Source organism: Nesoenas mayeri (assembly GCF_963082525.1).
Source record: "Nesoenas mayeri genome assembly, chromosome: 4".
NCBI classification, from domain to species: domain Eukaryota; kingdom Metazoa; phylum Chordata; class Aves; order Columbiformes; family Columbidae; genus Nesoenas; species Nesoenas mayeri.
The window spans coordinates 77,349,035-77,414,149 of NC_137540.1; the positions used below are offsets into that span (position 1 = coordinate 77,349,035).

At 54.2% G+C, this 65,115-nt stretch overlaps 1 protein-coding gene across 2 annotated transcripts; it reads right to left on the bottom strand.

Moving 5' to 3' along the window:
* Positions 1 to 2,538: 2,538 nt before the first annotated feature.
* ZNF638 (zinc finger protein 638) lies at positions 2,539 to 53,911 on the bottom strand. Of its 2 annotated transcripts, XM_080343221.1 has the most exons (35): positions 53,280 to 53,911; positions 52,646 to 52,776; positions 47,436 to 49,074; positions 41,624 to 41,685; positions 41,375 to 41,413; positions 40,610 to 40,923; positions 38,718 to 39,040; positions 36,115 to 36,261; positions 35,637 to 35,768; positions 35,235 to 35,293; positions 35,027 to 35,070; positions 33,395 to 33,556; positions 33,227 to 33,298; positions 31,747 to 31,799; positions 30,584 to 30,645; positions 30,335 to 30,373; positions 27,816 to 28,129; positions 25,905 to 26,242; positions 25,235 to 25,381; positions 24,968 to 25,099; positions 24,577 to 24,635; positions 24,392 to 24,435; positions 24,003 to 24,164; positions 23,835 to 23,906; positions 22,564 to 22,616; positions 21,817 to 21,948; positions 21,541 to 21,669; positions 21,180 to 21,221; positions 18,324 to 18,464; positions 15,613 to 15,738; positions 11,572 to 11,621; positions 8,370 to 9,732; positions 7,308 to 7,373; positions 5,488 to 6,406; positions 2,539 to 2,786 (listed from the first exon to the last, which is right to left on the bottom strand). In XM_080343221.1, exons 3-35 carry the CDS (start codon positions 48,873 to 48,875, stop codon positions 2,761 to 2,763), a joined length of 7,263 nt encoding a protein of 2,420 aa, XP_080199347.1. In that variant the 5' UTR covers positions 48,876 to 49,074; positions 52,646 to 52,776; positions 53,280 to 53,911; the 3' UTR covers positions 2,539 to 2,760. The 2 variants fall into 2 exon arrangements, with proteins under 2 accessions (XP_080199347.1, XP_080199348.1); XM_080343222.1 differs by lacking the exons at positions 22,564 to 22,616; positions 23,835 to 23,906; positions 24,003 to 24,164; ... (6 more) ...; positions 30,335 to 30,373; positions 30,584 to 30,645.
* Between the last annotated feature and the right edge of the window lie 11,204 nt (positions 53,912 to 65,115).

The following is a 65,115-nucleotide window of genomic DNA, read 5'->3' on the forward strand; positions in this document are numbered from 1 at the left end:
ACCCCCAGACCCCATGACCTCGTTGTTCCTTTGCAAGACCCTTCAAATGCTGGAGGAGAAACCCACACGAGCAGAGGAGAAACCGCTGGAGAAACTCGGCGGGTTTTCCCGACAGCGCCGCGTTTGCAGCCAGGGAGCCGGGGACGGGGCACACGGGGCCGTTTCCATTACCGCCAGCTCTAAATTCTAATTAATTTGCAGCACTGTTTGCCACGGGAGGAACCGAAGCGCAGCGCCATACGGTTAGGGGAGGAACATTCGGTGAACCAGTGACGGCTCATTCTGGAATTCTGTTTGGGGGGTTTTACTTCATTTTTGCTACATTTCTGGTTTCCCCACGTCACCCTGGGGACAGGATGGCTTTGTTAGATCCCCGCTTCAGTTGCCCGCGGCTCCTGCGCCTCTTCCCGGCACCGCAGCAGCGCTGCTCTTACCTGCAGTTACCGACACATTCCAGCATCGCGGCGGGAAGAACCGCGTCTGGGGCGCGGGGAGGAGGATGTAGAGCTGGAGGATTTACCGACCGTGTCCCCGTCCACAGGTCTCGATGTCCCCATCCGCGGGTCTCAATGTCCCTTAGGAACCATGTCCCCATCGATGGATCTCAATGTCCCCCAGGAGCCATGTCCCCATCCCTGGGTCTCGATGTCTCCCAGAAACCATGTCCCTGTCCACAGGTCTCCATGTCCCCCAGGAACTGTGTCCCCATCCACAGATCTCAATATCCCCCAGGAACCACGTTCCTGTCAATGGATCTTGATGTCCCCCAGGAACTGTGTCCCCATCCAGAGGTCTGAATGTCCCCTAGGAACCATGTCCCCATCCACAGATTTCAACATCCCCCAGGAACTGTGTCCCCATCCCTGGGTCTCCATGTCCCCCAAGAACTGTGTCCCCATCCACAGATCTCAATATCCCCCAGGAACCGTGTCCCCAGCCATGGGTCTCAATGTCCCCCAAGGACCCTTGTCCCCATCCACAGGTCTCCATGTCCACCAGGAACTGTGTCCCCATCCACGGATCTCGATGTCCCCCAGGAACCGTGTCCCCATCAATGGATCTTGATGTCCCCCAGGAACTGTGTCCCCATCCACAGATCTCAACATCCACCAGGAACTGTGTCCCCCTCCACGGATCTCAATGTCGCCTAGGAACCGTGTCCCCATCAATGGATCTTGATGTCCCCACAGATGCTGCTGGATCCGCCCTGCGGTGCCCACGCCCCCCAGCACCCCAGTTGTGCTGCTGGGGGCACCCAGGGAGGCGCGAGAAAGCCCCCCAAAACCTGCCAAAGATCCTCAGAGCCTTTAAACGGAGCTGCTCACATCTCGGGAGCTGGTTCTTCATTGCAGGAGCTTGGTGAGGAGGGGGGTACCCCCAAACTGGTCCAGGGAGGGGTGTGAGAAGGGGAGGTGGAGCAGGGAGAGGGGAGCACTGGGCGTTAACTGCTTCCACCACCCGCACCCACTGATTCTCCTGTTCTCTGCACTAAAACCCACTTTGTAGCCCATTATTTCAGACAGAAGTTTTCAATTATCTCATGTACCAATCGCTGCCAAGCGACCAGGGAAGCGAGCGGGTAAAGAGCATCGGGGGACACGCAGGGGGGGACACTCCCTGCTCCCCGAATCCCCCGTGCACCCTGCTCCCCGAGTTCAGCCCAGCGCCAGAGACCCGCAAACAGGGAAAAGAGAGAGGCAAAAACAAAAGCCCAAGCCAGAAGAATGTGCAGTTAGTGACATTGTGCTCACGCTGCCCGTCGGTTTTGGAGCCTCGGGCTCCATCCCCTGCGCCTCTGCACGGCTGCGATTACAGATGTTAGAGATGCTCCGGATCATTCACAATCCAACCCATGATGAAGTTCACGCTTGTCCCGGTCCTGCGGCTCCGGGGGTTCCACGGCTCCTCACTGGAGACACGCGGCTGCTTCCTTCACCAACTGCGACCTGGGGGATTTGGGCATTTTACCCATCACGGTCTGAAGGTTTGTGCCGCAGCTCCGGCACCGGGACCACTCGTAACGTCCCCGCACGGCCGCTCGTTTCCTCGGGCACGTCGCTGCTGCTCCACAACAGAATTCAGCACAAGGCGACTCCCCAAACTCCGGAGGGGTGCGGAGACAACGGCGGATTTCAAATAGGCTTTTAAATTGATGTATAATATAAAAAGCAAGAGAAACAAGACGATGCAGGCTGCGGTGCGACCCACCCGGCACCGAACACGGCTCCGCAATGTTCCGGAGTAGATGGCAAAGCACCGAGAGCTCCACGGACCTACAGACTGGAACAAAGTGGGGAAAACAAGCCGAAACCAACACAAACCTGGTGAGCTCTGCCCTGCACAACCACAGCCAGGGCACCCGCACACCCACAGCCCCTGCACACCCACAGCCAGGGCACCCGCACACCCAGGGCTCCCGCACACCCACGGCCAGGGCTCCCGCAGTGACCGGAATGCAACAAACCACACGGAACGCACTCCCTGTTAACTATACAGTAAGAACATTTATTCCATGTCGACACCTGTAAAAGTCCCTCCCAGTGGATGGTTTCTATACAACAAAGCCACCTTTTTCGGGTTTTTTTTTTAGTCTCTACGGAGCTCAAAATTTATACAACGCGAATGTTCGTTTCTGAAACAAAACTACAAATCTGGTCATAACAAAATACACAAAATGGACTGGACCCCAAGGTTTAATTCAGTGAAGAATCCTCCTTCTCTCCTCGCGCCACCTCGACCTCCGCCTGTCCCGCTGTCCCCTCAGCCCTCGGCAGGGCCGGGAAGCGCTGCAGGAATAAAGGTGAAAAAACACCGTGTTATTCATCAACCCGCAACAAGATTGCGCTATAAAACCAGCGCGGGGTTCAGAAAAGCGTTGCCCAAAAGCCACTGTGCTCCGTGCACCAATAATGTGTGATCTGTACCCAAAGTTTTGCTCCCAAACCGGCGCAGTCACCACACAGAATGTTCCCAGGACATAGGGCAAAATAGTAATGATCAGGTGTTCACGCAGCGACAGGGACCTGAGCATGAGGAAACGGAAAATACCCAATCAGCACCAGCTTTCTGGCTGCCAAACGGACTTTTTGCCCATTTTCTGTCTGCGAGATGTGACATGTTCTATGTGTGAGAGCCAAGGCAGCCGCAGCGGGGCAGGGAACCTGCCCAACGCGTTTCTGGACACACCGCGGGGTCTTTGAAAACGTCTTAAAAATGACGGGGAAACAGGAGCCGGTCCCGGGACCCGCGTTGGCCTCACCAAATCCTCCACTTGCCACGTTGAAGCCTTTGTCACACAGTTCTCTGCCGCTGCCAACTCCTCACAAGCCCCCGGGCAGCGCCCGTGTCTCCCAGCAGCTCCCCTGGCAGCTCCAGGGCTCTCAACGCTTTTGTACAACAATACATATATATATATATACACATTTTTAAAACTATGTAAGCTGCGTTTCCACACACTGAAAGCTGGCAAACGCCTATGGGGAGGAGTGGTGACACTGGAAGCTGTGCTGCCAAAAGAGACCTGGACAGGCTGGAGAGCTGGGCGGGGAATAACCTGATGGAATTTAACAAGGGCAAGTGTAGAGTCTTGATCTGGGCAGGAACAGCCCCAGGTTCCAGTGTAAGTTGGGAAATTACATATTAGAGAGCAGTGTAGGGGAAAGGGACCTGGGGGTCCTGGGGACAGCAGGGTGACCATGAGCCAGCACTGGCCCTTGTGGCCAGGAAGCCAATGGGACCTGGGGTGGGTTAGAAGGGGGTGGTCAGTAGGTCAGAGAGGTTCTCCTGCCCCTCTGCTCTGCCCTGGGGAGACCACACCTGGAATCTTGTGTCCAGCTGTGGCCCCTCAGTTCCAGCAGGACAGGGAACTGCTGCAGAGAGTCCAGCGCAGCCACCAAGATGCTGCAGGGAGTGGAGCATCTCCCGTGTGAGGAAAGGCTGAGGGAGCTGGGGCTCTTTAGTTTGGAGAAGAGGAGACTGAGGGGTGACCTTATTAACATTCATAAATATATAAAGGGTGAGTGCCATGAGGACAGAGACAGGCTCTTCTCGGTGGCAAACAATGATAGGACAAGGGGTAATGGGATCAAGCTGGAACACAAGAGGTTCCACTTAAAATTGAGAAGCAACTTGTTGGGGTGAGGGTGTCAGAGCCTGGCCCAGGCTGCCCAGGGGGGTTGTGGAGTCTCCTTCTGTGCAGACATTCCAACCCGCCTGGACACCTTCCTGTGTAACCTCATCTGGGTGTTCCTGCTCCATGGGGGGATTGCACTGGATGAGCTTTCCAGGGCCCTTCCAATTCCAAACATACTGTGATACTGTGATGTGTCTCTCCCCGCTTGGCTCTGTGTTAAACTCTCTGAACCCTTCGCTGTTCCACGCTACGTTTCACATGTTTCCTGTTGGGTCTGTGTTCCCGTTTCACTGCACTCGCCTGTGTGACGCAGCCCTGCCCTGGAACCACCACCGACCTGCTGTCGGCTGCTTGACCAGCCCCTGCGGTACAGGCCAGAACACAAACCATTTCCCCCAATGCTGGTGGCCATGAACACCAGACGAACACTTCAAACCCACATGCCCCTTCATCTCAGACCAAAAAGAAGATGCACTGTAAAATAAATGAATAAATATCCCACCTTCGGGCGCTGGTCACGCTCAGTCTGGTTTTTCTGTTTTGGGGTTTTTCTGGGGTTTCTGGTTTGTTGGGGTTTTTTTGTTTGGTTTGATTTTTGGTTTTTTTTGCTTGTGTTTTTGGTCTGGTTTGGTTTTGTGTGGGGTTGGGTTGGTTTGGGGGGGTTTGGGTTGGTTTTTTAGGGGCATTTGTTTTTTGGGAGAGTTTGGTTTGGTTTTGTGGGGGTTTGGTTTGGTGTTCTGAGGGGTTTTGGTTTGGTTTTGAAGGCGTTTGGTTTTGTAGGGGTTTGGTTTTGGGGGGTTTGGTTTGGTTTTTGGGGGGGTTTGGTTTGGTTTTTGGGGGGGTTTGGTTTGATTTTTTGGGGGGGTTTGGTTTGGTTTTTGGGAGGGTTTGGTTTGGTTTTTGGGAGGGTTTGGTTTGGTTTTTGGGGGGGTTTGGTTTGATTTTTTGGGGGGGTTTGGTTTTGTTTTTGGGAGGGTTTGGTTTGGTTTTTGGGAGGGGGTTTGGTTTCATTTTTTTGGAGGGGTTGTTTTTGGTTTTGGAGGGGTTTGGTTTTGGTTTTTTGGGGGTTTGGTTTGGTTTTTTGGGGGTTTGGTTTGGTTTTTTGGGGGTTTGGTTTGGTGTTTTGTGGGGGTTTGTGCTGGTTTGTTGGGGAGGTTTGGGTTGTTTTTGTGGGTTTGGTTTGGTTTGTTGTGGGGTTTTTGTTTCCCCCAGTATCTCTTTCATTAACTTTGCCAAAGATCTGGGATTTCCCAGTTCCCCATTTGCGACCAGGATCTCTGAGCACAAGCATCTTATTTTACACTTTATATTCATGTTTTCTACCATTTTTCTAGAACCCAGGAGAGCCTCCTTACCTCTGGGCTTTGCGTTTGCAGGCACAACTTCTGGCCTGGTATCTCCCACAGCTCCCGTTTCTTCTGGCCCTGCCGCAGCCACAACATCCTCATCCTCCTCCCCCCTGCTCAGGTTTTGCCCTGGGAAAGGATTTTCCTCCTCCTTGTCCTCCTCTCCAACTTCGTCGACCGTCACAAAGTTCAGTTCTTCTTTCAGCCGATTGAAATCGGCCAGAAAATCGTCTTCGTCCTCGTTGACCTCGTCCAGGGTCACCAGAGGGTTGTCGTCCGCGTCCTCCTGGATCTCGTCCACCGTCACCAACGTGCTGGGGTCGTCGGGGACCTGCGAGGAGGCGTCTGCGGGATCCTCCTTCTCATCCTCCTTGTGCTTTGCCGCGTCCTCCGCGCTCAGGCCCGCGGGCTCGCTCAGCGGCAGCTCCTCCACCTCCCCGATCTCATCCACCGTCACCAAGGGCTCGGCTTTTAAATCCGGCTCCTCAAACGCCGACCCGGGAACGTCCTTCTGGGAGCCCGGCTCGTCCTGCTCCGACAGCTCGTCCAAGGTGACGAGCGCCTGCGGGTCCTTCACGGCTTCCGAGAGAGGTTCCTCCTCCTCCATCACCTCGTCCACCACCACCAGGCCCTGCAGCTCGCTCAGCGCCTCCAGATTGGCCACGGCCATGAGCTGCGCGGTCACCTCCTCCTCCTCCTCGGTCTCATCCAGCGTGACGAAGGAGGGCTGGCGCTCCGCGGCGCGGCCCACGCAGCTCTTGGCTCTCCTCCTCTTGGCAGCGGGCTCGCAGCTCGGCTGGGGCCGGGCAGCCGCTTTCCTCTTGGCCCGGGGCGGGTTCCGCCGCGGTCGAACCGGGGGCTCCGTCTCCTCCACGACCTCGTCCACCGTCACAAATTCATCCAGGTTAAACGGAAACAGCTTCTCTTCCTAGGGAGGGTAAAAACGGGAATTAAAGCAGGTTTAACGCTCAGCCAGTGCCAAACGCCGCCAGCTGATGAAAAGCATCCGGGCGCTGAAGCCAGCACAAGGAGGGAAAAGAAGGAAAAGCAACCTGAGGGTAGAAAAACAACTGTCAGGCCTTCAGCCTCAGCGTTTTCATCACCACGATTTGCGTTAAGTAAGCAGATTCAATGCAGAAACCCAAAGAGTTTTAAAAAAACCAGCAGACGAACAGACAAAATGTGTGTCTGTTAAAACACCCAGGCCCTGAAAACTCCACGTGCATTTTTGCAGTCACTTGCAGGGGACGAGTGGAAATCTGAGAGCCCAGAGCATCCTTCAAAAACCCCACTGTCCTGTGTCCACACCTCCGTCTCTTCCCTAATTATCCGCTGCTACAAAACAGGAGACTAATTACATGTTTTGAACCAGCAAACTGATTGTGTGTCCCGCTGGCTCCAACTCCAGCCCCGTGGCGGGACAGGGGGAAGGTGGGCAACATGGGTACTTGAAATCAACCAATGCATTCATTTTAGACAGTAAAACACATCCAAATACCCACTCCACCCCAAGCTATGCATTCCATTTCTGCACTGAACTGTTCTGAAGCTGGTTTTCAAAATATTCCATCCTACCATCGCGCGTCGCAGCCTCTGAGCAGCAGCAGCATCTGCGCAGGACCCGACAAAGCAAATATCAGCTCACAAAAGGACGGAACAACTTAATAATTCCCATTCTGAGCAAATCCAAGGGCATGAAGTTCCCACACTCAGTAAAGACTCGCTTCAAATAATTCCCTGGTGAAGGATGCTAAGGACTCTTCAAACACACACACACACGCACATCCAGGACCATCGGACCTCAAGCTGAGCTGTGGTTCCCTCCTCACCTCTTTCTGATTCACGCTGCTGCTGCTGCCGCCTTTGGCAGGTTTAGTATTGCCAGCAACAGACACCTGCAAAATCGAGACAAAAGACATGAAATCTGTTAAGTCAACTAACCCATCCACAGAAGAAAACAAACAATAAACCGAAAGCAGCTATATTTTCCTGTAATGAAGCTCTGAGGTTGTCTGGATCGCTGCCTGTGCTGACAGGCTGTGCGCCCAGAGGCAGGGCAGCAGCGCCCGGGCAGCGAGCCACGGTCACAGCACCGCGGCTGCGCAGGACTCAACAAAGCACGTGTCAGCTCACAAAACCACAGAACAACTTCATAATTCCCATTCCGAGCAAATCCAAGGACACGAAGTTACCGCACTCAGTAAAGACTCGCTTCAAAAATACCTTCCTGGGTTTTTCCCAAGGGGTGTTTTCCAAGCAGCGCGCACTGGCGCTGCACTCACGGCATCCAAGAGCAACGGGCTGCCCCCGCTCCTTACTGCAACTGCTCTGCTGGCCCAAAGCAGTGCAGAGGTTTATGGAAGGGGAGTGACACCTCCTTGTCCCACGCTCAGCATCTGCGAGCAGCACGCAGCTCTTGTCCCCAGCCAGGTTCTTCAGGGGGTGTGCATGCAAACGAGCCCAATTTAGCACATAGAGGGGAGATATTGTTTATTATGAGTTGCACAGCCTGGATGCTGAACAAAGCCAGCGAGAAAAGGAACAGCCGTTATATACAAACTCTTCTTACGTTCACACCTGAAGAGCCAACTGGCTACACATTTGCACATGGGTTACATATTCACTTTAGTGTATAATGAGCAACGTTCAGCTAAAGCACACCTCATCCAATAGTCTTGAGCATTAAAGCCACTCGACTAATTGTGCGTGTTCAAAAGGTGTGAAGGTGCAAGGACAGTCTGATTAGATGGTTTGCAAGTCACTCTTATCAGACTGTCCTAAACCCGAAAGGATTTACATATCTTTACGTTAGCAAACACAGGCAGGATTCATTCTGTAAGTGACAATGACATTATCAGGGACTGAACCAGCCTTCTTCCTGCCCTCCTCACCTTAGTGCTGCCGGTGTCTTTCTTCCCGCTGCAGATTCTACTCTCCCCCTCTTGGGCCGGTTTGGAACCAGCCCGAGGTTCCTTCTCCTGCTGCGCTGAATTCCTCCCGCTCCCTCCCTTTCCAGCCGCGACACAAGTCCTGCTGGCTCTGCACCTGCCGGGCCGCGGAGCAGCCTCTTCTTTCGATGCCGTTCTCCTCGCCAGCGCCGTCTGGCTCCGCGTCTCCGGCTTCGAGGGAGTTTTCTGCTCGCCGCCTTTCCAGAGGCACGGCTGGTTCCTCCAGGCCGGACACCTGGACTTGGATATATCTGGCAGATACACCACCGCCTTTAAAATTGTTTTACCCACACAGGACGAGTCTTTGATGGACAGAGAGGAGCTCAACGTCACCGCTTTGCGGGTTTCATCAGTTTTTGCTGCTCCTGTTCCTTTACTTTGATGAGCTTTGGTTGAACTTCCCTCGTCATTCTCACTGACAGCATTTGGAGCATCTTCCATAGCAGTGCCAACCTTGTTCACCGAGTTTTCAAGTTTCTTCCCAGTTTCTGCCTCAGTTTTGACCAAAAGCTCTTGGGGGTTCTCCTCTGCGGCTCTTCCAACTGTGGGCACAGGCTCTTCTGCTTTCAGCTCCGCACCTGCTCCAGCCACATCCAGTTGCTCCTCGGTGGCCGCCCCGGTTTGAAGCACAGGTTTCTTCTCTGTTACCGCAATTACAGGTATTTCTTGCTCAGTTTTCACAGCATCACAAACAGTATCTTTTTCGGGCGCACCCAACTGGTTTGTTTGTGCGACGCCGGCTGGTGCCATCTCCACCGCGGGCGCGTCGGGCTCGGGGGGCAGCGCCGCAGGGACGGCTCCGGTGGGTTCCCCGGCTGCCAAACCCACCGATGGGACATCTTCATCCCGGCCCGCGGCCGACAATCCTGCTGAACCAAGGGCAGGAGCAGAGAACGCTTCGTCCTGCTCTTCAACATCCTCCTCCGATGCAGATACAGCAGCGGGTTCGAACAATGCTGGTTCAGGATGATCTTTAACCACCTCTTCTTTCTCAGCACGGGACGGCGGCAGCGCCGCTTCTGACCTTGCCTGAGATGACTCAGCAGCAGCGGGTCTGACAGACGCCACAGCCGCTTCAACTCCAGCGTCCACCTTCTCCGCAGCCGCCGGTGCCGGTCCCGGGGCAGCTGCCGTGGCTGCTCCATCGCGCCGGGGCTCGGGGGGCTCTGTCTGCAGCGCCGGCGCCTCCTCTGCGCTGGGACAGGGGGAAGCGGGTCCTTGCTTCGCCACGCTGGGCTCTGCCGGAGGATGAGCAGCTGCTGTTTGCGCCGCTCCTGACGCCTCTGGGTCAGTTTTGAAGCCAGAGCTAAATGCATTTAAAAAAAAACAAGAAAAGAAGAAATCAAACTACACTGAGAATTCTACAGTTACCAGGAACCTCTTGACGCCGCTGGTGGGGGGGTCTCCTGATGCATTAGCGCTTCGCATTTGGAAATCTGCCTGTCGGGGTTAAAATGGTTAAAAATATCGAGCTGATTCGTTTTCTGCTTCTGTCCAATCCACCTCAGCACCGCAACGCTCTTACATGTTGAATTACATGACGTGCAGTCAGACCTGTCGCCTGTGAGCTCGGTGCTGCCACCCCCAAAATTCAGGTCCCCAGAGACAAAGCAGAGTGCACAAGCACATACAGAGCAAAAACAAAGCTTCGGTGTCCCTGTCCAGAGGGGTTAGGGCAGTTTTGTGTGGAGAGGGCAGACTCTGCAGCCACAGGCCTGGAGAACTCTTCCAGCAGCCAGGAGGCTGAGAAGCTTCATTTTGTGTTTCTGGTTCGGGTTTAAGGGGAGGGAGAGGTCGCTTTGGTTCTAACGTGCAGTGACCTGGCACAAGAGCGGGAACAGCAGACATCCCTTGGGCCAGGCTCTGGTTTCACTGACCCCACTGTCCGCTCCCAGCGTCACAGGGCCCAGCATGACAAAGCAGAGGACGGAGCTTTCGGAGCACTCCGGTTACGGGAAGCGCCTTAGTCCTCTCGGAAAGAAACAAACTGTGCACAATCTGGGGAAACTGGAGATGTCTGTGTCCCTTTTCCCCAAAGCTCGAGAAAACAAGCAACCCAACACCTCACGTGTCTCTAGAGGGAAAGATGCCAAGATAACAACACTGACAATCTTGCCAAGCGCTGGAAAAGACACAAAAGCGGCAAATACACATAATTAATCCGTGGTTATGTACAATGCAGCAGCCTGTGCTATGGTTTCTCAGAACCGATGGATGTGATAAAGGCTGCACAGTTGTATAAACCCTCATGAAAATAAATGTCTCCTTCCACAGCAACACCCACCCCGTGCCTCCCACCAAACCCACTGCTCTCCAAAACCCACGGACAGGCTCAAGCCGCACTGCCACACCAGGTGCTTTCAGTCAGATTCCGTAACAAGAGCTCTTGGAATGATCTACCCATCTCTAAAAGCATTCCCAAAACATGAATGGAGCTCTAAACCCAACCAACAGTTACTGTACAATTGGAAATTTTGCTACAACCAATATCCGCAAAACCATCTGAAATGGAACATGGCAAAACCACCAGTCTGCGTTTCTAGGTTCTGATGGAGCATCTAAACACACTTGAAAATCAATTCAGGGACACGTCTCGCAGCATGAAATTAATGTTAATAAGTTAAACAGGGAAGTTTCAGTTTATTTTTAGCATTTAGAAACAAAACCAATAGAGCCAGACGCTCTGACAGAGGAAAGACGAGATAAAGCATTCACTGCCCGGTTAAATACAACAGAAACTGTCTTACCAACATGTATCTCCAAACAAACTTTGCAGGACCTGGGGTAAAATGCTGGTCACACTGAGTGGAACAATGATAACTCAGCAAACTCCACAGACACCGGGATTTTACCCCATTTGCACGTGTCGTGTGAGAGCCCCGGATTTCAGGGGAACGGCAGCGGTGACGGCTCCCCAGCAGCACGGGACACGGGGCACAGGGTGCAATGCGCCCCAGCGCTGGTGGCAGCTCCGGGGACGGACCCAGCGCGGGGCTGCCAGCAGCTCTCATAGACATCATTCAAAATACACTAAAGAATCCTCCACACAAACAATCAGCTAAAAACCTCCTTCTTGCTAAGAGAAAAAAACATGCAAAGAAAAATTGGAACATGATTAACTAGTGGAAAGACAGACCAGACATACCTTCCCCTGCTGGGCTCCTCCTCCTTCACTTCTGTCTTCACAACTTCAGCCTGAAAGGCAAAAATGAGGGTTCAGTATCACGGACTTTCAGAAGCAGCAGCGTGGATTTGTCTAACGCAGCGAATAAGTGACACCACAACCCAAAACCTGGGCACAAATCACCTGAGAGAGCAAACGACCGGGAACTGCTGTAAAACTGTGTCCCACGGAACATATTTCATAAGACAGCGAATCACAGTGCATGGCAGCGTAAGGGTTTTACTCCAATTCTGTTGGGCAGAATGTGACACACCACTGGGGGGTCTGTTCATCTCATTGCTGAGCAGAATTATTGTTATTGCTATATCCCCTGTTGACCAATTATCTCCAGAAAACCCAAGGCCAGGTTGTGTCCCTGAGAAGCTGCTCATGCAGCGCTGGTTTCTCGCGGGGTGACTACACCCGTCTGCTTTCTGTGATGTACAATGAACGTGAAGTGAAATCACGGCTCCTGAAAACAAGGTGCCGAAGTGCCCAAGCTCTGTAGCTATCATGGTCAGTACCGCAGGCCCAAAGAACTGGAAAAACCTTTAAAAACGCAGAGTTGAAATCTCAGTCTCTTTTCCGAATGTATTCTAAACTAATTTGAAGATTATCACTATTAGAAAGAGCAGCGGATAAATGGATACATGGAATTCATGTTCATCTTTTACTTAGGCACATAACTCCAAAGCCTTCAGCCTTCCCTTTCTACAAACCTCTATTGCAGAGGTCAGTGCCAGCAGCCATTTGGACACGGTAGAATGAATTAAAGATGAGGGTTATTCCTTCAGACTGAGCTGGAGGCTTCCAGAGAAGACGCCCATGGCAAACGGAGCCTCGAGCTCAGCACTGCCGCGGCACCGGCGCAGGACCGATGGGCGAGGGGGACGGACCCAACCGCAGCCAAGGACAGACGCAGAAACTCGCTTTTCCCTCTTTACCAATATGACCACCTCACAGATAAAATTAAAGGCAAGGAATTCATCCCCAAAGCACAGCTGGATTTAGCATTTGTGCAAAGCTGTGCCAGCGCACTGATAGCCACTGGGGTGACACCAGCTGCAGCTGTGCTCCGAATCCACAGCCTGGCTGCGCATCCTCCTTCACCGGCACAGGAGTCTCCCCACGTTTTTGTTATCTCGGCAGTACCGAGTTCAGACATTAGCAGCAAAATTACAGAAACAAAACTCCTGTTGCAGGAAACAGCCAGGGTGGAGCCCATGCAAGGAAGCCGGAGGTGCACGAGCCCAGGGGACGCGGCGAGATGCACCCGAGGTTCTGGGGGATGAAGCTGCTGAGCCACTGCCCGTCACGCTGAAGAAGCTGTGGCAGCGGTGAAGCTCTCACCGACTGCAAAAAGGGAAATACACCCTCATTTTTAACAAGGGATGAAAGGCAGACTTGGGGAAACACAGGCCAGTGAGCGGCAGGATGATGGAGCAGATCCTCCTGGAAACTGCGCTGAGACACATGGAAAATGAGGAGATCGGTGACAACAAATCATACCTGACAAATCCAGCCTTCCAGGAGGGGGTCAGTGTGCTGAGGATAAGGGAAGAGCGACTGACACCATCGACCTGGGCTTGTGCAAGAGTCTGACACCGTCCCGCACGACAGCCCCGTCTCCAAAGCAGAGATGCGGATTTGAGGGACGGACACTCGGTGGGGGAGCAGTTGGCTGGATGGCGGCACTCAAAGAGTTGGGGTCAATGGCTCCATGTCCAAGCGGAGAACAGTGACAAGCGGTGATGACAGGCTCAATGGGATGCACAATGTGAGAAACAAACCGTGTCCTGGGCTGTGTCACCCGCAGCAGGAGGAGGAAGGAGACTGTCCCCTTGGTGAGACCCTCTGCAGTGCTGGGCCAGCTCTGGGGACAGCACAAGACACACGGACCTGCTGAGAGGGGCCAGAGGAGCCACAGGAATGACCCGAGGCTGGAACAGCTCTGCTGGGGACAGGCTGAGAGAGCTGGGGGGGTCAGCTGGAGAAGAGAAGCTCTGGAGAGACCTTAGCGTGGCCTTTCTGGGCTTAAAACCGGCTGATAAGAAAGATGGGGACAGACTTTTGAGCAGGGTCTGTTGTGATAGGACAAGGGGTGATGGTTTAAACTAAAGGAGGGAGATTCAGGCTGAACATGGGGAAGAAATTGTTGTCCTGAGGGTGGTGAGAGCCTGGCCCAGGTTGGCCAGAGAGGTGGTGGATGAACCATCCCTGAGACATCCCAGGCCAGGCTGGACGGGCTCTGAGCACCCTGAGCTGGTGAAGGTGTCCCTGTCATGGCAGGGGGGGCACTGGGGGGCTGGGAAGGGCCCTCCAACACAAATCACCCTGTGATAACGTAATTGAACGAGCACCTACATGAGCGCTGTGACTGTGCTGCTGGCATCAGTTTCAGCCTCTCTCTGTATCACCGAGTGCGCAGCTGGAAAAATATATTATTCTGAGAAGAGCGCGTGAATGCGGCTCTTTGTCAGCCTGAACTCTGCGCCGATGAAACATTTACAGTGACAAAGGCACGCTGTTCTGTGGCTACACGAGGCATAGGGCACTGCTATACAAAGCAGCTCCCCCAGCACCCTGGACAGACATTCCTTAGCGGGAGCACTTCAAGGAATGATATTTTGCTTATTTTTCAGTGCTAAGGGAGCTTATTTTTTGTGTTTTCTGGACTCGAGGGAAAGCTCATCAGTCTGAAGATGTGGCTGTTTTCTGCAGCTACCAAGTCAGTGTGAGAACAGAAGGCAGGTTGATCAGCGCAGTCCCTCACAGACGGCACAGCACCGCCATACCGAACGGGCTCTGCACCCACACACGAGCTGCGGACTTGCTTGAAAGGGGCGTTTTTAGTCTGCTGCCAGAGCTACCTGTGTCCCAAACCTCAGCCTGGCGATCGTCCTATGTCCTGAACCACCACAGGTGTTATTTAACAACTATGGCGAGAGAGCCCTACCAGAAATGTCCTATTGGTGCCGTATGTCGTTAAAAACGGGAACCCTACACAGCACACAGCCACCCTGTGGACTTGATAATTAACGATGCTTTTCAGTAAAGCAGAAGAAAGTGTCAATACAAACCAGACCATGATCCAGGCCAATGGTCAGTACAGAACCTATTGGTTAAAAAGAAATCTGAAATTCACTGTGATGCTCCGTGCAAACATCACCGACGGCTCTGTCAGCGCGGGATGTACTATTACACGTGTGGATGATGGTTTTTCCCTCCCTGTTGTAGTAATGGACTGAAGTTCCTTGTGACAAGGACACCTCAAGTTAAACTTTCTCTGGTGCTGAACAAAAGTGAAGGGGAAAAGCTGAAGTGCAGGATGGGATCCCAAAGGCACGTGGCTGAGCAGAAGCAGCCACGTGCAGGGACTGGGAGCTCTGGAACGGTGCGCACAGGGACCAGCACTTCAAAAAAAGGCAAAAATGCAACAACAGAACCCAAAAGCCCGTACGTATTTCAGTCTCAATCCTCACACCACGTCTGGATTCACGTTCTCCACCCTGGAAGCCGCAATGCTATTAGGATGTGGCTGATATTTGCATTTCTTGCTTAAAGCTCTTTATGCATCCAGTGCAACAGGCACTAAGCTCCTTTGTCTCCTGCTGCAGTAACTGGGTCTGGAATCAAGGGGACTAAAGCCAATGAGCTGCTAAAGATGAATCAAACTACATCAGAAAAAACCTGCTAATTTCAATCACCAATCTTTTCTAACCAGTAGGAAATAGTTGCTTCCCTCCTTTCCTCCTTTTTGTCTTCATCCTTCATTAAGAAATACTTCCAGCAGTGGAAAGACATTCCATACGCAGTGCTAAAATACAGGAAGAAAGGAAAGAAAGACAAACACCACGACGTGCTTCTGCACCTCTGCCGAGCCCCGGAGCACGGACCGGCTGATTCAGCTCCCAGCGGTGCCGGCTTTCCAGCAAACAGCGCAGGAAACCTCGACGCCGTCATCACGAGCCGGTTGGTGGAGGCCACGAAAATCAACGTGCTATGGAAAAGAAGGAATCTGACCTGGGCAGCGTGTCCGCGGGGCGACAGGGCGCAGGTCAGCGTGTGCTCGCCCATCACGTAGGGCTGGTGCTGCAGGGAGCTGTGCATGGAGCGGGCAGAGCCGGGGCTGTCCAGCTGCAGGATGGCCTGTGGGGAACAGAGCACGGGCTTCAGTGAACCGTTCCAGAACCCCAGAGTGTCAGGGGCTGCAGGGACCCGGAAAGCTCATCCAGTGCAATCCCCCCATGGAGCAGGAACACCCAGATGAGCTTACACAGGAAGGTGTCCAGGCGGGTTGGAATGTCTGCACAGAAGGAGACTCCACAACCCCCCTGGGCAGCCTGGGCCAGGCTCTGCCACCCTCACCCCCAACAAGTTGCTTCTCATATTCAAGTGGAACCTCCTGTGTTCCAGTTTGCACCCATTGCCCCTTGTCCTGTCCCTGGTTGTCACCAGCAGAGCCTGGCTCCATCCTCCTGACACTGCCCCTTTCCATATTGATCCCCAGGAATGAGTCGCCCCCTCAGTGTCCTCTTGTCCAGCTCCAGAGCCCCAGCTCCCTCAGCCTTTCCTCACACGGGAGATGCTCCACTGCCTGCAGCATCTTGGTGGCTGCGCTGGACTCTCTGCAGCAGTTCCCTGTCCTGCTGGAACTGAGGGGCCACAGCTGGACACAAGATTCCAGGTGTGGTCTCCCCAGGGCAGAGCAGAGGGGCAGGAGAACCTCTCTGACCTACTGACCACCCCCTTCTAACCCACCCCAGGTCCCATTGGCTTCCTGGCCACAAGGGCCCAGTGCTGGCTCATGGTCACCCTGCTGTCCCCAGGACCCCCAGGTCCCTTTCCCCTACGCTGCTCTCTAATAGGTCATTCCCCAACTTACACTGGAACCTGGGGTTGTTCCTGCCCAGATTCAAGACTCTACACTTGCCCTTGTTCTATTTCATTAACTGTTTCCCTGCCCAGCTCTGCAGCCTGTGCGGGGCTCTGGATGGCAGCACAGCCCCCAGTGTCACCACTCCTCCCAGTTTGCTGTCACCATTGTCTTTTCTGCTTGCAAAATGAGTTTAGGAAAGTCAGCTGGTGGAGCTTGTGATACTCCTGAAGGGTTTTCACTATTTGTATTTTAAATTAGGTATACGCAGCATTGAGGAAACCTATGGGGGACAGTGACCTCTCTTCCTTGTGATAGGCTGAAGGAGGGAACCTCTCCATGTGAACTTATCTCTGTAACTAAATAAGGACCCACAATCCATCCCAAAGCAGCAGGTCTGGAGCTCCCCAGCCACAGTGTCTGAATTCTGGCTCAGCTTTGGTTCTGCTCCACAATCACAGAACCGTTTTGGTTGGAAAAGACCCTTAGGATCATGGAGTCCAACCACAAACCTGACACTGCCGATTATCTGTCTCACTTGGAACAGTGCAACAAGCTCCAGATGGGTTTTCTTTGCCACACAGCCCTGCAATGAACAGCCCTGTGGAAAGAACCTCGGCTAAAAATGCCACAACACAAACACGTCGGGTGCAAGAGGTCACGCTGTAAGAAAGACTGGAACAAGAGTGAATGGTTAATGCTGCACCTCCACATTATGGTACAGACATTAACACCCACCTGAGGTCACTGATAAAAGTCTATTATCTGTCTGCGCTGCTGCCCCGTTACTCCCACATTCAAATAGATTCTTCCCTGTGTCCACACGCCCTTATGTGTGGGTTTAAAGCAGAACTTTGCAGGAATCCCCAGCACCAGAGACTCTTGTACGATACGCTGGGCACAGATAACTCAGGTTATCACAGCTCCAGGGACAAACCAGCAAACGCTCACCTGCCAGATTCACCGGTGAGACCAAGTCACAACCAGAATTTGCCACAGTCAGCAATGACCACACCAATAAATTAACAAGAAGTTGTGTTCTGAAGCTGATTTTACCTGTGCCGATTCAATGGAATTAAAGGATTTGATGTTCAAGCCAACCAAGTCCGTTAAGGTCTAGAAACGGGCGCTGGGTGTTTTACATCTGCAGTTCTCTTTAGTGCACAGGGAAATTGGAAAAAGTGGGTTCCGTTTCAGAGAAGACAAATGCTGCTTAACAGCAACTTCGCCTGGTTGATAGTTTATTAGCAGGTGGACACTTCGGCCAGCTCATAATAATGGGAACACAATTGCTTTTTAACTGTTTTTATATATATATATATATATGTGTGTATATATATATATATATGCAACCAATCAATTAAATCTAGTTCATCAAATAAAAATCCAACGTTAAGTGCAAAAAAGCAACATTACAAATTGAAATAACTTTTTTTTTTTTAATTGAAAATCAAATCTCTACATTTTGAAATGCCCTGAAATAAAAAGCAGTTACGGTAATTCTGACACCTTCACATCTCATATCACGGCTTTTCCCCAACCTCCGCTCTGGTGCCAGAGCTAATGGCTCTGCCAGCCCCTGGGCAGCCCTGAGCTCCCTTCCAGAGCCCCCCGAGCCGCCCCCACGCTGTTCAGCCTCACTAAAAGCCTCAAGTTTGGGTTGCCTGGTTGTGTTTTCACTTCTCGCTGCCCTCGGCAAACAGGACAAACTATTTTCTTGTTCGGGATGAGCGGAAAGAGTCAGAAACTTCATCTCTCGTCAGCGGAACATTCTTGGTACTTGGAGATAAAAACCTACTTTCTGATTTTTTTTTCCTAATAGAGCATTTTGCACCAAAGGACAACAAAAACCATTTACCTTATTTTTATTCTTCAGTATAACGTAATGATCTACCCTTCCGAAGCGAAGTCCCATGCAGACGACCTCGAGCTCCCTGTATCCATCGTCCGGCAGGTTCCCCAGATGCACAAACTGCTCGTGGATGGTCTCGGTGTTCACCTGCACAACAGGGGACACAACAACCCCCTGAGCTGCGGAACAGGCGCCGGAGCAGCTGCACGGGGCTGGACGAGCCCCCACACGGGGCTGGACGAGCCCCCACACGGGGCTGGACGAGCCCACTCACGGGGCTGGACGAGCCCCCACACGGTCCGTGTGGCACTCAGAACGACCCCCAGACATCCCCACACACCCAGCGCTCACAGATCTGCATTCAAAGCACCTTTTCCATTTTCTGTATCAGCAGAACCTGCTACACTTCCCAGTACAGAATAACAAGAGTCACATGAGTGGTTTACTTTTAATTATTAGTATTTTTTAACTTTTAAAAGTATCTTCAATGAACGCTGCAAAATATAGCTGAAGTCTAACTAAAATCTGGTATTTTGAAAGGCAGACATTATCGAATGAGATTATAAATCAGTCAAGGCATAAAAACCCACCCAAAAAACCCCAATCCTGGCTTTAAATTGGAGTTTGTTTTACCTGATCCATTTGTAACAATAAACCACAAAATCCTGGAGGATTTTTGTGTCCTGAGGGCCCTTGGACAGAACACCCGAGGTACTTGGGAACCTTCAGCACCCCTGGTCTGAACACCTGACAGCCGCGTGTCTTTTGGGACCACAACACTCGCAAGGAGGCAGAGATCCCTCCTGCCCCTGTCTCCAGGCCTGCTGGGCTTTGGGGCACTTCCCATCGCCTCAGCAGGAGCGCAGAAGCACCGTTTCGGCTGAGAAGCATCAGCAGGAGGGGCCGGCACGAAACCCCCGTGTCTGTGTGTGCCAGAGCAGCAGCACACAGCAGAACCCCCACCCTTCGCAGGGAAATCTCAAGCCCCCAGGGGTTTCTCAGAACACCATTTCTTGTTGGCCAGGCTCCTGCAATGTATTTTTGAACCCAACCCGCTGAGCTGCCACTGCTGTTCTCAGAGCGACTCTTGGGAAGCTCCTGTGCCAAGTGTTGGAGCCCAGAGACTCAGATTCACACCCACAACCGATGCTCTAGTGGGAATATCCTCAAGATTTTTTCTGCAGAGGACACAGAAGCTCCAATTTCATCCTCTCCCACCTGCGTCGTGTAAAAACGGTTCGCACATCACCTGCCAGGGAGGCAGGAGGAGGGACGAGGAGGGGACAAGGAGGGGGACGAGGAGGGGACGAGGAGGGGGACGAGGAGGGGACGAGGAGGGGGACGAGGAGGGGGACGAGGAGGGGGACGAGGAGGGGGACGAGGAGGGGGACGAGGAGGGGACGAGGAGGGGACGAGGAGGGACGAGGAGGGGACGAGGAGGGGGACGAGGGGGGGACGAGGGGGGGACGAGGGGGGGACGAGGGGGGGACGAGGGGGGGGACGAGGGACGAGGGGGGGGACGAGGAGGGGGACGAGGAGGGGGACGAGGAGGGGGACGAGGAGGGGGACGAGGAGGGGGACGAGGAGGGGGACGAGGAGGGGACGAGGAGGGGGACGAGGAGGGGGACGAGGAGGGGACGAGGAGGGGACGAGGAGGGGGACGAGGAGGGCGACGAGGAGGGGACGAGGAGGGGACGAGGAGGGGGACGAGGAGGGGGACGAGGAGGGCGACGAGGAGGGGGACGAGGAGGGGGACGAGGAGGGGGACGAGGAGGGGGACGAGGAGGGGGACGAGGAGGGGGACGAGGAGGGGGACGAGGAGGGGGACGAGGAGGGGGACGAGGAGGGGGACGAGGAGGGGGACGAGGAGGGGGACGAGGAGGGGGACGAGGAGGGGGACGAGGAGGGGGACGAGGAGGGGGACGAGGAGGGGGACGAGGAGGGGGACGAGGAGGGGGACGAGGAGGGGGACGAGGAGGGGGACGAGGAGGGGGACGAGGAGGGGGACGAGGAGGGGGACGAGGAGGGGGACGAGGAGGGGGACGAGGAGGGGGACGAGGAGGGGGACGAGGAGGGGGACGAGGAGGGGGACGAGGAGGGGGACGAGGAGGGGGACGAGGAGGGGGACGAGGAGGGGGACGAGGAGGGGGACGAGGAGGGGGACGAGGAGGGGGACGAGGAGGGGGACGAGGAGGGGGACGAGGAGGGGGACGAGGAGGGGGACGAGGAGGGGGACGAGGAGGGGGACGAGGAGGGGGACGAGGAGGGGGACGAGGAGGGGGACGAGGAGGGGGACGAGGAGGGGGACGAGGAGGGGGACGAGGAGGGGGACGAGGAGGGGGACGAGGAGGGGGACGAGGAGGGGGACGAGGAGGGGGACGAGGAGGGGGACGAGGAGGGGGACGAGGAGGGGGACGAGGAGGGGGACGAGGAGGGGGACGAGGAGGGGGACGAGGAGGGGGACGAGGAGGGGGACGAGGAGGGGGACGAGGAGGGGACGCGCGACACCAAACACAGCACGGAGATGACTGTGATAGGTAAACCAAATATCTGCCTAGAAAGCCCGTGGAGCGCGGGTGGCACTACCCACGGGCACACCCCCCAATCCTCCAGCTTGTCTGAGCCCAATAAACCATGACACAAGGGGATGGTCTCCAAGGGCTCCCAGAAATGTCTCATTCCTTCCATTTCACACATCATGGAGCTAAACCCAGCCAACATTTACTCATTCGCCCAGGAAAACATATAAAAACACTTAATTCAAGCGAAAGCTTCGATAACAATTCAATTAGCTAACGTTTCAGTACAGAGGACGCTATTTTGATAGCATGGAGAGGAGAAGTTACACCACTTGCAACTCACCTTTGGGTCTGAATCTTTAATTAGAGTAGTGAATATTGCTTCCTAAAAAAAGGAAAAAGGAAAGAGATTGTGAGATTTGAGCTGGAAAAGGCAGCTCTGGAGCAGCAGCTGAGTGGCCGTCACCGATAGCTCTCTAATTGCTGCTTTCTTAATTACATCGTCAGCACTTTGGACGTCTCTGTTATTCCTGCATCCAAAGGCCAGGACCCAAAAAGACATTGAACAGAACTGGTCTCCAAGAGGACAAACCATCAGAGTATATAAACCAGGCAGGGTATGAACACCGCCTCAAATACCAAACCCTGCTCTGGATGCAAATGTTACTACATATCCCAGAATTTCAATCTATTTTGTTACTCACTTCATCTTTTATGGTCTGAAACTGCGGCACCATGCTGATGCAGAGCTGACTGCCATCCAGCGATATCGCAAAGCAGGTGTAAAATTTAACCATGGAATCAGCAGATTTTCTGTTTATTTCCAGATACGCCTTTCAAAATACAAAAAACGAAGTGTTACGACAATAAGCAATTAATCAAAAGCATCTTCCATCAACGCTTGATGCATTATAGCATCCCATTTGTGTTGAAAACACATTTGTTGTTTCTCTAGGTAGGAACAGATCCCAATGAGGTACCTTCTTGTGCGATGACAGGATGAGCACGTCCCTCAGGCCCCCAAACGGCTTCGCCAGGTTGAAAATCTCCTCCACTGAATAACCCTTCTCGGGCAGGTTGGAAATCAGAACCACACACGTATCATCGGGCTCCTGCAAACCCAGGAACTGAATGTTACCGGCACTTTGGTTATTTATCACAGTTCTTTTTGCCATGTACAACCACCACTGAACTGAACGACACACTTGCTCAAAAGCACGTTACAACACTTGCAATCACGGCAAAACCAAAGCTCATTTCAGCCTTTTCGGGATTTCACAGCAAAGCACATTAAACAATGTTCTAAAAACCGTTTCTCTAATTACATTGTGTAATAACCTTAAACACTGCTTATTACCTGTGGATGTATCGACACCTGAGCTGATGCTGCACAAACCTTAGGTTGTCTCATGCTACTTTGTATTATAAAAAATTCAAACCAAAGCAAATTCCCCTGTAATTTAGTCACTATTTTATATCCCACACTCCAAGCCCTGCAGGACAGTATCACCCCGAGCAGGGCAATGCAGGTGATCAGAGAATAAAGCAGCTGCAGGGTCAATAAAAACCCCTGGAAAACAGAAAAAGCCAAAGAGTGAAGTGGTCGATGTCCATCAGATCACGAACAGCACCGACAAAGTGCCCAGCGCTCCCTGTTGTCAGCAGGACGAGGAGGCGGGGGGGCAGGGCTGTGTGCGGGAGCAGCTCCGGAGCGCAGGGACACTGACCTTGCTGCCGGGGGCCGGGGGCTCCTCGCTCTTCACGGCCGCTCGCGGAGCTTCTGAAACAAACGGGCGGGCGGTGAGGAGCTCGCCAGAGTTCCTGGAACCCCGCACAGCTTCAGAACCCCCCGCGGGACGCCTGACCACTGCTCTCACTGGGCACATGAAACAGCCCTTCGTTTCACCTACAGCGACTAATGGCACTGGCGAGACACATACACATATATAAATGTACAACTATAGAAATGTACAGTTCTAGAAATGCTCCCACGGGGAAGAGCGTTAAGCAGGGATAAAAAAAATAACTAAAATCCCTTAACTACCAGAGAACACTTTGCTGCCATTAAGGCTTTATCAGTGGAACAACCACGGCCACAAGAGTCTCCTCCCAGTGGGTGTCCACAAAAGTGCACAGTGCCATGTGAGGGGCTCAGGAAACGAGAGACGGGAAACAGCAGTGACACAGGCAGGGGAAGGAGAATCACTGCTGCTGTCAAATGGTTATCACAGAATCTTTCTGGTTGGGAAAGCTCCTCAAGATCACTGAGTCAAATCATACCCCAGCCCTGTCCCTGCGACATGTCCTGAGAACCTCATGTCCGTCTGTCCAGCCCTCCAGGGATGGTGACTCCAGCACTGCCCTGGGCAGCCTGTTCAATGCCCCACAGCCCTTTGGGGAAGAAATTGTTCCCAGATCCAATCTCAACCTCTCCAGGTACAACTTGATGCCCCAAGCGCCTCAGTGTTTAAGAGGCATTTGGTCAATGCCCTTAATAATTCGCTTTCTCTTCTGGTCAGCCCTGGGTTTGTCAGGCAGGCAGATGAGATGATCGCTCTAGGTCTGTTCCAACTAAATATTAGATATTCTACTCTACTCAGCTATAAAATCTGGGGAAAATAGCACCTATTGCAGGAGCTGAGCGGGCGATGGAAGCGCTGAGGTTAATGGAGTCAGTGGTGCGGCTGCAAACAGAACACACAGAAACCCCAAATCCTTTGCTCCAATGGGCTGTAAATAAAAGTCTCCATGTTGTGCTGAACAGGTCTATGTAAAAAAACTATATCTGCTGAAAGATGGAAATCTGGGGTTTTTAGCCACTTCAGCCACCACAATGAACTGTTGTTTCAGGTTTCAGCCATGGAACATATTCTAACATCGGTTCTTTCCTGACATCCTCTGTCACCCGAATTTCTTGGCTGAAAAAGTTTCTCCTTCAGCTCACAGAGCAGAAAGGTTGAGCACAGAAAAGACAAAATCCCAGCAGTTTGCACCGTACCTTGATCAGCCACAGCTTCAGGACCCGCACCCACGTCGGCCACCGCCGCCTCAGGCGCCTGCGCCAGCGGCTCTGAAACAAGAACACGTTTGAGAAGACACCAGGATGTCAAACCGCCCGTCGCTCACGAGCGGCACCGCCAGCTCAACCGCCGGCCCCGGGAATTACCCGGCGCGGGGGCCGGCTCGGCCGCCCCGTTGTGCTGCAGCGCTGCTGCCGCCACGGGCTCCGTCCGTCTGTCCCCTGCGCTCCCGCTCTCTGGCTCTGCCGCCTGCGCTGCCGCACCCGCCGATCCGGCTGCTGCCGCCTCTGCGGCTTCCGGGGGCTTCGCTGAGGGGAACAGCAGGAAAACCATTCCTCAGTTCAACACATTCAACTCATCCGTTTGCAAAAGAAAAATGAATTACATTATGTATTTTTCTGCCAGGTATTCAGAGGTAGAATCACATAAATTCCTGCTCCTTGGGACAAATAGGAAGCAAATGTCCCTACAGGAAGAGCTTTGCCAAGCGCAGGTCTGGCTGTGGCTCTGTGGCTGCTCTGCTGCCCAAACTCACCTGGAAGGAGTTTTGTGGTCTTGGTCGCGGGCGCCCGGTGCTTCCTGGAGCGAAACACAGAAAATCAGCTTCAAAGATAACAGAATATTGAAACAGCTCAAAGAAGCCTCAAAACCAGTAAAACATGAAGCCAAACTGATATGAACCCATTTGATATCACACTAAACGTGGTCAGCAACACTCACTTTGTAGTCGGTGCAGCTTTTTTAGGAGTCTGAGCCCGTTTTTTGGTCACAGCTTTGGCCTGAAAGGGACAGAGAGAAGAACTTTTACTGCAGCGTTTATACTTCAAACGCAAATGTGTGTGCATATATGTATATATAGATATTATTAACTGTGTACATATATTAAGATGGGGTTATCTTTCACTGGTGACAGATACTATTAAAAATACGAAACTCATCCAAGAAAACCAGAATTAGAAAGTGTGTTTTCATACATATTTTAGACTGATATTTATGAAAAGGAAATTTAAAAATATAAAATAACACATAAAATAAACTCCTAAGGGTGTTTAGTGGAGCAGAGCAGGCTGAGCAGCAGCAGCCAGCGCCACACACAGTCTCCCGCACCTACCGGCCCAGGCGATTCCTTCGGCTTTTCCGCCACGCTGATTTTCACCCGTTTCCCGTTCACCAGCACAGGCACAGTTTTGCCATATTCCACCGCTGCCATCACGGCTTCTTTGTAGTTCATTTCCAAGAAAGCCTAAAATAAGCAGCACTTCCAGTCTTTATTGATATTACAGCCACAAGACAGACTCTGCTGCAGTTCTGCCTGAGCAAACCTGCTCACAGTGTTTTTTCTGCATCCCGACATGGAAACATTCTGCAGGAAACTCACCTCGTTCCTGGAGCGAAGCACAAGGATGTCACTGACTTTGCCAAACGGCTGGAAAATGTTCTTAATGTCCTGGTCTGTAAAGCCGTTGTCCGGTAAATCAGAGATTTGAAGGACTGTCCCAAAACTCAGCAGCTCCTCACTCAACAGCTACAGAGTGAAAATCAAACAAAAATAGACACTTTGCAAGCCCAGTAAAGGAAATAGGAAAGGATGTGGAGTAAGAATTGCTCTGAATTAGTCCATCTGCCTACTTCACTGGGCTATTCTGAATAAAAGCACAAGGACACAGCTGATATTTCCTTGTTCCGCTGCTCTGCCTCGTTCTCCAGGGCCCAGAAGCCAGGACACGGCATTACCAACAGACACAACATCACCTTTTAGTTTCTCTCAAGCCCTACAGATCACACAGCCCTGACTGCCTGGGCGGCTCCGAGGAGCTCCACGATTCCACCACTGTCCTTTCAGTGCCATCCTTCCCCCCAGCAGCACCAGGTCGTGTTCTCTTTGCTCACCGTTGGGTGGTTTCCAGCCTCCAAGGCCCATTGTGTCTATGGCAACTAAAGCTCGGGCTGGTTTTCAGGTGCTGTTTCCCAGAGACCTCTCCACAAGTGACCCCCCGCAACGAGACACGAACCCAATTCGGCAAACAGAGAAACCCACAGGCGCTCACCCTGTTGTCAGCAGCCGGATGAGCTCCGCCGGCTCCTGGGGACGCCTCTTCCTCTTCATCCTCATCCTCATCCTCTTCCACTTCTTGGCTCTGGGGTACATCATCCGTTTCAGGAGGTGAGGAGCTCGACCCCGGTATCGCAGTCGCACCTTTCTTCACAGTCTTGGAAGAAACTCGTGTTTTCAGTGGCTTCTTCCCCGCCAGCGGGTGCGAACGCGGCGCTTTTCCCGAGCCCGAAGGCCCTGGCCCGCTGGCCTGAAGCATCTTGTGTTTAGTGATCTCGGCTACGAAGTCGGGTCTCAGCGTTTTCACCACGGTCTCCAGAGAAGGTTTTCTGTCTGTGAGCCGAAGGGAAAACAAACGAGGGTGGGTTGGTTCGTTTTTAGCAGAAAAGGCACATATATCAGTGGTTTTCTGCAGTTGTAGTTTCAGCACCCGCTCTCCATTCCATCGAGAGCTGCTCCAGTCACAGAACTTTAATCACTCTCCAGGAGAGATGGTCTGTAAATAATAACCCTCTGTGCTATTTTCACTGTGTGTTTTAAAGTGACAATGTTATCTACAAAAATCCTATGGGCTGGAGCAAGAGAATCACTGGTTAATTTAGTATGTCATGGAACGTAAGAAAATAAGAGAAGTTTTCAAGCCTTTGGTTCTCTTCTCACACAGCGATACACAGCAGGACTTTGCTGAACTCTGTACCCTCCTGCCCGCTCTCTGCCCTACAGACTGTTGTTTTAAGTTGTTCTTTAATGACCTGATATAACATTTATTTCCTGTACACTTGCTTTCGGGGGAAAATTTATATTTGGGTTATTAATTGCTGCTTCTTCTCATTTCTTCCACATTAAAATGGTTTGAGTTTTATCCTCAAGATGTTTTTGGAGCTGCCTGTCCCTTCACAACTCTTTGCCTCCACATCTTTCCCACAAGAGCTCGGTACCTCTTGATTTTCGGAGAGCACACAGACAACAGCCACAGAACAGACCCGAGCAGAACAAATCAAACCAACCTTTAAAAATTCCTCTGTTCTTTTTTTCCTCTTCAGAATTTAAGAAGAACAACACCAAACAAACTGGTGTTTGAGCCAGAGACTGAGCTCTGAATGAACTCAGCTCTGCTGCCTTTGCAGAACTGGTTTGGACACTGAAGGATGAGGAGTTTTCAGTTCTTGTCAATCCCTGCCTACCCTCGCTGGCTTAAAACCTGAGCAGGCGTGGAGCAGCCCCTGTTCAGCAGTCACTGCTGTGATGAACCAATTGTGACAGCAGGGCAGGGAAACTCCAGACCTTTTCGAAGGCCCATTCTCCTCTGAGCTGCTCACAAAGCAACAGCAAAAAGTTCTTGTCAAAACTAGAAAGAAAAGCACCTGGGTGACCCCTGATAGATCACAGAACCCCAGAGTGTCAGGGGTTGAAGGGCCCTGGAAGGCTCATCCAGTGCAATCCCCCCATGGAGCAGGAACACCCAGATGAGGTTACACAGGAAGGTGTCCAGGCGGGTTGGAATGTCTGCACAGAAGGAGACTCCACAACCCCCTGGGCAGCCTGGGCCAGGCTCTGCCACCCTCACCCCCAACAAGTTGCTTCTCATATTCAAGTGGAACCTCCTGTGTTCCAGTTTGCACCCATTGCCCCTTGTCCTGTCCCTGGTTGTCACCAGCAGAGCCTGGCTCCATCCTCCTGACACTGCCCCTTTCCATATTGATCCCCATGAATGAGTCCCCCCTCAGTGTCCTCTTGTCCAGCTCCAGAGCCCCAGCTCCCTCAGCCTTTCCTCACACGGGAGATGCTCCACTCCCTTCAGCATCTCCGTTGCCCTGCGATAAACCTGCGATAAACCTCCTGAAACCAACTCAGTTTTCCCACAATGGAAGGGAGTTTCACTTGGGTGGCGCGTCGGCCCCTTTACCTTGGGAGCCGCTGGATCTGCGGGCTGCCCAGTCGTTACTGGCGGATCTGCGGGGCCGGGGGCTGCTTCTCAGCGGGTTCCTGGATCGCTGCGGTGAGCGGGACCTGTGTCTGGGGCTCGGCCGCCGCATGGGCCGCGGGCTCCAGCATCTCGGCCGCGTCGGCCAGTAGCGGCCGGGGCTCCGGGACCTGGAGCGCGAGCGGCGCCGAGCGGAGCTGGAGCCGGAGCCCCGCGAGCGCCGGGGGCTGGGGCTGCGGCTGCCGGAGCCCGAACGGCGCTTCGGGGTCTGGTTCTCCTTCCTCTCGCTCGCATTTCTAACAGAAACCCAAAGTGACAAAGTTTAGAGTCTGATTTGTTAACAAACGTACATTTTGCTACTAAACATAATTTACATACTGCTAACATGTTTACTTATTAACTTAGGATAGGCAGACACAACCGAAAAGGTGCAAGGAGGAGAGGAAAACCTGCACGGAACAAGACAAAGCTGTAAAGAAAACTTAAGTTACAAGCTGCAATGCTGTGGAAAAATAACACAAAGAAAAGGATACAAGAAAGAGTAAAGAATTAAGATACTTCCCTTGCTTCTTCCAAATTCAGTTTGGAAATAAGCAACCTTGAGACATTACAGCTAAAAGATTGACTGAGACTGAGAAACTTGGGAGGATGCATAAATACACATCCTCTACATATTGATCCTGCCTAGAAATGTTAAACTGAGGAAGAACATGGAAAGAAGCAACAGTGAGGAGATGCAGGGAAGAAGCCGTCCCTCCTACAGACACGGGAAGTTGTCAGGCACAGGAACCCTGACAGGACACACAGCAGTAAAAGGGAAAACCCTGAAAATGGACAGTGTGTGCTTAAATATCCTGAACATTCCTGGTGAACTTCTCATAGAATCATAGAATTGGTTGGTAAAGACCTTCAGGATCATCGAGTCCAACTTAACCTCAGTCTGTCCCTGCCCCATGTCCTGGGAACCTCATGTCCGTCTGTCCAGCCCTCCAGGGCTGGTGACTCCAGCACTGCCCTGGGCAGCCTGTTCAATGCCCCACAGCCCTTTGGGGAAGAAATTGTTCCCACATCCAACCTCAACCTCCCCTGGCGCAACTTGAGGCCGTTCTTGTCCTGTCACTTGCTATGTGGAGCAGAGCCCGACCGGGCAGCTCCCATCCCAACCACGTCCCACCCCACGCAATGTCCCATTCGCTCCAAACATCACTAACAATCCATTTAAACCCCGTTATTCCTGCGTCAAATAAAACTGTTTGAATGTATTACCAAACCCTTCCTGGTCTCTGGGCTTCCCGGAGGGTAAGGTCAGTTGGCTCACTGGCCCTGCCCGAGAGCACAGAGCCGCCTTCGGACAGAATATCCCACAATATCCACCAGAGCAGACGTGCTGCTGTTGGGAAGGGCTGCAGAAAGCACCGCCCAACAACGACTTGCACAGCCCAGCCCTCGCTCACCAGAACCGCCATTAAACGCTTCTCCCATTGACTCAAGTCCTCCAGTGACATGAGCTCCCTCTGGCTCGGCTGCCTCCACCAGCAGCACCGGGCAGCTGTTGCCGTGTGACGTTTGAAAACATCACCTTTTGAAACTTTGGTGAGGATGATTATCATTAGCTTGCTTTCTCTTTTTAAAGTTTCATTTCCCCTTGGAGAGACCTCAGCTCTGCAAACTGACCCAACCTACCTGACCTACATATTCAGCTTTGTAACGTTATTTTTTTAAAGGGAATAGTTAACTTCCCAGGAAGCGTGTCAAACTAATTAACACAAAGTCACAGGAAAATCCAGCACCAATTTCAGTCCTATGATACCTACTTGGATGCAAGACAGAATACATACAAATATTGAACCAGTAAAGTAATCCAATCTTGCTGAGATTCAAGAAGAATTAGTCCACAGGGCTTGGGGGTTGTTTTAAAAAATTAACAGTAAACAGCATAGTTTTAAGGACAGAAAAGACATGAGCTCATGAATTCCGGAGTGTTCTCAACTTCTGCTCACGCAGCTCCCCAGGGGCCCGTGGCCGGAGGAGCCGGCGCGGCACACGCTGCCAGCGGCGCACGCACACGCCTGCTGGCACACGGGCGGCTGCTGCACACACGAGGGGCCTAAGTGGACAGAGATTAAACCTACAAGTCAGAAATCATGCGGTTTAACCAGGATGTAACACTGGTCTCAGCCTCCTCCGTCACCGCTGTCTCACTTCAAGCCCTCACAGCAAACCCAGGCACAGGCACAAGGTTCAAGGGGTAACAAGATCCATCTTCAGCCTTTCCCATAGACTGCACTCTCTGCCTTGGACACCGTTTGCAATGCCAGGACACTCATAGCATTCAATGAACTCAGGACAAAAACCACACAAGCACTCACACCATTTGATAATGAAAATACACCACCACTAACAGAGCTTGCCAGGGAGCAGAACAGGAAAATTAACAGCATTAATTACCGTGTTTCTAAGAGCAACAAGTTAAAAACAGCCCGTAAGCAACGGGCAGTTACCTCTTGGAGGAATAGGACTCGGGGTTCCAGTCGGGGTACCTGTGCAGGGGTAAAACGTCCCGTCAGTGACAAAGCCGCAGCTGCCGCTGCAGCCCCAGCTCTGCCCACGCGCGGCTGCGTCTCCAGCCACGGGCCCGGCCCTGCGCTCCCGAAGCGCCGAGCTCGGCCTTTCCCTCCACCCAGCGCCGGGCACAGTCACACAGCCCGACCCCTGCACAGCGCACACCCCGCTCCCCGACCCGCTCTTACTGTTGGCGCAACTGGCGGCAGCTTTCGATGTGAGACGTGGAGTTCTGGTGCAGAATCCAGTCCTGAGGGCACAAAAACACCCAGACAAGCTTCATTAGTGCGTCCAACGGCCACATTTCGCACTTCCTGGCCACGTCTGCCCATATTTGACCTTCCCTCAAACAATCTTGCATCAACATCAAATGTCTCCCTTAGCATTATTACTTTTTATGCAAAAGACTAAAATCCTCATTGATTATCAAAAGCTGTTACAGAACAGAAAAGCGTCCAAGCGGAAGTTGAACAAAATGTATTAAATGAAGCCAACGCTTCCAGTAACACCCTGGGTTGATGTCACCACACTCCTAATGCAAAACTTGATCCAATTGCTGGCTATATGAGAAGAAAACAACTACTTGCAGTCTGTCCAGACTGTCAGAGTGATGAACACACACAGTAAATTAAGCTGAATAAATCAGAGAACCTGACACACCAATGCAACTGATACACAAGGTTTTGTAAAATAACTGGGGTTGTGAAATGACACATGATTTTTTCTAAGCCCACGCTGGTTTGTAACACAAAAGGTTATGAAATGTGTGGCTGGCAGAATCAAACTCTCCCGCCTGTTTGGTGCAAGGAAAATCTGGAGCTGGTTCCCCAGGGCTGGGAGGTGGGAAACCGCGACCAGTCCGGCTCCTCCTGTGCGTTGGGCAGCACAGAGCGCGGTGCCAACAGCTGCTCCGGCACTGACCCCAGCCCGGCCCCAGCAAAGGTGCTGCTGCACCACAGCTGCCCAGCTGCTCGGAACACGGAAAACCGGGGTTAAAGACACTCAGACACACGGGGAGCACAAGGCTCGTGATTTCCTGGAGGAGCAGATACACTGCGCGACCAGCAAACGAAGGCACGAGGAGATTTTACAATTTATAAGAATTGCAACTATGGCATCTAAAGAGAAGAAACCCCGAGCAGGGCAATGCAGGTGATCAGAGAATAAAGCAACTTTGGGGTCAATAAAAACCCCTGGAAAACAGAAAAAGCCAAAGAGTGAAGTGGTCGATGTCCATCAGATCACGAACAGCACCGACAAAGTGCCCAGCGCTCCCTGTTGTCAGCAGGATGAGGAGGCGGGGGGGCAGGGGCTGTGTGCGGGAGCAGCTCCGGAGCGCAGGGACACTGACCTTGCTGCCGGGGGCCGGGGGCTCCTCGCTCTTCACGGCCGCTCGCGGACCTTCTGAAACAAACGGGCGGGCGGTGAGGAGCTCGGCAGAGTTCCTGGAACCCCGCACAGCTGCAGAACCCCCCGCGGGACGCCTGACCACTGCTCTCACTGGGCACATGAAACAGCCCTTCGTTTCACCTACAGCGACTAATGGCACTGGCGAGACACATACACGTATATAAATGTACAACTATAGAAATGTACAGTCCTAGAAATGCTCCCACAGGGAAGAGTGTTAAGCAGAGATAAAAAAAATAACTAAAATCCTTTAATTAACACAGAACACTTTGCTGCCATTAAGGCTTTATCAGTGGAATAACCACGGCCACAAGAGTCTCCTCTGGGCGCAGAGGGACTGTGGAGGTGCCCAGTGTGTCCTCAAAAATCTTTCTCTTTAGTTTTCCTGGGCAAAGTGCACAGTGCCATGTGAGAGGCTCAGGAAACGAGAGACAGGAACCCAGCAGTGACACAGGGCAGGGGAAGGAGAATCACTGCTGCTGTCAAATGGTTATCACAGAATCTTTCTGGTTGGGAAAGCCCTTTAAGACCGAGCCCAACCGTTAACCCAGTGCTGCCAAGTCCAGCACTAATCCAGGTTTCTATAACAGGTTGAGCAACTCCAACCTTGCCGCATCTCCACTACCACATGCACAGAACTGAGAATTAATCCACATTCATGCCATGTTTAAAAGAAAGTCTGTTGCTAACCAGTCTGTTAGTAACCCAGGTGTAACAGCCGAATGGTCACAAGTCCATGGGGCCCAAGCTCTGCAGTCCTGTTGAAATACCACGGTATGTTTCTAGGATAAGGTCACGCTCCTCATGGACAAAGGGAAGGTGGGGGATGTAATTTGTCTGGATTTTGGGAAGGCTTCTGACCCTGTTCCTCCCAGAGCAGCTGCCGGCTGGGAGAGGAGTAGCTTAAGGGTTCTGGTGAACGTGGCCACCGTGGCTGGTGCCCGGGCAGCAGAGGCTCTTCCCAGGCTCCGTCTGCTGGACAGTCCCTGTATCGACCACCCGGATGCAGACGTTGGACACAGCATTAACAAATGTGCTGGTGAGCCCAAACCCGGTGGTGCTGCCGACTCTCCGGAGGGACAGGAGGTCATGGAGAGATCTGGATAGGTGGGAGCATGGCACACCAATTAGCGGGACAGACTTTAACAAGTTGAAAGGCTGGATTCTGCACCTGGGATGGAGTAACAACCAGGCACAAGGATAAACTGGGAGAGAAGCGTAAATCTTGGGTGTTTTTGGCCACTCTGGTCACCACAATGAACTGTTGTTTCAGGTTTCAGCCATGGAACATATTCTAACATTGGTTCTTTCCTGACATCCTCTGTCATCCGAATTTCTTGGCTGAAAAAGCTTCTCCTTCAGTTCACAGAGCAGAAAGGTTGAGCACAGAAAAGACAAAATCCCAGCAGTTTGCACCGTACCTTGATCAGCCACAGCTTCAGGACCCGCACCCACGTCGGCCACCGCCGCCTCAGGCGCCTGCGCCAGCGGCTCTGAAACAAGAACACGTTTGAGAAGACACCGGGATGTCAAACCGCCCGTCGCTCACGAGCGGCACCGCCAGCTCAACCGCCGGCCCCGGGAATTACCCGGCGCGGGGGCCGGCTCGGCCGCCCCGTTGTGCTGCGGCGCTGCTGCCGTCACGGGCTCCGTCCGTCTGTCCCCTGCGCTCCCGCTCTCTGGCTCTGCCGCCTGCGCTGCCGCACCCGCCGATCCGGCTGCTGCCGCCTCCGCGGCTTCCGGGGGCTTTGCTGAGGGGAACAGCAGGAACACCATTCCTCAGTTCAACACATTCAACTCATCCGTTTGCAAAACAAGAATGAACAACGCTATAAATTTTTCTGCCAGATAGTCAGAGGTAGAATCACATAAATTCCTGCTCCTTGGGACAAATGGGATGAAAATGTCCCTACAGGAAGAGCTTTGCCAAGCGCAGGTCTGGCTGTGGCTCTGTGGCTGCTCTGCTGCCCCACTCTCGCCTCCTTTCCCCAGCTCTTTGCTGTTCTGCATCTACAAACACCGTTCGTTATCACAGCATGAGCCAGGTCACCAGCAGCGAGAAAGGTGCCTGAATTTACTGCCTCCTGTCACTGCCCATGTCTCAGTATTCTCTTTTTTACCTATGTAAAACATCCAAAACCAAGTAAGTCAACAGAAACGCTTATTTCTGTACTCTTGCATTTGTGAAGTAAGAGTAAAAAACCACGTCCAAAACTATTGTGCAGCGCTTCCATTTGTGTCAGATTAGACACAGAAAACCCCAAACCTGAAGGGTAAGTTAATTCCAGCAAACTACTGGAAGCCATGGAGCATCTTTGTGAGTTTCTTTAGCATTGCGGTGACAACACCTCCCTCTGCAGCAGGTCTGTGTTCTCCTGTGCGCAGTGGCTGTCTGCATTCGGGAGAGAGCTGAGACGCGCTTACATGCAGCTCCATGCCCGCTGGGCTGGGAGTGATGACACCGACACACAGATCAAGACTAACAGCATGTTTAAAAGGCACCATTTCCATCAAGATAACGTCTGGTCCCCAACTCTGCTCAGAAAAATTGCTCATGAAAGCCAATAAAATCAGCAATATAAAATCATACGGCTGTTACTTCCAATGTCTTAATAACACCAAATTTCTGTGAAGTTTCATTGGCTTTTGATATATTTACTGCAGTCTGTCCTGTTTTCAATGAAGTATTTAAAACTACCATTCTTCTGTGCCAGCACAACATGAAGTTTCTCTGCCAGAGCAAGCACTAATAACAATTGCGATAACTTCTGTCTGCATTAGGGCAGAACTTTCTAAGCACGTGGAACCCACAGGAACATGAAGCACTGGGGAGCACCAGCACCGACTGTGAAAGAGAACAGTACGTACGCACGAGCTTTAAGTCAGCTTGAAGAATTACACTTACTTTATGGAGCACAAGTGCCACAATTACGTTTAACAGATGAGGCAATTGTTTAAAACAACAGAGCACAAGCACAGCCCAAGGTGGGGTGTTTCTTGCTACTTGAGGGTTGTTCTTTGTGGGGTTTTTTAAAGGAAAAAAATAGGGTCACATGAAAATGAAGATATTCAAAAGTATAAACCTGATGTTTTCTTGTAATTCTCTGGACTTGGTTTTGGTCACTATTAAAGAAATCATGTCCATAAACGGCAGAAATGGGAACAAGGCTGGAGGCAACAACGGGGGGTTTATCAGAGGATGGGACAGGGCAGTGGCTCACCTGGAAGGGCTTTGGTTGTCTTGGTGGAGGGTGCCCGGTGCTTCCTGGAGCAAACAGAGGAGCGAAACACAGAAATCGGCGTCAGAGACAATGGAATATTCAAACAGCTAAAAGCAGCCCAGGCCCGGGAAAACACGAAGCCAAACTGCTGTGAAGTGTGCGGTTTGCAGAGGTTGTCGCTACCACAAACACCTGAGGCAACACTCACTTTGTACTCGGTGCAGCTTTTTTAGGAGTCTGAGTCCGTTTTTTGGTCACAGCTTTGGCCTGAAAGGGACAGAGAGAAGAACTTTTACTGCAGCGTTTATACTTCACATACAAATGTGTGTGTATATATGCATACATAAATATTATTAAGTATGTATATATATTAACATAAGGGTTATCTTTCACTTGTAACCGATTATATTCACAAATATCAAACTTAACAAAGAACAATAGGAAACCTGCGCTAGGAAGTGCGGTTTTATGTGTGTTTTGGACTGATGTTTATAAAAAAGGAAATTTAAAAATATAAAATAACACATAAAATAAACTCCTAAGGGTGTTTAGTGGAGCAGAGCAGGCTGAGCAGCAGCAGCCAGTGCCACACACAGTCTCCCGCACCTACCGGCCCAGGCGATTCCTTCGGCTTTTCCGCCACGCTGATTTTCACCCGTTTCCCGTTCACCAGCACGGGCACGGTCTCTCCGTATTTCACAGCTGCGATCACGGCTTCTTTGTAGTTCATTTCCAAGAAAGCCTAAAATAAACGGCACTTCCAGTCCGTATTGATATTACAGACACAAGACACAATTTGCTGCCATTTTGCCCTAGAACACCTGCTCACAGCAGAACTGCATGTGCTCTCTAAGTTCACGGGGAGTCGATGAAAAAGTCTGGATTTCAGTATTATACAAAAAATATCCTAATTCCTCTGACATTTAAGACTTAGTAGCAAGCAAGACTGAATTTAATCAGTTAAATTCACAGCTATTCCACAATTACGTACATGATCTTTAATGACACACTCTTCAGGAAGCCTGTTCAGCTGAGCATTCAAATACGACACTTTTCACCGCTTGGCAACTTTTCTGCAGGAAACTCACCTCGTTCCTGGAGCGAAGCACAAGGATGTCACTGACTTTGCCAAACGGCTGGAAAATGTTCTTAATGTCTTGGTCTGTAAAGCCGTCGTCCGGTAAATCGGAGATTTGAAGGACCGTCCCAAAACTCAGCAGCTCCTCGCTCAACAGCTACAGAGTGAAAACAGAAGTAAACACTTGGCAAGTCAAGTAACAACAAGAAAAAAGGATGAGTAATAGAAATTACTCCGAAGCAGTCGGACTGCTTAGGTCACCGTGGCATTTGGAGTTTCTTGCTTTTTAACACAAGGACAGAGCCGTGATATTGTTGTTCCGCTGCTCTGCCGCATTCTCCAGGGCCCAGAAGCCAGGACACGGCATTACCAACAGACACAACATCACCTTTCAGTTTCTATCACGTCCCACAGATCACACAGCCCTGACCGCCTGGGCAGCTCCGAGGGGCTCCACGATTCCATCACTGTCGGTGTGGTGGGTTTGGATTCAAGCAAAACCTTTGAGAGCGTCTCGCACAGGACCCTCCTGGCCGAGGTGTCCAGCTGGGGGATAGGGCGGCGGGCGCGTGATGGGCTGGCGGGTCAAAGGGTTCTGCTAAATGGGGGCATGTCGGGTTCCACACGATCCAACACTAATGTCTTCATCAAAGACTTGGGCACAGGACTCGAGGGAATTCTAAGTAAGTTCGTTGAGGACACTAAACTGTCAACACTCCGGAGGGCTGAGAGGCCCTGAGAGGGATCTGGATAAACCGGAGAACTGGGCAATCACCAACCGCAGCAGGTTCCACAAGGGCAAGTGCTGGAGTTTGCATCTGGGACAAGGTCTGTCTTCTTGTGAGCTGATCCTGCCACCCCTGGTGCCGCCATTCCGAGCCCTGAGGTGATCTGGGTGTCTCTGGTGCCGCCATTCCAAGACCTGAGGTGGTCTGGGTGTCTCTGGTGCCGCCATTCCGACCCCTGAGGTGATCTGGGTGTCCCTGGTGACACCACTCTGAGCCCTGAGGTGATCTGGGAGTCCCTGGTGACACTACTCTGAGCCCTGAGGTGATCTGGTTGTCCCCGGTGACACCACTCTGAGCCCTGAGGTGATCTGGGTGTCCCTGGTGCTGCCATTCCGAGCCCTGAGGTGATCTGGGTGCCCCTGGGGCCACCATCTTGTGTGCTGAGGTGATCTGGGTGTCCCTGGTGCCGCCATTCCGAGCCCTGAGGTGATCCGGGTGTCCCTGGTGCCGCCATTCCGAGCCCTGAGGTGATCTGGGTGTCCCTGGTGACACTGCTCTGAGCCCTGAGGTGATCTGGGCGTCCCTGGTGACACCGCTCTCAGCCCTGAGGTGATCTGAGTGTCCCTGGGGCCGCAATTCCGAGCCCTGAGGTGATCTGGGTGTCTCTGGTGACACCACTCTGGGCCCTGAGGTGATCTGGGTGTCCCTGGTGACACCACTCTGAACCCTGAGGTGATTTGGTGCCCCTGGGGCCGCCATCTTGTGTGCTGAGGTGCTGTGGGACACGGCCGCTCTGGCTGTACAGCCTGGGGACGAGAGGCTGCAGAGCAGCTCCGTGCAGAGGGATCTGGGGATCTGGTCGATGACAAGTTGAACATGAGCCAACAGTGTCCCTGGCACCAAGTGGGACCCGTGTCCTGGTGCATCCAGCACCCTGGGGTGTGTCAGGAATGGATGACATTACCTTTAAAGGTCCATTCCAACCCAAACCGATCTGTGACCTCAAGCACAGCACGGCCAGCCGGGCAGGGAGGGGACTGTCCCACTCTGCTCTGTGCTGATCTGACCTCACCTGGAGCATTCACTGTGTGCAGGGCTGGGGACACAGGAGAAAAGGAGATAAAGCTACTGGAGTGTCCAGAGGAGGCTGTGGAGTCGGTGAAGGTTTGGAGATCAAGCCGTGTGAGCAGCGGCTGCAGTCCCTGGGTTTGCTGAGCTGGAGCAGAGCAGACAGGGCAGAGCTCATGGGCTGCAGGTTCCTCAGCAGGAGCAGGAGGGGCAGGGTGAGCTCTGCTCTGGGACAGGGACACAGCCCAGGGAACGGCAGCAGATGTGCCAGGGGGGGCAGTGGGACATGGGGAAAAGGTTCTTCCCCAGAGGTGCTGGACACTGAACAGGCTCCCCAGGGAGGTGTCACGGCCCAACCTGACAGTGTTCAACAAGAGACTGGACACCGTCCTCAGACACACGGAGTGACCTGTGGGGTGTCCTGTGCACAGACAGCAGTTGGACTCCATGATCCTGCGGGTCCCTCCAGCTCAGGCCATTCTGTGATATCATACTTTTAATTACACAATAAGCTCCTCCAAACAGAGCTCATCACTCACATTTTATACAAACAAGCACCCAGTAGAACCAGGACCCAGATTAGCAGACCTTTCTCTCTGCTGTTGCAAAGCTCTTAGAGAGATTTTGCTTCACAGCTGTTACAAAATCCTTGCAGTGTAAGTGACCACGCTCCGCTGCAGCCAGCAATCCCTGCATGAAGATGCATTATCTGCTGCACTGAATCAGCAAACAGAACGGTTCGTCTTTCCACAGGTGACCCCCCTGCAATGAGACACGAACCCAATTCGGCAAACAGAGAAAACCCACAGGCGCTCACCCTGTTGTCAGCAGCGGGATGAGCTCCGCCGGCTCCTGAGGACGCCTCTTCCTCTTCCTCATCCTCTTCTTGGCTCTGGGGTACATCATCCGTTTCAGGAGGTGAGGAGCTCGACCCCGGTATCGCAGTCGCACCTTTCTTCACAGTCTTGGAAGAAACTCGTGTTTTCAGCGGCTTCTTCCCCGCCAGCGGGTGCGAGCGCGGCGCTTTTCCCGAGCCCGAAGGCCCTGGCCCGCTGGCCTGAAGCGACTTATGTTTAGTGATCTCAGCTACGAAGTCGGGTCTCAGCGTTTTCACCACGGTCTCCAGAGAAGGTTTTCTGTCTGTGAGCCGAAGGGAAAACAAACGGGGGTGGGTTGGTTCGTTTTTAGCAGAAAAGGCACATATATCACTGTTTAGTTTCCTACAGTTGTAGTTTCACCACCCACTCCCCATTCCATCTCCAGAGCCGCTCAAGAACTTCAATCACATTCCAGCAGAGATGGTCTATAAATCATAATAGAATAGTTGAGTTGGAAGGGACCTGCAGCGATCATCTAGTCCAACTGCCTGAGCAATTCGGGGCTGACCAAACATTATTAAGGACATTGTCCAAGTGTCTCTGAAACACTGACAGGTCTGGGGCACCGAGCACCTCCTTGGAAAGCCTGTTCCAGTGTTCGACTGCCCACACAGTACAGGAATGTTTCCTTTTGTCAAGCCTGAACATCCCTGACCCAGCTGTGAACCACTCCCATGTGTCCTGGCCCTGCCTTAATGGCCCTGGAGAGAGACCTAGAGCTGCGGTTTATTTATATGACAAAACAACCCTTGCTGCACCACGGAGTGCGGGGAGAGTCACAGAACGGGCTGAGCTGGAAGGACCCACAGGGCCGTGGGGCCCAACTCCTGCCCTAACGGCTGCAGCAAGGGAAGGATCGTTTAATATACCCTGTATCGTTCTCTGTCTTGCTCTTTGCCCTACAGACCATTCTTTAAATTATTCTTTTACACTCTGATACCACGTTTATTCCCTGCACACTTGTTTTCTGAGGAAAATTGATGTTTTGGTTATTAATCACTTCTTCCTCTCTTTTTCTACAGTTGCTTTTACCCTTAAGAAGATGATCTTTTGGAAACTGCCTGTCCCTCCACAACCTTTCAGCTGGACAAGAGCTCGGCATCTCTTCATTTTCTGAGAGCGCACAGACAATGCAGCCCGGCTACAGACCAAAGAAAACCAGACCTTTAAAGGTCCTGTTATTTTCTCTTCAGACTTTAAAAAGAAACAAAAACTGCAAATAAACAGGTATTTCAGGCAGAGACTGAGCTCTAACTGAAGCACAAGGAACCGACGGAGCTCACACGGAATGTCCTAGAACTGCGAACTGGAGGGAGTTCACAGTCGCAACACGGTACAACAAACTTTACTATTACAAAGGGTGTTTCATGACGAGTCTTTACTGTCCCGTGCTCTCGTTTCCACAGAATTCCTCCAGCACACTGCGCTGTCCTGCGCATCGTGCCTCCATCAACGGGCACCCGAGTAGCCCAGTCTTCCCCGCAGCTCTGCTGCCTTTGCAGAACTGGTTTGGACACTGAAGGATGAGGAGTTTTCAGTTCTTGTCAATCCCTGCCTACCCTCGCTGGCTTAAAACCTGAGCAGGCGTGGAGCAGCCCCTGTTCAGCAGTCACTGCTGTGACGAACCAATTGTGACAGCAGGGCAGGGAAACTCCAGACCTTTTCGAAGGCCCATTCTCCTCTGAGCTGCTCACAAAGCAACAGCAAAATGTTCTTGTCAAAACTAGAAAGAAAAGCACCTGGGTGACCCCTGAAAATAAACCTCTTGAAACCCGCTCAGTTTCCCGCAATGGAAGGGAGTTTCACTTGGGTGGCGCGTCGGCCCCTTTACCTTGGGAGCCGCTGGATCTGCGGGCTGCCCAGTCGTTACTGGCGGATCTGCGGGGCCGGGGGCTGCTTCTCAGCGGGTTCCTGGATCGCTGCGGTGAGCGGGACCTGTGTCTGGGGCTCGGCCGCCGCATGGGCCGCGGGCTCCAGCATCTCGGCCGTGTCGGCCAGTAGCGGCCGGGGCTCCGGGACCTGGAGCGCGAGCGGCGCCGAGCGGAGCTGGAGCCGGAGCCCCGCGAGCGCCGGGGGCTGGGGCTGCGGCTGCCGGAGCCCGAACGGCGCTTCGGGGTCTGGTTCTCCTTCCTCTCGCTCGCATTTCTAGTGGAACAAACACATAGAGTGATTTTGGACAAGGCAGAAAGCAATAACTAACCCAAGACTATTGAAATAGCCTTTCTGCACAAAAGCAGTTCCCTGGTTTAACCAGGATGTAACACTGGTCTCAGCCTCCGCCATCACCGCTGTCTCACTTCAAGCCCTCACAGCAAACCCAGGCACAGGCACAAGGTTCAAGGGGTAACAAGATCCATCTTCAGCCTTTCCCACAGACTCCACTCTCTGCCTTGGACACCGTTTGCAATGCCAGGACACTCATAGCATTCAATGAACTCAGGACAAAATCCACACGAGCACCCACACCATTTGATAATGAAAATACACCACCACTAACAGAGCTTGTCAGGGAGCAGAATGGGAAAATTAACAGCATTAATTACCACGTTTCTAAGAGCAACAAGTTAAAAACAGCCCGTAAGCAACGGGCAGTTACCTCTTGGAGGAATAGGACTCGGGGTTCCAGTCGGGGTACCTGTGCAGGGGTAAAACGTCCCGTCAGTGACAAAGCCGCAGCTGCCGCTGCAGCCCCAGCTCTGCCCACGCGCGGCTGCGTCTCCAGCCACGGGCCCGGCCCTGCGCTCCCGAAGCGCCGAGCTCGGCCTTTCCCTCCACCCAGCGCCGGGCACAGTCACACAGCCCGACCCCTGCACAGCGCACACCCCGCTCCCCGACCCGCTCTTACTGTTGGCGCAACTGGCGGCAGCTTTCGATGTGAGACGTGGAGTTCTGGTGCAGAATCCAGTCCTGAGGGCACAAAAACACCCAGACAAGCTTCATTAGTGCGTCCAACGGCCACATTTCGCACTTCCTGGCCACGTCTGCCCATATTTGACCTTCCCTCAAACAATCTTGCGTCAACATCAAATGTCTCCCTTAGCATTATTACTCTTTATGCAAAAGACTAAAATCCTCATTGACTATCAAAAGCTGTTAAAGAACAGAAAAGCGTCTAAGTGGAACTCGAACAAAATGCATCATATTTAATGAATCCATCTGTATTAGAAGACAACAAACGACTTGCAGCCTGCCCAGACTGATGAACACACACGGGAAATTCAGCTGAATACATTGGAGAACCCGACACAACATGGGATCTGCAAGTCAAACATCATTTCCCCAGAGGCATCACTTCTCAGGCCTTCAGCTCAAGAACATCCACCCCAATGATGTTCCAGCTGACGGTCACTCACAAAGTCTGAGGAAATTCCTCATACACACCCTTATTTGTTTTTATATTAAAAATAAAACCTTGACAAGAGTTTTACTTGGGAATCACTGGCAGGTTAAGCATGAGATCAATCCAGAAGTACAATGCAAACCCTCAACCTTGAAAATTACTTAAACATAGGTTTAACTTTAAACACAGATTCAGTGTCCAGTAGGAGAAACGACTTCATTGCAGTGCTGTGCTGGTGACAGTGACCCAGCTGTGCTGGTGACAGTGACCCCAGCTGTGCTGAAACCAGCTGCAGCTCTGCCGGTGTCACCTCAGCCACCACCAGGACTAACCAGCCTTCAAAACACAACTTCCAGCTGCTTTAACGTTTTAAAATAGGTTAAAATGCTTGAATAACACAACTGATACACAAGGTTTTGTAAAATAACTGGGGTTGTGAAATGACACATGATTTTTTCTAAGCCCATGCTGGTTTGTAACACAAAAGGTTATGAAATGTGTGGCTGGTAGAATCAAACTCTCCTGCCTATTTGGTGCAAGGAAAAGTTGGTGCTGGTTCCCCAGGGCTGGGAGGTGGGAAACGGCGACCAGTCCGGCTCCTCCTGTGCGTTGGGCAGCACAGAGCGCGGTGCCAACAGCTGCTCCGGCACTGACCCCAGCCCGGCCCCAGCAAAGGTGCTGCTGCACCACAGCTGCCCAGCTGCTCGGAACACGGAAAACCGGGGTTAAAGACACTCAGACACACGGGGAGCACAAGGCTCGTGATTTCCTGGAGGAGCAGATACACTGCGCGACCAGCAAACGAGGGCACGGGGAGATTTCAGTGGTTGTGTTCACAAAAGCATTCCAGATGTTCAAACACAAAAATATTCCTTGGAATTCCCTTTGCATCAGTGTCCGAAGGGACAGAGGGAAGGGTGAGAAACCACGGGCACAGCGAACATGGGGAAAGAGCCACAACGGACCAGCAGACACTTCTCTTCCTCGTAATAACCCCTTACTGAGTAACCCCATTCTTAAGAATTCTATTTTTCTAGAGTCTTCAAGTTCAGGAAAACTGTTACTCAAGGGCTAAAGCAACTTGGTGTGTGGAAATGAAAGAAAATCAGGCTTCAGATATCCACTCGCGCAGTCCCAGCTGCAGAAACACGCGGGGCTGCGAGGACTGAGGGTATTTTGCTTCCAAGCCTCTCCAGCCACCAGTCTGATGAGTATTAACGAGACCAGCAGGTCTGCAAAGGGGTTTTCTCCTCCCTAACCAACACAACAGGCTTCTCGTCTTCAAGTCCCCGCATCAGCGCCCTGTGGCGTCCCACGAATCCCAGGCATCTCCATCGCTGCACATCCCTCCTCTTCAGCTCCTCCATTGCCCTTCAGTCCCTGCAGAAACATCTCCCCGGTCCGTCTGTCCGCACACATGGATCCTTTTCCCCAGCACCACCGCCGCAGCGCGTCCTGGCTGGGGCAGAACTCGCGGCCGGTTTCTTACAGCAGCAGCTCCTCAATCGCCACATCTTTGTAACTTCTGGAGACCTCGCGCATCCCCACCACAAAGGGGCTGAAGAAGCAGGTGACAGAGCCGAGTGTCTCCGGTCTCCAAATTCGCCTGTAGTTCAGCTAGAAAACAAACACTGTAACACACCGTAAATACAATCCCTCATGCTGGCAACAGCGCAAATCTATTTGGGTCCAAAAGTGACGTGCAAAGAGAGGAATCACACTTTATTATGCCAATATATCCACAATTTCAAGTTGAAAATGAAGCTGCTCTGTGAAATATTTAGAAAATGTTTCAATACGTCAGGGGTTTTGTAGATACAGTTGAAAGAAGACGACACACCCCTCTAAGGGCAGAATGGGGCACTCTGCCCTCAAAAGTCTGCAGGACACAAATGCAGGAGTTGTTGAGAACCCCTCCAGGCCAGCAAGGCACCTCAGCATCAGTTAACTCTCCAAATCAATGTTTTGAAGCCCAAAAAGCCCGTCTTCCTCACAGAGCCAGTTCTGTAACCCATGTCCAGCCATCCCCGCCGGGCTGCAGAGACCTGCCGACACACGGTGCAAACGAGAACGAATCCTGCCCGGTTCTGACGCTGCTCCAGTAACAATCAGCTTTCAAGTCCCTGGTAATTCATCATCGTTTATCCCCAACCCGCAATATTTCGGGCAGCCTGTTGGAGAGCGGACAGCTGCTGCTCTGGGTGTGCGCTGTTGATCCAAAATGCAGAGTTTCACCCCTGAACAAACATCTCGGCAAAGCCCAGCGGAGGCGGCTGGAAACAGCGCCAAGTAACAGAGCCTCCCCCGCTTCTCGCTAAAGGTCCGGGGGCACTTTGGGGAGGAAGAGAAACGCTACACAGAGCTTTTCCACAGTTACCTGAGTGCGTTCAGCCCTGCTGCCCTGAAAACCTGTTTCTCAGGGTGAGCTGTACCAGAGCTGTGCCGCACGGATGGAAGACACTGTCACTTCTGACTCCCAAGCAACACGTTGGCAGAAAAAGCAAAACAAAACCAACGCAGCTGAGCTGAAGGAACAATGGGGACGCGGTTCAGGTGAGCAAATCCAGCCTTGTGGCCGCTGTCGGTCGGCACAGGTCGGAAGCAGGAGCCGCGTCTCCCATCCCACCCTGGCCCTGGTGTTGGAGTGAACTAACACTCGCTAACACGCTTGGATTCTCTCGCGTGCAGCTTCTGCTCCAGCCCCAGCCGGAGAACTGACTGTAGGTGTGTGAGGACCAGACTGCACTAAAAGAGTCCACAAAAAGATGGTTGGTCACCGTGAGTACTGTGAACGTGAAATCCATCCGTGTAACGTCATCGAAACTCTGTTCTTCAGGTATCCAACCTCTTCAAGCGTTGGATAAAGGGAAGGTCGTCCTCAACTGGCATCTTCCATCATCTCCATCCATTCTTATTCCACGTTATCCACGTTGCTTGCCTGTTTTCTCTCCAGTTTCCCACAAAGACACCTGGTTATAAAACAGGATTCCTAAACTGCTTGTTGTGACTTGGTGGGACACACCAGAAATCACCGTGTGTGTCCAGTTATTTGGAGCTAAAACCCAGTTCATTAGAGGTGCGGAGCAGCAGGGACGGCAGGGAGGAACGTCCCTCTGAGCAAGGCTGGGACGGTCCCTTCCCCCAAACCCGGCTGCAATCCTATGAAACACTGCCGCTCATTTGTTATTTTTCGGCCAAGATTTCACAGCACCGCGGCAAACGGCACCTACACCGCGTGTGGAACAAGCGGCTGGTGCGAGGTGCTCCGGCGGCCAGCCCGCCTGCCCAGCGCTCCAGGGGCCGCTCCACGTGCTTCCTCTCAAACCAAAATAACTGCACGGCTAGGTCACCCTGAACCTGCGGCCGAGACAAACACACCTGTGTTTGTAAAACAAACCATGGCACTGGAAGCAAGAGCCATCTTTTGTTCTTCAGAATTCATAAATACACATGGCTGACACTTCTTGAACAACCGGGGTTTTTTTCCAGTAAGAAAAAAAGCGTAACTCTTGTGGCTATTGTTCAACACCAGTGTCTAAACACGCCTTGTCCCACGCCATCTCAACCACTCTGAACTGCCTACGCAGCAGCAGGTGTAACGCCAAGCAAAAAACACCCTACGGAATCAAGATAACACCAGGCAGAGGTAGAGGCGGCCGTGACAGGGAGGAAGGGCCGTGGAGCGTCTGCAGAACACGTGCTACACCAGTGCCCGCAGCACCGCGACTTGTAACCTTGAGTCTCTTGTTGTGATTTAATCCCAACCAGCAACTAGGACCACGCAGCCACTCGCTCACCCCCTCAGCGGGTGCGATGGGGAGAGAACAGAAACGGAAGGGAGAGATTGTGGGTTGAGGTAAGAACAGCTTAATAGGACTGCTAAAGAACAGAAAATAATAATAATAATAATAATAATAATAATTATATATATATATATATATATAAAGTGATGCACAGTGCAACTGCTCACAGCCGATCCCAGAAGAGCAGAGACCTCAAACACAATTGCCCTGAACAGCCGGCCCTGGGGAAAAGAGTCCTGGTCCCGACCAGCCGATGGCAGGAAGAGAAGGGAGCGCAAAGGGCTGGAAACGCCAGCAAAACTCAAACCAAAAGACCGTGCCAGCTACTGCAAAGATTCTACCAACTAGGAAGCAAATTAACTCAACGCCAGCAAACCAGCACAGCTGTTTGGAAAAATTCACCGCTAATTTGTCAGTAATTGTCAGCAGAAACATTTACTTACTTGTAGGAAGTACCAGTAAGCAAGCTACTGAATAATTCGCATTTCAGTGGATTACACTTTTCCAATCTGCTTCGTCCATTTATTAACACCAACCCAAACTGGTTGCCATGTTCCATTTTACCCAGTTTTATTTTCAGTCGAACTTCCCTTTAAGTTCCCAAGCCTGGCCGAGCAGCCGCAGCCCCTCCTGCGTGACAGTGCTTGAGGCTGCGCTTCCCTGCAGCCCCCGCGCGGCTGCCCCCATCTTCCCATTCACCCCAGCACCAACAGGGGCTGCCGCTCTCGCATTCGCTCCCCAGACTGCAGCGACTCCCGCGGGCTCTCCGCACCATCACCGAACACTCTTTAAACACAAGAAACTAATCATCAGTTATTCAACCTTTTAAAATGCCTTTCTCCTGCGTTTCTGACACATCAAGCCTGCGTCTTTCAAGACAAATCCACAGCTTTCGGAACAGTTCTCTCTCCCAGGATTCACCGGCTCCTTCCTTCTCTTCCTCCAAGAGCTGCAACTGTGAATTGCTTCAGCGCGGAAAGCTCGGCAGATGAATGAAGTGTTCTGTGTGGCCCCAGCTCTGGTCTTCGCCTCTGGAACAGGCAAGGGCACAAATCCCGTATTTGGGAGATGACGCTTCTGCGGCTCAATAGGCTGCTTTGTTTTATCGCAGGCTTTGCGGGAGGGCTGAGCACACGACCTCCTTCTGTCCCAGCGCGGGCCCGCAGCCCCTGTGTGCACACGCCTTCGTCACCCAGATGGCGTCAGGATTTCGCTCCACTGACAGAGGGTTTGTTTTGTCACTTGAAACCCATTGCAGAACACAGAAATATTTTTAAATATAAAAAAGAAAACAAACTCTGAAAAGCAATTTGCAACAGGACACGCTGTGCGGCAGTTACAATAATTCACTAGCACTGTTTCTGGCACTTTGGAATTTGCACACAAGCCCCAAACTGGCGACCAGCATCACAATTCGTTTAGCGCACAGTAAAGGAAAGAATTAGTTGATCAAACAGAGCAGCGGGTGAGATGCTGAGTACAAGCTTATGCGATAATCTGGGAAAGACACTTACCTCCATGTGAGTGCACTCAATGCTACACAGAGAACACACGTGCGGAAACGCTCGCGGCGACGTGGCGTAGTAGTCGTTCATCATGGTGGACGTGGGCCAGCGCTTGGTCCTGTGTGCGCCGCGCTGCAGGAAGGCGGGGAGCCAGGACGCCTTCACGATCCCGAACGGGGAGCGGATGGGCCCCTCGGGCTCCGGCTGGAAGGGCTTGGGGCTGGGCGCCGCGCCGCTCTGGGCGCCGGGCTGGCTCGGCCCCGGCTCGTGCACGATCCGCTCGTGCGGGATCTGCTCGTGCTGGCTCACGGTGGTGATGAGAACGGCGGAAAAGGGCGGCTGGGGCAGCGGGGAGATGATGTGCTGGGTGACGGATTGCTGGACCAGGGGCGGCATGACGGGCGGCAGGATGGGCTGCGCCAGCGGCGGCAGGATGGGCGGCAGGATGGGCGGCAGCACGGGCGGCATGGCCGGCATGGCCGGCTGCGCCACCGGCTTCACCACGGGGAGCCCCACGGGCGACGGGCACAGCGGGGGGACCTTTCTGGCGGGCACGGCTGGAAAAAAGGAGCCGGGGTTCGATGAACCGTTCTGGAACACGGGCGGTTTGATCAAATCTTCGACTGGAAACACGGGGCTGCAGGGCACGCTGGGCGGCGGGACGACCACGGGCACGTTCTGCTCCCGCTGGAAGTCTTCCCTGCTCTCCCTGCCCAGCGCTTCGGGATTATAGACGGACGCTTCCAGAGGATCTTCTGTCGGCTCTTCAGGGTCATACGCACGCACTTCCAGAGGATCTTCGGTGTAACCGTATTTACTCGCGTGCCCATAATCAATCACTTTACTCTTGACGGCTGCACCGCTCGTACCACCAACCATTTCTTCCCCTCGGCCCTGGGAACGCGCACCAGCCGCAGAATGACCCATCTTACGGATTCGGATTTCTCTCAGGATGAGTGGCATGTTCTCAGGCGTTAACTGCTCATCTGGATAGCGGCTGAGCTCCTCCAGATCTTCGTTAGACAGCCCGAAACTCGCTAAAATACTGGAAGCGCTTTCTGGCGTGTAGCGGTTCTGGGCGTTGGAGCTCTGCTCCGCACCCCGGGCCGGCCCGGGCGGCTTGGGCCCCGCTGTCCCCGCCGAGCGCGGGGCCCCGTCCCAGCGCGCCGAGCGAGCTTCTGCCTTCTGCTCCTGGTGTGGGTTCGGCTTCTCCTTGACCTGCCTCGGATCGGGTCTGTGCAGAGTCACCAGCACCTTTATCCTGTGCGAAAGCGTCGACTGGAACGACTCCTGTCCCGAGAGCCCCCGGGGGGGCCCTTGCAGCGCTCCGGGCGCGGGTTTGCGCTGCAGGTCGGCGGCATCTCCCGCGGGGAAGGGTCCCGGGGGCGTCGCGCCGGACGGGTTCACTTCTCTGGGCCGCTGAGGTGAAGCTCCTCTGGGGCCAAACATGATGCTCTTCAGCAGGGCCTGCTGTCCCCAGGCATGCGGAGGCGCGGGGCCGGCGGCAGCCGCGGTCAACTGCTGAAGAGCCAGGCGCGTCTTAATCTGCGCGAGCTGTAAAGGAGGAGGGCCCGGCACAAGCGGGCTCGCAAGGCCAAGGTTCAAGGAATTCACAAGTGGTGCGAAACTTTCCAAGAATAACACAAAGCTGAAAGTTAAAACACAAGTATTAGATTATTTTCTCTTTGCACCTGCTTTACACAGTGGACTCTATAACCGGTGAGAAACACAACCCAAGTCACCAAACAGTATTTACATGACAGGTTAAATGGTACTTTTTGAATCCAAAATTGCGTTGAACAAAAACTAAATAAAAGCTTAATATGCAGTGAATAAATAACAGATAATCAGTAAATGAGCTTTACCCGACAATTTCAATGTCTCAGATAACACACTCTTCCAACAGTGTTTTCTAAACCTCGGTGTTCCAGTTAGCGACAGCATAGTTTGAATCTATTTACAGTTAGAGCTGTTTTCTGAGCAACAAGCCAAAGCAGCGAAACCCCCTGGAGATATTGCTGAGGTACAGATTGTAAGGGGAACCATTATATAAAGAATTCAAACCCGTCACAGCTCGGCCGTCAAGTCCTGGTGGAAGCGAAGCCCAGAGATGGTTTTCCAGGCCGGACACTCCCCGAGCGCTCTCCCGGGTAAACTACCATACCCTGAAAGCATCCAAAGGGTGGGACAGGCCAGGAAACTCCCATCGCCCAGATGTTAAAGGCACCATCTTATATTGCAACAGCTTTAAAGAGAAAGGTGTCAAATCATACAGAACTGAGACCGTCTACATACAGGCATAAAAAAGCACAATGGCAACGGGAACTGCCGGCTTTTAGTCAGCTGAAACCACCGAGAAAATCCTGTAAGGCGGCAGAAGAACGTACAAATACAGGTGGAGTAAGATAAAGCGATGCTCACGCTAACAAAATAAGAAATACCACAGAATTTGGGTAATGAATTCATGTAGCACACTGCAAAAGTGCAGAACCTGAAGTCAAACGGATCCGGAGAAGCCCTCACGCCATCTCTGTGCGGTGGGGTGACCCCAGCTGGCAACCGGGGCCACGCGGCCGCTCAGTCACCCCCAGCCAGTGAGATGGGAGACAATCGGAAAGGGGGAAACAAAAACCTCGTGGGGTGAGAGAACAGTTTAATAGAACAGTAAAGGAAGAGAAAATAGTAGTAATAATAATAATAAAAGCATCCACAATACATATACAGAATAAGTGATGCACAATGGTCCCATCCAGCCCATCCCAGAAGACACGGACAGCAGTTCACACTCAAACACCATCGCGTTGAACGGCCCATCCTGGAAATAAGAGCATCCTGGGCCCAAACAGCCAGTCCTGGAAAGAGAAGCGAGCAAAAGGCTAAAGCACGAGCCAGAAAATCTGGCTTCCCCTATATATATATGTACACACACACATATATATATGTATATATATACGGAGAATGATGCTAATGGTACAGAATATCTCAGTGCCCAGCTGAAAAAGCCCAAACGTCAGGGAGTCCTCATCTGCTTTTCATCCCAAGGGGGAACCACAGCCTGGCTGCTGGGAGACCTGAACTCTGGTCTGTAGGGTGTGATCACACTATTCTCATGGTAATCCAAACCAAAAGACCACGCTAGCTACCAAAACCACAAAGAAAACCACCTGGATCCCAGCACAAGCAGCGCCCCGCCGGCCCTGCCTGGATCCCAGCACAAGCAGTTATTTAATAACAATTATTTAATGTTAATTCAAGCACAAACTGAAGTCAGGCCAAGGAGAAACGGCAGCTACAGAAACATTCAAACATCTCTTCTCCAGTACAAAAAAGCCACAATAAAGAAAAGATTCCCTGCAGAAAACAAGCCCAGAAGTCCGGCCTCTCATCCAGGGCTCCTCACCCAATATTCCTCCTCCGTCAACAAATGAAATCACATTGAAACGCTCACTGCATGTTCAGCCAAGTTCCTTTGAGACGGTTTCCAAACAGATTACTCAGCAAACGTCCACCAAATAATCTCTTGCCTTTCGGTTGTGCAGAGCGGGCAGGAAAGCCGAGCAAGCCACTCCACAGCCAGCTCAGTGCCCAGCGTCACCGGGACACCGCTGCTGGTGTAGGACAATTCCCAAAGCAAATCCCTCAGGCACAGGTTGTTGGACAGGAAATTCGGGTACACAGCCGCTTCACCCCAGAGCGCGCTGCTGGGATAACCTATGTCAAAGCAAACCAGATTACATTCCTCTTGGTTTTCAGTGAATATTCTGAACTAAAATCTCACATAACTTTTTCTTACTTTGTTTTAGGAACATAAGGGAAAAAACACCTTCCATTTTGGGCACTAAAAACATTAAAATAGCCTCACTGAGGTAGGACAGAGGTTCAACACCCCACGTGCAGCCCACGCTATACGTTCATGTACTCTCTAAGTCCCGAAGCTTTCTTCAGTTAACGGTCTAAAGGCTGTAATGTCATTTTACCTGAGATGTTAATTAAGCAGAATAGTCAAAGGGAGACTTTTCCCAGAACGCAATAAAACACCGCAGTGTGTGCAGGACACGGTCACGCCAAGCCTTCTAAAGGACCCTCCAGAAACGGCAACACCCAGAGCCAGCAGAGCCACCGGCCCAGTCCCCGCGGTGCTGGCAAACACCGCTGGGAACAGCCTGTTCCGGCAGAGACGTGACACCAGCATTTAAAATTACCTTGCTGGGTGTCCTGCTTTCGGTTGGGACAGAGGCCCTTCTCCTCCTGGCAGGTGGTACAGAGCTGTTAAACCGGGGTCAGCGCTGTTAAACCAGCGCTGGGCACACAGTGGTGTCCAGGCTGCTGCTTTCTGCTGCTCTGGGCCCACCAGAGTGGCTGGGGGGACACCCGACACAGCCACAGGGACGTTCCACACTGTGTAATGTCACGCTCAGCCGTGTAAGTGGGGTGGAGGAACAAAGAGGGAGAGTTTGGGCTTCCAAGCAGGTGAGAGCCTGGGCAGGTACCCAGAGAGGTGGTGGATGAACCATCCCTGAGACACCCCAGGCCAGGCTGGACGGGGCTCTGAGCAACCTGAGCTGGTGCAGATGTCTCTGTCACGGCAGGGGGGGCACTGGGGGGCTGTAAGGTCCCTCCAACAAAAATCACGTGTGATTCAATGACTCTAAGGTGCTGACAGCCTTTGCTTGACTGTCACTATTTCACTTTTCCCACCATCTCCATCTCATCCCACGAGTTTTCTGTCACTTCATCTCCCTTCTCGTGTCCCGCCAAGTGAGTGAGTAGCTGCGTGGCTGCGGCTGGTGTCATTCTGCACGTTTAACATCACGTTGCTGTCCCCGCAGTGTGACCGTCCCACGCTCCCAGCCTGGCCATGGCTCTGTCTTCACATTTCGCCAGCCACAGCCGGGTTCCCACAATGTCATTATATCGAAATGCAATCTTCATTTGGCTGCAATCAGCATACATCCAGAAAATTCCATTGTTTATAGAGACAAACCGGCAAAACTTTCCCTTTCAGTGACTGTGCGAGATTTTCTCCCCTGATAAAACCTTCTCTTGTGACTACAGAAAGCAACTCCCACATTCTCACAAGGTGTCATTGCCAAACCTGTAACTCAGCCTCCTGGTTTGTGACTGATTTTTGCACCGCACGGCTGGCTCAGAGCTGCTCCCGATGCTCACAGGCTGCAACAGCACAGCTTCGAGACACAGGTACCATTTGTATTTCTCACCTTCAAAACTAAGAGCCTGAACCGGCAGCCGTGCTGCTCAGTGCTGTGTTTTCCTCTTTCCGCTCCCAGGACTTCTCGTATTTGCCTCAAATCTGCAAGCACCCACTGCTTGTGGCTGCTGTGCCCTGTACCTGTAAGAGAAAGGAGTTCTCTACACATTTGTATTGGCGTAGTGAACTGTCGGCTTTCTTACCATCCCCATCCGGGTCCCTTTGCTTTGGCAGCATTACCTTTGCACAAAGTAACGCTGCAAGCAGGCTGGAGAGAGCTTAAAGGTGCAAACCCAACTCTTCACTGCTCAATACGCGCTCAGGCTGGTAGGATTCAGCAGATCACTAGTGGAAGCGTTAGCGTTCCCACTGCTCCCAGTACCACCAGATGGGCACAGGAACAGGTGGCCGCACTGCTTCCCCAAAGGGCTCCTCACTGCTGCGCTGCTCCCCCAAAGGGCTCCTCACTGCTGCGCTGCTGTCACCATCTCCCTGTATTTTTTTCTTCTCTTTAGTATGTTTTTTTACTATTCTCAGTTCACATTTTTCCTTTGAAATCCTTGAGCTGGCGGGAGGGAGGGGGTAAAAGCTCATCCAAGCCGTATCCTCCACCCAGGGAGGGTGCGAGACCGTCCCCGACTCACCAGATGAACAAATGTCATCGTTAAACTCCCCAGCGCGTGCGTCAGGAGACAGAACTTTCCGCTCATCCGCCCGCGTTGGGCAGCTTGGCAAAGCAAACTGACGAAGATGAAGGGAAAGCAAGGAGGGTGGCTTTTGGCTTCTCCGGGATGCTGTGAAACGTGAAGGTTCAAGGTGAGCGCAGTGGGCTCCGCGGAATTCCACCTGTTCTATTCACTTCTGATGAAGCGTTGGCAAGGTCAGGATGTCACCGCGCCAGGAAAGCAGCTAGAGGATCGCAAACACCCCCACAATTAGTTCTTTTGAAGACGAAGGTGAGAATCAAGCCTTAAATGCCCTCTTGTTTCCTTAGTCCTGGCATCACTTGACCTTCCAGCGTTTCTCCTGGGGTCAGCGAGGACACGCAGCCCGGTACAGCTCCAGCACAACAGCAGGACACGGCCTGAACATCGACCTCCACAGGAGGAACCGCTTCCAGTGCTTGGCCTCCGTTTCTTGCCACTTCAGGGTGCAGTTACGGCCAGGCCACACGGCAACAAGTGTCATAGATCCGCTCGAGTACATTGGCCTTATTGTGCACTGAGTAAAGTCGCGAATGTTGCGCTGCAGAGGGTTTCAGAGTCGCTAAGGGCTCTACGGCACAAACACAGACAACTTTCAAAACCTCAGTGTCTCAGTTTAACGCCAGCCGGCAGCCAGGACCACACAGCCGCCCGCTCACTCCTTCCCCAGGCGGGATGGGGAGACAATCGGAGAGAGGAAAAACCTCGTGGGTTGAGATAAGAATAGTTTAATAGGACACCAAAGGAAAAGAAAATAAACAATAATATACACAGAGCAAGCAACACCAATTGCCCGCCCGTTGCCCAGCAGGAATGTTTGTCCCCCGGCCAACTCCACCTTACACACCGAGCGTGACGTGATTTGGTAAGAAACATCCCCTTGGTCGGTTCGGGTCAGCTGTCCCGCCACGGCCCACCCAGGAGGAGCTGCCCCTCGGTACCAACCGCCCCGAAAGCGGCTGCGACCCCTCACACGCTGCCCCAGGCTCCTTTTCAGTCAGAATGTCCAAAACCCCACGGGCCGACCTCGAGTGTCCCGGTGCTGTCTGCCCGCGGCTCTGGGCTGCCATAAAGCACATCTTGTCCTGCCCAGACTGGCCCAAGAGCTCCTGAGTGGATAATCTCCCCCTTAATTGGTCCAAACATCCACCCAACATCCATCTCGTGGCTTTATTGCTAAAAGCTGAATCTCCTCCGCAGGTCCCTTGACCCCACTTTGCTTTAGGGCAAAACCAGCTTCAGTAGGAGCTAAACTTTCTTCCCTTCCTCAAGAACTTCAGCTGTGTTGCCCCACACGATCACCCAGCACCACCACATTAACTGTGCCCCAGCCAAAGCCAGCGCGACGCAGCCCAACGCTGAGCCCGACGCAGCCCAACGCTGAGCCCGACGCAGCCCAACGCTGAGCCCGACGCTGGACACGCGTTTCAATATCAACTCGGGGCTACAAACCAGGATGGATGATTGGCTTTAAATAAAATGCATTTTAATCGGTTACACACTTCTAGACATAATCCTATAGGAAAAGACATTTTAAAAACTGAGCAACCTGTATGACATTACTATATTAAAATAATTGTAACCGAGCGAAAATACTGAAGCAGTATAAGTGTGAGGTTTGCTCACCACCCAGTGACCAACACCCAGCCCGTCCCAGGCAGCGATCACAACTGGCCCAAAACGGCCAATGGCGGAGAAAAATAACAATTTTGTTACAAAAAGAGATAAAACAGGTAAAAGCCCATGAAGGAAGGAGCCGGCCAAGCCGGGTCCTGCTCCCCAGAGCGGGGCAGGGAGCACCGCGCGGCCCGACCTGGGCGCTCCGCTCCCCCGGCAGCGGGGCAGGTGAAAAAGCCCTTGGTTTCCTTGGCAACAGCCCAAAGATCAGGGAGTTCTCACCTGCTTTTCACCCCAAGCTCAAATCCCAGGCTGGCTGCTGGGAAGGAAGCGCTAGTTCTGTCCCTGGCCAAGGGACGGGACGTGCACATGTCATCATCATCACCTCCTCGTACTGCACTGAAACAAAAGGCGGTGCTAGCTACCAAAAAGAAGGCATTCCAACCCCTGTGAGGGAAATGAGCTCAATCCCAGTAAAACCAGTACGCTAAGTTTCAAGAAAATAAGGTCAACTCTCCAAACACGTGAGGTTCCTGGGTGAGCCCTACGAACTGGGGCAAAACCACTTTGGCTGGAGTGAAGAGGAATTTTAGGGACTGCTTCAATTCTTCGGACCCCTCCCAACCTGCTGTGCACCCCCCACATCCTCAAGTTTATCGAAGTCCTTGACTTGGGATGAACATCCCCTGGCAACAACCACAACATCAGCGTCTTATCAACATTCTTCTCATTCTAATTGCAAAGCACAGTACTAGCAAGAAAATTAACTCTATTCCAGCCAAAACCAGGACACAGAGAGACTATTACTTCATTCAACGGCCACTGTTAAAGCCAAACCCACTGTTCCCAATGGGCAGCTAGTTTGGTTTTAATGCAACGGGCTAAATGAATAGATTTAACGAAAGATCTGAGCTTGCACTGAAACACAGCCGGACAGAGGTGAGAAGCAGAGAGCAAATGGTGCATTTCCCAAACTTAACAAGTAAAACCTGAGATGGAGCAAACGCATCTTGTGCCATCAACCCTGTTAAATCACGACTGGCATGTCCAGCCTGCGGCTGCGACCACAACAAACGTCACGCTGCTGTTTGACAGCGACAGGACAAACGTCACGCTGCTGTTTGACAGCGACAGGACAAACGTCACGCTGCTGTTTAACACCGACAGGACAAACGTCACGCTGCTGTTTAACAGCAACGGGACAAACGTTACGCTGCTGTTTGACAGCGACGGGACAAATGTTACGCTGCTGTTTAACACGGGGTGTTCGTGCACCTGCTTTTGGCGGGGCAAGAAAACACAACCAGCTGCAGGGACAGGGGACAGTGGAGGGGGAGAACAGAGGGGATCGAGGGGATACAAAGTGGATCAAGGTGAGGGGGACACGGGAGGATGGGGGATGGGGGATCAGAGGGGACACGGGAGGGTCAGGAAAAGGCAGAGGGGACAGGAGAGAGAGGGGGTGGTGGAAGGACAGTGGGATCGGGGGACAAGCGGGGGACAGAGGAGATGAGGGGGGATGAGGGGGGACAAGGGAAGCGGGGATTAGCGGAGGGCCGGGAAGGGCGGTGGGGGTGGGGACACACGTGGTGACCGCAGCGCCCGGCGGGACGAGCGGCCGCTCCGGCCCCGGTAACCGGCCCAGCGCTCGGGAGGCGGCAGCGCCGGACCCAACCCCGGCAGCGCCGCTCCCCGAAACAACCGGCTGCGCTAGGGCCTGGCAGCCACCAGGGCGGGAGGGCGGCCCAGAGGCCGGTGGCGGAGGGGCCGGGCCCGGGGGTCGCCGTCGGGGCTGCCGGGGGCACCGTCCCCACCGCGGGCGCCCCGGCCGCCCCCACCAGCAGCCATCTTGTGCGCCCCCTGCTCGCTGCGCCCCGCGGGGCCGGGGGGCGGCCGGCGCGGAGCTCCTACCTGCGGCGGGGCGCAGCCCGGCGCGCTGCCCGCTGCCGCTCCGGGGCCCGCCGCCGCGGCCCGCGAGCTGCCGCCGCCGGGACCAACGGGCACTGCGCCTGCGCGCCGCGACGGCCGGCGGAAAACGCGTGCGCCGAACATGCGCGCGCGTGCTGCGCCACGCGCGCAGGCGCACTGAGCGCCGCGAAGCCACGGCGGGTCGGCACACTCGGTGTGGGCACGGTAGCTGCGGTGCGCATGCGCAATCGCCCGCACTGGCCTCAGTAGAGGCAGCTGCGCATGCGCCCGACTTTGAACGAGTTGCGCAGAGTATACCGGGAATGCCCTTCCCTATATAAGCGCCGGCCGCACTAGCACCGCCCCATAGCGCCGGGGGGCGCTGGAGGCGCCGGTGTCTGTGCGCGTCTCTGAGCGTTGGTGCTGGTTCCTTTTGCTTCTCGTAGGCGGCGGCTGTTCACAGGACCGTTTCGGTTGGAAAAGCTCCTCAGGCTCATCAAGTCCGACTGTTCCCTGACCCATGTCCTGAGATCCTCATGTCTGTCTGTCCAGCCCTCCAGGGACGGTGACTCCAGCGCTGCCCTGGGCAGCCCCTCCCATGTGCTGCCTGTTTCAGCAGCTTTTCAACACCCTCCTCGTGTTCCTCATGCCCGAGGAGCGGCTGAGGGACCTGGGGGTTCAGCTGGAGAACAGGAGCTGAGGGGAGACCTTCTGATCTCTGAACTGCCTGAAAGGAGCTTGGAGCCAGGGGGGTCGGGCTCTGCTCCCCAGGAACAAGCGCCAGGAGCAGAGGAAACGGCCTCAAGTTGCGCCAGGGGAGGTTGAGGTTGGATGTGGGAACAATTTCTTCCCCAAAGGGCTGTGGGGCATTGAACAGGCTGCCCAGGGCAGTGCTGGAGTCACCAGCCCTGGAGGGCTGGACAGACGGACATGAGGTTCTCAGGACACGGGGCAGGGTTGGTTATGGTTGGACTCCATGATCCTGAGGAGCTTTTCCACCCCAGGTGACCCTGTTTCCTCTGCCATGGCCCCTGTGGCCGCCAGGCTGCGCTTCACCGTGATATCTCAGCAACACCAGGAGCCTTTGGAGCTGCCACCTCTGCTGGTTCCCACCCTACAGGACCATTTGTCCAGCGCACATTCAGCCTCGTGCACGGAGCCGCAGCGGAACCTGTGGATCCCCTCTGCTGATTCCTCTGCAACGTGCCCCGGATGTGACTGGGGGCCAGTGGCTGCCCCAGTTTTCCACTGGAAACCAGCATAGAGCGCAAGACCCGTGTGTCGCTGACCCCCCGGCTTGTCCGTGCTGCTGTTGTTTGCTTTTGGAGCAGCAGCGTTCGCACCTGGTACCTCCAACAAGCTTATCTCCCTGGAGGTGCAATGAGCCAGTGTCCCCACATCCAGCCTTCCCCTAAACTCTGGTCCATGGTGCTGGCGCTGCTCTGGAAAGGAGCATCTTAAAAACCCGCTCCATCATGCTCTGGCCCACGAGGCGCCTTCACGGAGCCACAGGCACCTCCGAGACAGCAACACCTGCAGGAGCCACCGCGTTGTTTCCCAAAAACAGTATCGTGTTTGAGACCCCACGGACGCTCTTTGCACACGCAGCAGAAGCGATCGGCTCCGCTCCCGCACAGAAACGCTGCCGTCCCCAAACCCGCGCGGCTCCTCTCCAGCACGCGGCAGCTCCAGCAGCCCAGCAAAGTTAAACTTCTGCATTCTCTTGGCTTTTGAAACCTGCTTTGAGCCGCCTCCCGTGGCTCCCGCGGCCCACGGGCACTCCTCGCTCCCAACGAGGCCAAGAGAAGAGCTGGGATTGTTTTGAAGAGCTGGCTGCTGTGTTTCCGAAGCTTCTGAAGCAAATCTACAGCTAAATTATACGCTACGTGCCCGCGTGTGTTCCGGCACCCTCGGGCCAGCCTGAAGGTCTCATTGACGCCATAACGCAGAGGGAGAATCGGCCGTGAGCTGCAAGATAGGCTCGGCTTTTCCAGGGAGACCACGGGGCTTTGGCAGAGATAATTCTGGTTCTAGGAGCATCCGAGGGCAGAGTGAACCCGGCACCTGCTCGGGAGACTTTAACGTCTTGGTGGGAAAGAGTCTTTTGAGTCAAAGGGTGAAAAAAGAAAGAGGAGATGGGCGCTCTGCCTGCGTGGGGCTTGAACACTGTCCCGCTCCCGTGTCCCTGTCCCGCTCCCGTGTCCCTGTCCCGCTCCCGTGTCCCTGTCCCGCTCCCGTGTCCCTGTCCCGCTCCCGTGTCCCTGTCCCGCTCCCGTGTCCCTGTCCCGTGGCTCTGTCCCTGTCCCGTGGCTCTGTCCCTGTCCCGTGGCTCTGTCCCTGTCCCGTGGCTCTGTCCTGCTCCCGTGGGCTGTCCTGCTCCCGTGGGCTGTCCTGCTCCCGTGGGCTGTCCTGCTCCCGTGGGCTGTCCTGCTCCCGTGGGCTGTCCTGGCAGCTGCACCATTTACAGCTGAAAAACTGAAATTTCAGTCAAAAGGTGCTGAGGCCCATGTGCAACCAAGGCTGTTATCTCATCCACAGTCTCCTTTGCTAAACAGCCAGCAGCAACTACAGCAGGGCTGTCTTAAAAGGCATCATTAAGATGCTTAAATTGAACAAATTAAGCACTAAGACCTCTGGGAACTGTCAGTATTTGGGGTTCCTGTGCAGCCTGAGCTGTCGGATGTGTCCTGGTGTCCCGACACAATCTCCAATTACAAGATGTGACACGATGTGGCACCCGGAGCACCCGTTTCTGTGGGACTTTCCCTCATCCACTGCAAAATTTGGGAGATGCAAAGGGATTGAAATGAATGCCTTGTAGTTCGACAGGCGCCTCAGGCAGGCGAGTCCTGCCCCTGCTCCGGTGCTGGAACCGTGCGGGACCAGCCTCGCGATCCAGCCCGCTCGGGGTGTTTGCTGGTTCTGCGCCAGATGTCCGTGTTCCAGCTGTGGCGGGTGGTGCTGGAGCCGCAGCCGGAGGCTCCAAACCGCCCTTTGCAGACGCAGCGCGAAGCAGCCGGGGATACGCTGGTCTTGATCATTTTAAAATAGGCGATGAGCTTATAAAATTCATCAGAATATTCAAAACACAAGGGCCATGGGTGTGAGAACACGAGGAGGAATTCGGCTCTTCCTCGGGGTGCTCAGTGATCACAAAGGGTCTTCACCCCTTTAGCACAGAACAACGCCAGGAGACACCCGAGAGCCAGCAGGTGACACGGGACAGCGGCTCTGTGTCCGAGAACAGCTGGAAACGGCGGATTTGGGAGGGAGCTGATGTGCCACGGGTGTCACTCGGGTCGGTGTTTGCCGCGCTCCCGTTCCCGTTTGGTCGAGCTCTGCCCAAAGCCCGTGTTTTACCCCTGATCTGGTCCCGCTCCAGGCTGGCGGGTGTTAACGGCCACATTCCCTTCCCGTGACACAGGGGACCTGGCGCTGTCCCCGCTCCGTGTGACACTGCGCGCTGTCTCAGCCTGGGACTGCCACGGTTTGGGTGTAATTACCTCGTTGTACGTCGCCACGTGTGGTCAGGGAGCAGGAATTCGGGTGTTTCCCCTGCACAAGAGCTGTTCGCCCCAAGGAAAGGGCCGGGAGGAGCGGGGGGACTGGGGGGACACGGTCACTGCCGCGGATGTCACAGAGCTGGGAGCAGAGGGGACAGAGGGACCGGGACGTCCCCCTCCTGCACTGCCCCATCGCGTCCTGAAATACCCAAAATTAACCACAGCTCTGCCTGCCCCACCAGAAAAATAACTGCCCTCCAAGCACATCCTGCTTGCAACAGGGGCTCCGTGGGTCAGAGAGGTTCTCCTGCCCCTCTGCTCTGCCCTGGGGAGACCACACCTGGAATCTTGTGTCCAGCTGTGGCCCCTCAGTTCCAGCAGGACAGGGAACTGCTGGAGAGAGTCCAGCGCAGCCACCAAGATGCTGCAGGGAGTGGAGCATCTCCCGTGTGAGGAAAGGCTGAGGGAGCTGGGGCTCTGGAGCTGGACAAGAGGACACTGAGGGGGGACTCATTCCTGGGGATCAATATGGAAAGGGGCAGTGTCAGGAGGATGGAGCCAGGCTCTTCTGGTGACAACCAGGGACAGGACAAGGGGCAATGGGTGCAAACTGGAACACAGGACGTTCCACTTGAATATGAGAAGCAACTTGTTGGGGTGAGGGTGTCAGAGCCTGGCCCAGGCTGCCCAGGGGTTGTGGAGTCTCCTTCTGTGCAGACATTCCAACCCGCCTGGACACCTTCCTGTGTAACCTCATCTGGGTGTTCCTGCTCCATGGGGGGATTGCACTGGATGAGCTTTCCAGGGCCCTTCAGCTCCGGACACTCTGGGGTCTGTGATCCCGTGTTCCAGCAGCAGCTCTCGAAGGAGCCGAGCGGTGGCACCGCAGCCGGGTCCCCGGTCGGGCGGTGGGCGCTGGAGGGTCAGTCTGTCCCCCCGCTGGGAGGGAACTGGGATTTACTGGGGACACGCTCCCCTCATGCTGGGCTGGAACGTCTGCCCGCGGAGCCGGGCCAGGAGATGGACAGATGGACAGACGGACAGATGGACAGATGGACATCTTTCCCAGCAGACAGACACCCCTTCAGATCCGTTTCTGCCACGGTTACACGTTTCCCCCGCGGACACTCCGCTCGGAGCCTCCAAAATCATCGTGGAAATGAATTTCAGCACCTGTTCTGAGCAGTGACGAAGCGGCGGGGGGGGAAGGGACAGGCGCAACGAGGCGGCGGCGCGGATGAGCCCCGCGTGGTGCTGAGCTCGGCACAATGGAGCGGGGAATGCTGAGCTCGGCGAGACCAAAAGGCGGTTCGGGAGCGGGAGCAGCGTCCTGGGGACACCGCTCGGTGGCAGCGCTAACGGCTGGACTTGGTCTTGAGGGGCTTTCCCAACCAAAAGGATCCCGTGACCCAGACCCGCAGCAGCGTCTCCACCCGAGTCCCGTCCAGCAGGAACTGCCCCCACTCCCACCCAGCACGGGGACAGGGACAAGGAGCAGCCACCACGTCCCCATCGCCCGCTGCTCCTCCCGGGGACCCCGGGTTTGCTTTCTGCCCCCCCGCTCCTGCTGGACACCGGGAGGCGTCAAAGCGCCCGCGTCCCCCGGCCGGCCCGTAATTGTCATCCACAAAGGTGACGCTGTAGTGGCTGCGGGGAAGGGTGAGGGCTCACGGTCCCCAGGGTGTCACAGCCCCCGGCCTGGGGACAGCGGTGCAGCTGGGGGGTCCCAGCAGGTCCTTGGTGCAGGGGACGTGCAGCCCGTGTCCCTGGTGGGGACACGGGATAATCAGCCTGTGTCCCTGGTGGGGACAGAGGACTGAACGTTCAGCCTGTGGCTCTGGTGGGGACAGGGGATAATCAGCCTGTGTCCCTGGTGGGGACAGGGAACATTCAGCCTGTGGCTCTGGTGGGGACAGGGGACATTGAGCCCATGTCCGTGGTGGGGACAGGGCAGGGGACACTTAGCCCCGTGTCCCTGGTGGGGACAGGGGACGTTCAGCCCTTGTCTCTGGTGGGGACAGGGCAGGGGACACTCAGCCCCACGTCCCTGGTGGGGACAGGGCAGGGGATTTGCAGCCCGTGTCCCTGGTGGGGACAGGGCAGGGGACACTCAGCTCCACGTCCCTGGTGGGGACAGGGCAGGGGACGTTCAGCCTGTGTCTCTGGTGGGGACGGGGGACGTGCAGCCTGTGTCTCTGGTGGGGACAGGGCAGGGGACAATTAGCCCCACGTCCCTGGTAGGGACAGGGGACGTTCAGCCTGTGTCTCTGGTGGGGACAGGGCAGGGGACACTCAGCCCCGTGTCCCTGGTGGGGACAGGGGACAATCAGCCTGTGTCCCTGGTGGGGTCAGGGGACATTTAGCCTGTGTCTCTGGTGGGGACAGGGGACGTGCAGCCCGTGTCCCTGGTGGGGACAGGGGACAATCAGCCTGTGTCCCTGGTGGGGTCAGGGGACAATTAGCCCCAGGTCCCTGGTGGGGACAGGGCAGGGGATTTGCAGCCCGTGTCCCTGGTGGGGACAGGGGACATTCAGCCCGTGTCCCTGGTGGGGACAGGGGACGTGCAGCCCGTGTCCCCGTCCCGCAGAGGTGTCCCCATGGCCGGGACACCGTGTTTGTCACTCCCCGGTGGCGGCTGGGCCCGGGGCGTGTGTGACCGAACGCTGGTGACATTCTTGGACTAACTGGGCACTCACTGGCCTTCAGTGACCTTGCGGGGCCGTCCCCCATCACCCATCCCGTTAACCCAGCGTGATCCAGGACGGGGACAGAGCTGGGGACAGCACCGTGACCCCGGCACCGTCACCCATGTCCCTGCCAGGACCCCCAGAGTCACCCACCCACCCTGTGTCCCCCACAGCTCAGGTCCCCGCCCTGCCTGTCTGTGGGGTCCCTGCACCCCCACAACCAAAGGGGCCCACATGCCGGTGTCCGGGGGAACAGCTGCAAAGCCGCCGCAGCCGTGGGGCTCCCCGGGGTGGGACCAGCCCCACGGGGACCCACCTGTGTCAGGGACATCAGCACAAACGTCCCCACACCCCGGGGACGGCCCCGCCACCGCGGAGCCCAGCGCTGTGCCCCCAGCCCCCCAGCATCTCCCACACCCCAAAACCCACACAGGCACGACCAGACGCACCATCCCCTTGTACTGGGGGGCGCACAGCACCCCCCCGGATCGGGCCCGTTTGCCACAGCTATTTTTATCCCGTCTGGTGGCAGAGCCCCCGTCCCCAGCCATACAAGGAGGCGTCATTTGTCCCCGGGTGCCACATTTCAGGTCACCCAAGCGGGTGGCAGCGACCGGGCTGGGGGGAATTGTCACCTCAACGGAGCAACCTGCTCGTCTTACACGCCCGGCCGGACGCTGGGGACGTTCCGCTCACTTCTTGGGGACACTTTGTGATGTTTGTGTGTCCCCCCTTGGCCCCTGTTTCTCAATTCACCCCGAATCAGCAGCCGGCGCTGAGCAGGTTCTCGACGGATGAGGGAACGCGGTTAGAAATAGCTCGTCACTGCGGTCACCGACGCCACCGTGGTGGCCGTGGGGCTGGTGCAAACGCTGGGCTGGGGGGCCGGGGGGGCCCCATGCGTTGGCCCCGGATCGGGCCCTCCCCTGGTCCCCCGGCGCAGCTGATTGGGGTTTGCTCGTTAGCGCAGCTCCCCATCCAGCAGGAGCACTAAGTGACGTGCCCAGGGACATCCCGGCCAGCAGTGGCAGAGACACCAGCACCTTGCCCAGAAATGGGGGGGTCTGTGAACCCCCCCGGCTTGTGGGGGCAAAGCCAAAGGCTGGGCCAAAGTTGGGGGGGGCTGGACCACACGGCATCCCTTTGTTGAACCCCTAAATCTCAGATCCCCCCCCCCGACGGACCCTCCTGCTGGGGGGTCCCCACCTCCCCGCAGTGTGGGGACCCCCCGGGCTGCCACACCCCCTCCCCATTTTAGCAAAACCCCAACCTGAGGGGGGTAGCAGGAGTCTGGGGTCACCCCGATTGGTGGGAGGGGATTTGGGCTCCCCCCCTCCCACCGTGGGGCTCCTCCGGGTCAGGAGAGGGGCTGCCCCCCGCCCCTCCGCACCCCGACACGGGGCCGGGCTGAGAAAGGCTCGACCCCCCCAAACCGCCCCCGCGGGCCCCGGGGGCACTCACTCACCGGCGGAGCGGGTCGAGGGGCGGCGGGCCGGGGCCCGGGGGGGGCCGGGGACCCCGTTTTCGGGGCGCGGAGCCCCCGCCGCCGCCCGCCGGCATCTCGGGGGCCGGGGCGCGTGTCCCAGCGCCGCCCGGCCCGGGGCTGCGGCCGCTCCGCGATCCGCGCGGGGGGGACCGGGGGCGGACACGGGGACCGGGGGGTGGGACCGCGGGGGCGGCGCTGGGGGACCGGGGGCGGCGGGGGGTGACCCCCGAGATGCTCCCGAAACTGGGGGTGCGGGAACGGGTGTCCCCCAGCAATGGGGCTGCGGGAACGCCCCCCCCCCAGAGGTGCCCCCAAACTGGGGCTGCGAGCTGGGCCCCCCGGCAGGGGTGACCCCAGCACTGGGGCTGCGGGGCTGCGCTCCCCCCAGATCCCCCCGTGCTGGAGGTTTGCAATGGGTCCCCCTCACCGAGGTGCCCCCAAAACTGGAGGTATGACCTGGGACCCCCGAAATTGGGGTGACCCCAGCTCTGGGAGGGGGGGGGGGGCTGCGTGTCCCCCCAGCACTGGGGGTGCGGGACGGGACCCCCGCCCGCTGTGACCCGCCCCGGGTGCAA

What these genes read in the sequence shown, in the direction of transcription:
- ZNF638 (XM_080343221.1), bottom strand. Translation starts at nt 48,875, where the DNA reads ATGTTTGGCCCCAGAGGAGCTTCACCTCAGCGGCCCAGAGAAGTGAAC. An exon ending in GACCACAAAACTCCTTCCAG is followed by an intron (nt 24,165 to 24,391) that starts GTGAGTTTGGGC and finishes TGTTCCCCTCAG; the next exon opens with CGAAGCCCCCGGAAGCCGCA. An exon ending in TTAAAGATTCAGACCCAAAG is followed by an intron (nt 18,465 to 21,179) that starts GTGAGTTGCAAG and finishes CCTGTTGTGCAG; the next exon opens with GTGAACACCGAGACCATCCA.